Source organism: Mustelus asterias, unplaced genomic scaffold, assembly GCF_964213995.1.
Source record: "Mustelus asterias unplaced genomic scaffold, sMusAst1.hap1.1 HAP1_SCAFFOLD_76, whole genome shotgun sequence".
NCBI classification, from domain to species: domain Eukaryota; kingdom Metazoa; phylum Chordata; class Chondrichthyes; order Carcharhiniformes; family Triakidae; genus Mustelus; species Mustelus asterias.
The window spans coordinates 930,393-986,192 of record NW_027590135.1 but is presented as its reverse complement, the minus strand read 5'-3'; the positions used below and the strand labels follow the sequence as shown (position 1 = coordinate 986,192).

The following is a 55,800-nucleotide window of genomic DNA, read 5'->3' as shown; positions in this document are numbered from 1 at the left end:
TCAGAATTACACTGAAAATGTGACCAGAAGAGCAGAGTTTTTTTTTGAAAGATGTGACCTCTCCTTTAAGGCAGAGGTGAGGAGGAACCTTTTTGATCAGTTGTTTTTTTTTACTTTATCCATTCATGGGATGAGGGCATCAGTGGCTCGGCCAGGATTTATTGCCACCCATAATTCGCCTGGGGGAGGCGGTGCTGAACTGCAATCTTCAACTGCTGCTGCCAATGCCATATAGGTACACCCACAGTGCGTTTTCTTTTTTTGGGGGGGGATGTTGGAGAGTGGGAAGTTCCTGGACTCTGACCTACTGACACTGAAGGAATGGCGATATATTTCCAAGCCCTGATGATGAGTGGCTTGGAGGAAGATTTCCAGGTGATGTTGTTCTGATGCATCTGCTTTTCCTTTTCCTTCTCGGCTGTAGTCATGGTGGGTTTGGAAAGTTCTGTCAAATATACCTTTGTGAATTCTGGCAATGCATCTTGTAGATGGTGTGCACTGCTGACCCTGTCTGTCAATGGTAACGTAAGCCTTATTGTGACTAATAAATACTCTTTAACTTCAACTTATGGTGCAGGGAGTGACTCTTTGTGGATGGGAAATGAATTAAGTCAGATGCTTTGTACTGGATAGTGTCAAACGTCTAGTGTTGTTGGAGCGACATTCACCCAGGCAAGTTACATCTGGAAACCGGGTACTCCGGCTTCCTTCCACAGTCCAAAGATGTGCAGGTTGGGTGGATTGGTCATTCTAGATTGCCCTTTGTGTGGTTAAAAAGTGAAGGTTAGGTAGATTAGCGGGGTGGGTGCGTGGGGCTCTGGCTATAGGACATGGATGGGATGCTCTGTCGGAGAGTCAGTGCAGTTTCAATGGGCCAAATGGTCTCCTTCAGCACTGTAGGGATTCTCTGATTTAAAGGTCATTTGACTGTCAGAACGGCCCTGAGGAAAGTGGGAAAGCTGTTTGTAGCATTTACAGTAAGAAGTTTAACAACATCAGGTTAAAGTCCAACAGGTTTATTTGGTAGCAAATGCCACACAAGCTTTCGGAGCTGCAAGCCCCTTCTTCAGGTGAGTGGGAATTCTGTTCACAAACAGAGCATATAAAGACACAAACTCAATTTACATGAATAATGGTTGGAATGCGAATACTTACAACGAATCAAGTCTTTAAGAAACAAAACAGCATGAGTGGAGAGAGCATCAAGACAGGCTAAAAAGATGTGTATAGTCTCCAGACAAGACAGCCAGTGAAACTCTGTGGGGGTTACAAATAGTGTGCCATGAACCCAATATCCCGGTTGAGGCCGTCCTCGTGTGTGCGGAACTTGGCTATCAGTTTCTGCTCATAGCTTGTGTGGCTTTTGCTACCAAATAAACCTGTTGGACTTTAACCTGGTGTTGTTAAACTTCTTACTGTGTTTACTCCAGTCCAACGCCGGCACCTCCACATCATGTAGCATTTACAGCAGTGAGCTTGTTGCAGATCAAATTGTTTATTGCAAGCGAGAGTTGATGAAAATAACTGTTTCCTGCAAAGAAATAGAAGAGACACTTGTGGGGAACTGCAAAATATGTTTTTTTTCAAATTGCTCCTGAAAAAGTGAATAGCAGAGAATGGTTTCGATCCATCGACCTCTGGGTTATGGGCCCAGCACGCTTCCGCTGCGCCACTCTGCTATAAGCTAACAGCTTCCTGCTTATTATTGTTGAGCTGTAGTAGGACAAAATGTCACTGTTGCATTGCTGTTTAATGTCAGAAAATGAGGCAGCTCCGCCTGGCGGCACAATTCCATGCTTAACACACCAAGAATGGAACACACATAAAAGCAGCAAGAGACTGACAGGAGGCACAGACAAAGGAGAATGGACCGACTGATCATTTGTGCAAAGTGTTCATGAAGAGATCAGCCATGATCTTGTTGAATGGCGGTGCAGGCTCGAGGTGACAAATGGCCGACTGATGCTCCACGCTTTTATAATCTCATATTCTTCTTTGGATCCAATACTATTTAATTATTTTGTAAGCCATGATTGGGCCACTTTCCAGTTATGTTTACGTGCCAGAAAGGAATGTATAACTCTTTCATTACATACAACTATGCCTTAAATATTAAACATTAAATATTAGCCATTTCCTATCGACCGTTATGCCATTTTATGAATCTATTGATCCGTAATCTATTTTAGCAAACTCACCTCTCATAACTTCCTAGTTTACTTTATTTAGGTTTGGGATTCTCGTTCAGGATTGGATCTGAATCATGCTTCTGGACTGATGGGAGATGTTCCACAAAGCAGTCATTCAATCTACCAATGCAGAGCACATCATTAGCAGTGAAATTTTAGAAAAAATATAATGTTGCAAAAGCTAATTCTCCTGCATGTAGACACTGAACTGTGAGGAAAGATAATGCGGCCTTCCATTCAGGAACTTCTGATAGTTCTTCCCTTTCCTCAACCAATCCTCTCACCGCTGTGTGGTTGGCAGGGTTCTCAAGTGTGTCGCTCCCATGTCCCACACTTTGAACATTTCCAATCAGTTCACAATGATGATTGAATTTCTGCTAAAAGTTTCTAGTCACCTGCCATTTTCATTCTGCATCTCACTCTCACATGGATCATTCTGTCCTGGGTCTTTCCTGGTGTTCAGAGCACCTCTCCTCCATTCAGATTTTTCTTACTTTATGTATCTGGTGATTATCCCTTTCACTGTGTAACTAATTCTTATTATTTAATGCATCTGTGCATGTCACAGATATTCCATTTCGTTCTTTTTCACATGAGCCCCTCTCCTCTCCATTTGCCTGTAATGTATTACATTTCTAACTTCAGACAGTTCTGATGGGCAGATGTTGATCTGAAATATTTGCTATTAACTGTTTGTCTCTGCAGCAGCTCACTTGTTATGTAATTACAGAACTTCGAAACTAAATTCATACTTCCTGCATTCATACCGTTTGAAGTCAGTACTAAGGTTGAGATGAGTTTTCAGAGAGGTGAGTAAAATCGTGATCAGTTTCAATGGAGTAAATTGAAAGAAAATGTTTCTGTGAACCACTGGCACGGGTTCATTGTGAATGATATAAAAGAACAAAGAAAACCGTCAGGGAACACAGTTGTCGTTACATTGGGCAGCAAATTGCTGTGATCTTGAATATGGTGCCTGTAATGCCTAGAATGAAAAGTAAATTCAAAATGTCATTGGACAAATAAGGATAGGAATACATTTTGAGGCTGTATTTTAGATAAGAGGAAGTATTGCACGAAAGGGAGAGGAAATCTCTTTCGGAATGCTGATGGGTTTAAATTTAATTCCTTGTGCTGTTTTATTCAATGTAATGGTGGCCTGTGTAACTAAGTAAGAAGTCTCACAACACCAGGTTAAAGTCCAACAGGTTTATTTGGTAGCAAATACCATAAGCTTTCGGAGCTTGCTGCTCCTTCGTCAGATGGTGTGGTCTCTGCTCTCCAACAGTGCACAGACACAGAAATCAAGTTCCAGAATACTAATTAGAATGCAAATCTCTACAGCCAGCCAGGTCTTAAAAGGTACAGATAATGTGGTTGGAGGGAACATTTAACACAGGTTAATGAGATGTGTATTGTCTCCAGACAGAACAGCTGGTGAGATTATGTAAGACCAGGGGCAAGCTGTGGGGGTTACTGATAATGTGACATAAATCCAACATCCCGGTTTAGGCCATCCTCATGTGTGCGGAACTTGGCTATCAGTGCAACTAACCTGTGTAACTAACCCAGGAAGAGTTTTAATAACACCAGGTTAGAGTCCAACAGGTTTATTTGGCAGCAAATACCATTAGCTTTCAGCGCTCCGAAAGCTAATGGCATTTGTGACCAAATAAACCTGTTGGACTTTAACCCGGTGTTGTTAAAACTCTTACTGTGTTTACCCCAGTCCAACGCCGGCATTTCAACATCATAATTAACCCAGGATACAGCGCGCGGGTGAATACGGTCTATCTCATTCAGAATGGTCCGCACGGCGCAGCTGCCGTTCGGCCGCGTCCTCGGATACCGAAAGTCTGCGCGGAGCATGCGCGGTGCGCTTCCCGGAAGTTCAGCGGCGTCGCGCGTGGACGCAGTAATTCCGAGTCAGAGGCCGGAGCAGAGGCGCCCGGCGGCGAGAGCACGGCACCATGAAGCGGATGGTGCAGCGAGGCCATCCTCACCGCCCCATATGGAACAGTGTGAGTGAGAGGAAACAGAGAGCAGTGCTTAATGGTTGTTTCTCAGACTGGAGGAAGGTTTCCAGTGGAGTTCCCCAGGGCTCGGTGTTCGGAGCCCTGCTCTTCCTGATATATATTAATGACACACACCTTGGTGTACAGGCCACAAGCTCAACATTTCCACACGCCAGCAAACTTGGAGGCATTGGCAACTGTGAGGAGGAAAGTGGGAAACTTCAAAAGGACACAGGCAGCTTGGTGGAATGGGAGAGAAATGGCAGTGGGGAAAGTTCCAGCACCGATTGCCCCGCGGGTGCCCCTGGGGAGCGTGCCCACTCTCAGTGCCTGGGCAAGTCAGTGTGTTGGATAGAGCGCTTTCTGGGGCGCAGAGAATTGTTTTCATTCATGTGATGTGTTCATCACTGGCTTGGCCAGCATTTATTGCACTAATTTCCCTTGAACTGAGTGGTTTGTTAGGCCATTTCAGAGGGCATTAAAGAGTCAAAAACATACTGTGGGTCTGGAGTCACAGGTAGGCCAGAACAGGTAATGTGGGTGGATTTCGTTTCCTAAAGGGGTATCAGTGAACCAAATGGGTTTTTACAACATGGCCATCATTAGACCTTTAATTCCAGATTTTAATTGAGCTCAAATTGCACACTGTGCTGAGGTGATAATCAGTTCCCATTGAATTGCACTGGACCTCTGGGTCACTCATCCAGTGACAATACCACTACACCATTACCTCCTCATGTGGGAACTGTGGCTGCCACGAGCAGATATCAGCAAGTAGTTTATTGTAGGCTGATTGTCAGTGAGCTGAAACATGAACTCTGTTTCTCTCTCCACAGATGCTGCCTGACCTGTTGTGTATTCCAGAATTTACACCTTGTTTCAGATGTCCAGCGTCCACATGATTTCACCTGTGAATTATTGCAGCTGTTGCTCAGAAAACTGAGGCCTGAAATAGACAAATTAAGAGCGATTTTGAATCAAGCTGGATGTTGGTTTTGGAATTCGGCCCCTCAGTTTCTGTGAAGGTATGTTTTTGTTTGGGTGACTTTGGTGTGTAGTAGCAGGAGAAAGTGATGGGTTTAATTCTGAGTAAATTTGAGAGCAGTAGGGTCAAAACACTTCTGATCAAAGATCATTAACTGTGTCTTGTACAGTTAAAGAAACATTGCACACTCACATACAATAAGTGTTGGACAGAGAATCAATTCCACATTGAAATGCAGGATCAGACTGAGTTAATTCCACACTGAAAACTGTAACAGAGACTGAGAAAAGGAGTTAGTCCCACACACACACTATCAGAACATAAGAAAAAGGAGCAGGAGAAGGCCATTCAGCCCATCAGGCCTGTTCTGCCATTCAGTAAGATCATGGCTGATCTGATTGTGGCCTCCACTCCACTTCAGTGCCTGTCCCCATAACCCTTGATTCTCTTGTAGCTCAAAAATCTGTCTAACTCAAGATTGAATCTATTCAATGACAAAAATTAAGGTTCCCTTAAAATAAGTAATTCCTCCTAATCTCCATCTTAAATTGGAGACGTTTACAACATGGAAACAGGCCCTTCAGCCAAACTTGTCCATGCCGCCCTTTTTAAAAAAAAACTCAAGGTAATCCCAATTGCCCGCATTTGGCCCATATCCCTCTATACCCATTGTACCCATGTAACTGTCTAAATGCTTTTTAAAAGACAAAATTGTACCCGCCTCTACTACTACCAGTGGCAGCTTGTTCCAGACACTCACCATCCTCTGTGTGAAAAAATTGCCCCTCTGCACACTTTTGTATCTCTCCCCTCTCACCTTAAACCTATGCCCTCTAGTTTTCGACTCCCCTACCTTTGGGAAAAGATATAGACTATCTAGCTGATCTGGGCCCCTCATTATTTTATAGACCTCTATAAGATCACCTCCTACGCTCCAGAGGAAAAAGTCCCAGTCTATCCAGCCTCCCCTTATAACTCAATCCATCAAGTCCCGGTAGCATCCCAGTAAATATTTTCTGCTCTCTTTCGAGTTTAATAATATCCTTTCTATAACAGGGTGACCAGAATCGTACACAGTATTCCAAGTGTGGCTTTACCAATGTTTTGTACAACTTCAACAAGACATTCCAAGTCCTGTATTCAGTGTTCTGACCAATGAAACCAAGCATGCCGAATGCCTTCTTCACCACTCTGTCCACCTGTGACTCCACTTTCAAGGAGCTATGAACATGTACCCCTAAATCTCTTTGTTCTGTAACTTTCCCCAACGCCCTACTATTAACTGAGTCAGTCCTGCCCTGGTTCAATCTACCAAAATGCATCACCTCACATTTGTGTAAATTAAACTCCATCTGCCATTCGTCAGCCCACTGGTCCAATGATCAAGATCCCCGTGCAATTGGAGATAACTTTCTTCACTGTCCACTCTGCCACCAATCATAGTGTCATCTGCAAACTTACTAACCATTCCTCATATATTCTCATCAAATCATTAAGAGAAATGACAAATAACAGTGGACCCAGCACAGATCCCTGAGGCACACCGCTGGTCACAGGCCTCCAGTTTGAAAAACAACTCTCTGCAACCACCGTAGATCCCGTGAGATTTAACCTTATGCAACAACCTACCATGTGGTACCTTGTCAAAGGCCTTGCTAAAGTCCATGTAGACAACATCAACTGCACTGCCCTCATCTACCTTCTTGGTTACCCCTTCAAAAAACTAAATCAAATGGCCTCTTCATTGTTTCATTATACTTTCTATCTTCCTCATCCTCCAAGGAGCCCTGGCTTTGGTTCCCCTCCCTTTCACCCTGATTAGAATGTACCGAGTCTGTACCTGAAACATCTCCTGAAAGATCACCCATTGTTCTGTTACAGTTTTTCCTGTCAGATTTTGGCTCCAGTTTACTCTGGCTCAATCCCAGCTCCTCCCATTGAGGTTAGTCCTCTTCCCATTCAGAAGTGCTACTTTAGATTGTTCCTTGCTAATATCAAGCTTGTGATACAATGATCACTGTTACTCAAGTGACCACCTCCAGACACTTGGATCATGTGGTCAAGCTCCCTGTCAGTCTGTGTGAGAATGGAATTAATTCTGTATCTACAATGAATGATCTGCCCATAGATTTGCTGCTCTATTTCCTTCTCACCACACCTACCTTTTACCCTTCTCTCTATTCTGTTCACATTGTATTGAATAATAATTGCCCGGTGTTCTCCATTTCCAGACCGCATTTACAACATTGACACTCTCTTGTGTTCCTATGTATTCACTACACTGTCCACTATGCTACCAAGATTGCTGGCATAGTGGACAGTGAAGAAGGTTATCTAGGATTGCAACAGTATTGTGATCAATTGGGCCAGTGGGCTGACGAATGGCAGATGGAGTTTAATTTAGACAAATGCAAGGTGATGCATTTTGGTCGATCGAACCAGGGCAGGATTTACTCTGTTAATAGTAGGTCGTTGGGGAGAGTTATAGAACAAAGAGATCTCGGGGTACAGATTCATAGCTCCTTGAAAGTGAAGACACAGGTGGACAGAATGGTGAAGAAGACATTCAGCATGCTTCGTTTCATTGGTCAGAATATTGAATACAGGAGTTGGGATGTCTTGTTGAAGTTGTACAAGACATTGATCAGGCCACACTTGGAATACTGTGTACAGTTCTGGTCACATTATAGAAAGGATATTATTAAATAAGAAAGAGTGCAGAAAAAATTTATAGGATGCTACCGGGACTTGATGGTTTGAGTTATAAGGAGAGGCTGGATCGACTGGGACTTTTTTCTCTGAAGCGTACGAGGCTGAGGGGTGATGTTATAGAGTGTTATAAAATAATGCGGGGCAAAGAGCAGCTAGATAGTCGATATCTTTTCCCAAATGTAGGGGAGTCTAAAACGAGAGGGCATAGGTTTAAGGTGAGAGGGGAGAGATATAAAAGGGTCCAGAGGGGCAATTCTTTCACCCAGAGGGTGGTATGTGTCTGGAACAAGCTGCCAGAAGTAGTAGTAGAGGTGGGTACAATTTTGTCTGTTAAGAAGTGTTTAGATAGTTAGATGGGTAAGATGGGTATAGAGGGATATGGACCAAATGCAGGCAATTGGGACGAGATTAGGGGTTAAAAAACGGGGTGGCATGGACCAGTTGGGCCAAAGGGCCTGTTTCCCTGCTGTAAACCTCTGACTCTATGACACTTTGTGTGATTACACACATGCTTTCCAAACCTATCCTTGTATTCCACTGAGATTCCTTCTTCATATACTCCTACCTTATATGATTTGATTTATTATTTTCACGTGTATGAGTATACAGTGAAAATTACTGTTTCTTGCGCGCTATATCGACAAAGCATACCTTTCATAGAGAAGGAAAGGAGAGAGTGCAGAATGTAGTCATAGCTAGGGTGTAGAGAAAGATCAACTTAATGCAAGGTAGGTCCATTCAAAAGTCTGGCAGCAGCAGGGAAGAAACTGTTCTTGAGTCAGTGGGTACGTAACCTCAGACTTTTCTATCTTTTTCTCAATGGAAGAAGGTGGAAGAGATAATGTTCGGGGTGAGTGGGGTCCTGAATTCTGCTGGCTGGCAGCAGGAAGTGTATCCAGAGTCAATGAATGGGAGGCTGGTTTGCGTGATGGATTGGGCTACATTCACAACATTTTGTAGTTTCTTGCAGTCTTGGGCAGAGCAGGAGCCAAACCAAGTTGTGATACAACCAGAAATAATGCTTTCTATGGTGCATCTCTAACAGTTGGTGAGAGTCGTAGCTGATATGCTAAATTTCTTTAGTCTTCTGAGAAAGTAGAGGTGTTGGTGGGGCTTTCTTAACTATAGTGTCGGCATGGGGGGGGGGAACCAGGACAGGTTGTTGGTGACCTGGACACCTAAAAACATGAAGCTCTCCACCATTTCTACTTCGTCCCCGTTAATGTAGACAGGGGCATGTTCTCTCTTATGCTTCCTGAAGTAGATGACAATCTACTTCATTTTGTTGACATTGGGGGACAGATTATTGTCACCGCATCAGTTCACCAGATTCTCTATCTCGTTCCTGAACTCTCTCATCATTGTTTGCGATCTGGCCCACTGCGGTGGTGTCGTCAGCAAACTTGAAAATCGAATTGGAGGGGAATTTGGCCACACAGTCACAGGTGTCTCAGGAGTATAGTAGGGGGCTGAGAACACAGCCTTGTGGGGCACCAGTGTTGGGGATGATCGTGAAGGAGGTGTTGTTCTTATCGTTTCTGATTGTGGTCTGTGGGTTATGAAGTTCAGTATCCAGTCGCAGAGAGAGGAGCCGAGGTCCAGGCCACGGAGTTTGGAGATGAATATTGGTGTTGAAGGCTGAGCTGTAGTCAATAAATAGAAGTCTGCTGTAAGTCTCTTTGTTATCTAGGTGTTCCAGGGCTGAGTGCAGGTGCAGGGAGATGGTGTTTGCTGTGTACTGTTGCGCTGGTAGGCGAACTGTAGTGGATCCAGATAGTCTGGGAGGCTGGAATTGATTTGTGCCATGTCTAATCTTTCGATGCACTTCCTAATGATGGATGTCTGAGCCACTGGATAATGGTCATTGAGGCACGCTGCTTAGCTTTTCTTTGGTACTGGGATGATGGTCGTCGTCTTGAAGCAGGTAGGGACCTGAGATTGTTGTAAAAAGAGGTTGAAGATGTCTGCGAATCCCCCCGCCAGCTGATCCATGCAGGATCTGAGTGCTCGTCTGGGTACCCCATCCAAGGCAGTCACTTTCCTTGGGTTGACCTTTGAGAAAGCTGCTCTGACATTTGCAATGGTGACCTCGGATACAGATTCATCTCAGGCTTCCAGGGTGGAGGGCGTGCTCTCGCTGACCTCTTGCTCAGAGCGGGCACAGAATGCATTGAGCTCATCAGGGAGGCGTGCGTTGGAGCCGGTGATTTTCTTTTTCTTTCTCCAGATATTCCTCTTTTCCACTTCTATATAATGGTGCCCATCCCGTGCCAGTTTAGTTCAAACCCTCCTCGTCCACATGAGTGACCCTCTCCATGAGGACACAGGCATTGAGTACAGAATCATGCAAGTTATGCTGAGCCTTTAGAAAACTCTGATTGGATCACAGCTGAAGCATTGAGTCCAGTTCTGCTCAGCACACTTGAGGAAACATGTGACGGTGGTTCAGCGGGTGCAGAGGAGATTGACCAGAATGGTTTCAGCAATGAGGGATTTTAGCCACAAAGTTAGGTTACAGAAGCTGGGGTTGATCTTTTTGGAGCAAGGCAGATTGAGAGAGAGGTCTGATAGAGGTGGACAGGATTATGGCTGGTGTGGTTCAGGTAGACAAAGAAAAGCTGATTCCATTCACTGATAGTATAAGGACTAGGGGGCACAAGTTGAAGGTTTTGGAAGACACACTGGGGGGATGTGTGGAAGAACTTCTCATGCAGCGAGTGACAACCTGGAAGTTGCTGTCTCTGAGGTTGGAAGCCGAGATGATGAATTATTTCAAAGAGGAATTTGGAGGGACATTTGAGGGAAATAAACTTGTCGGGCGATGGGGATAGAGCAGGAGAATGGGACTGACTGGATTGCTCCACGGAGAACCAGCATGGACTGGATGTGGCGAATGGCCTCCTTCCATACGGTAATGACTCTAATTCCAGTCTCCCCTGGTTTGTTGTTATTGGACAGTGAAGATTGGAAGCAGAGGCAGACAGTCAGGATGTGGGGAGTTAGACAAAGAGCAGCTCTTGCAGGCACCAGGTGAGAACGAGGATGGACACATTTTAAACAGAGACTGTTTGGTTTTGATTACGATCTGGTTAATCACACCGGAGCAATGAATGGAAACATGAACATTACAAATGTCCCTGCTCCATCCGGTTATCCCATTCATGGAGCAGTGCAGGGTTTCAGTTCTATCTGAATGTCATTGAATTGTTGTAGCGCCTACCGCCACTGATCATGCATCTCGTACGCAGACACTAAGGACTGCAGTCACACATTGACAATGTTTGTATCACTGGGGTTCCTTTGTGGCTGTTCATTATGATTATGTAGTGAGATTTATAAATTACTAAAACTGCTCTTTTAAATTTATTTGCAAGGCCAGAGATCCTCTGACCTCGGAAGGAAGACCCTGACCTGGCGGTGACCCGGAGAACCCGAACACGTGGACCCAGCTGTGACTCCAGAGACCCCATCCACTAACCGGCCTTCAACCCGTCCATGCCGGAGTGTGGTGTGAACACCGTCCAAACTCAAACCGCAGCCCGACAGCGACCCGGAACTCCCGACCGCTCAGACCCGACTGCCGACGCAGGAACCGTGACCATGGCAACAAATCCTCCACCCACACACCAACCAAAGCGGAAACAGGATACAGCTACACCCTTGATCCCACAGACTAAACACCGTCTCACAGGCACGACAGGAAGCAGCCACCCCAGGAAGCGTGGGAAACGCGCAGGCTTGCAGGTGAGACTGAAACAATGTGGTTCCAAGGCCCCCCTCCCCAGCTTACTCCTGGCAAATGTTCAATCTCTGGAACACAATCTCGATGAACTTAAAACCAGACTCACTTTTCAAAGGGAACTGAGAGACTGCTGTGTGCTCTGTTTCACGGAGACACAGACCACACCTGCTTCACCGGACAGTGCCCTACAACCTCAGGGCTTCTCCATCCACCGAATGGACCGTACAGCGGCCTCAGATAAGGCTTGCGCAGGTGGCGTCTGCCTTCTAATCAACACCTCTTGGTGCTCCGATGTCACAACACTGGCGAGTTTCTGCTCCTCGGACCTAGAATACCTGACGCTGAAATGCTGCCCCGACAACCTTCCACGGGAGTTCACCTCTGTTATCCTGACAGCAGTTTACATTCCACCCCAGGCAGACATGAAGGTCGCGCTGGATGAAATATCTACCACCACAAACAGCCTTGAGACAAAATATCCCGAGGCCTTGTTCATCGAGGCCGGGGACTTCAACCAGGCCAATCTCAAGAGTGTCTTACCAAGGTACTACCAACATGTCACCTGTCCCACCAGAGGCCCAAACATCCTCGACCACTGTTACACAAAAGTCAAACATGCCTATCGTTCTATCACCCGCCCAAACTTTGGCAAATCAGATCACAAGGCTGTGCTCCTGCTCCCAGCTTACAAGCAAAAAACTGAAGCAGGAGAATCCGATTAAAGAAAGTCACGCATTGTTGGTCTGAGGAATCGGATGATCTCCTACGTGACTGCTTCGAGTCAATGCACTGGTCAATATTTAAAAACTCTGCAAGCACCCTGAATGAGTACGTCACTACAGTAACTGACTTCATTAGTAATTGCATAGAAGACTGAGCCAAAGAAGCAAATCCATGTTTTTCCCAACCGGAAAGCATGGATGAACAGGGATATCCACTGCTTCCTGAAGTCCAGGTCCGAGGGGTTCCAGTCAGGGGACCCTGAACTGTAAAGAAATCCAGATATGATTTACAGGGAACCATCAAAGATGCCAAGTGCCAGTACCGGACCAAGCTAGAGTCCTTGGCTCGCCACATGTACTCCCACCGTTTATGGTAAGGTCTGAAAGACATAACAGGCTACCAGATGAAGGAATGTAGAATTGCCAGCGACAATGCCCCTCTCCCTGATGAGCTCAATGCATTCTATGTCTGTTTTGAGGAAGAGAGAGGATGCCCTCCACTCTGAAAGCCTTGGCCGAACCTGTATCCGAGGTCACCATCACAGACTTCAGATCAGCCTTCTTGAAAGTCAACCCACGGCAAGCGACTGGCCTGGATGGGGTACGGGGACAGGCACTCGGATCCTGCGTGGACCAGCTGGCAGGGGTATTCGCAGACATCTTTAACCTCTCCTTCCACCAATCTGAGGTCCCTATCTGCTTCAAGAAGATGACATCATCCGTGTACCAAAGAAAAGCCAGGCATAGTGCCTTCATGACTATTGCCTGGTAGCTCTGACATCCATCATTATGAAGTGCTTCGAAAGGTTAGTCATGGCACGGATCAACTCCAGCCTCCCAGATTGCCTGGATCCACTACAGTTCACCTACTGCCACAACAGGTCCACTGTCGATGCCATCTTCCTGACCGTACACTCAACCCTGGAACACCTGGATAATAAAGACTCATGTCAGATTCCCATTTATTGATTACAGCTCAGCCTTCAACACCATTATTCCCACAAAACCCATCTTCAAACTCCATGGCTCGGGTTTGGCTCCTCCCTCTGTGACTGGATCCTAGACTTCCTAACCCACAGACCGCAATTAGTAAAGATAAGCAACGACACCTTCTCCACGATTATTCTCAACACCAGTGCCCCACAAGGCTGTATCCTCAACCCCTTACGATGCTCCTTCTCCCCTTATGACTGTGTGGCCAAATTCCGCTTCAAATCTATTTTCAAGTTTGCTGATGATACCACCATAGTGGATCGGAGCTCAAACAATGATGAGACGGACTACAGGAATGAGACAGAGAATCTGGTAAATTAGTGAGACGGCAATAATCTCTCCCTCAATGTCAACCAGACAAAGGGGATTGTCATTAACTTCAGGAAGCATAGTGGATGACATGCCCCTGTCTACATCAATGGGGATGAAATGGAAATTGTTGAGAGCTTCAGGTTTCTGGGTGTTGAGATCACCTATAACTTGTCCTGGTCCTTCCACCCTGACACTATAGTTAAGTAAGACCTCTAATTTCTCAGGAGACTGAGGAAATTCAGCATTTCCGCTCTGACTCTCACCAGGTTTTACAGATGCACCAAAGAAAATACCCTTTCCAGATGTATCTCAGCTTGGTATGGCTCCTGCTCTTACCAAGACCGCCTAACACTACGAACAGTTCTTATAGTAGCCCAGTCCATCACACAAACCACCCTCCCATCCATTGACTCCGTCTGCACTTCCCATCACGTCAGAAAAGCAGCCAGCATCATCAAAGACCCCCACGCACCCCGGACATACTCTCTTCCACCTTCTTCCAGCAGGAAAAAGATACAAATGTCTGAGATCATGTACCAACCAACTCAAGAACCGCATCTTCCCTGCTGCCATCAGACTTTTGAATGGACCTGCCTTATATTGATCTTTCGCTACAGACTAGTTATGAATGTAACACTACATTCTGCACTCTGTCATTTCTTTCTCCCCATGTACTCTATGAATGGTATGCTTTGCTTGTATAGCGCACAAAAAAAAATACTTTTCACAGTATGCCAATACATGTGACAACAGTAAATCAAATTGAAAAAGGGCTGTGTATTATTCCCTCACCTGTAATTGGGCTACAATGAGTAAATTATTCCTGACTGGCAAATCATTGAATCAATCAAGGTTAGTTTGAAGTTTCCTCACCTGAGTCGCAATGAACAGTGCAGCGAGCTCCTCACACACAGTATGTCTGTTCTCTCTCAGAGTGCATCAGTTCCACAGTCTCAGGCAGCAGAACCGGTTGCAGAGACACATTTTCAATCCAACAATCAATCAGAGCAGGAGAGACAGACATTGTTTCCATGTCATCCCAAGTCAGTACCACTGACAGGTAGATACATAAATCCCAGTCCAAATTCTCACCCGCTATCAGATTGTCAGTGTGTCAGTCCTACAATATTGTAGCCTTAGTTGCAATTCAATTGAATACCAGATAGAACTGAATGATAGTATAATCTGAGACACACACTGATTATTGTAATAAGGATACATATAAATTGGTGCAAACTGAGATACAGATCACATACCTGACTTATACGCGGAGGGTAGAAATTGTAATAATTCTCAGTCAAACTGAGTTCAACATTCAAGTATAAAGTTCTCCCAAACAGAGTGAATGATGAAGGCATCAATTTGATTATTAAAATGTGAATTACACTTACCTTTACTTAACAATGGCGTGTTAGATGAAAAGATGCATGATCCTCCACAATTGTGCTCACACAGAAAGTGATTTAATACAAGGCAAAAATTAGAATTAAAATTAGAACGTGTCCAGGCATTGTGCCTATGTTGAATTGAACAGAAATATACAGGGCTAAGTTTTCTTTGTGCCCTCCCCATGACAACGTCTTGACCAATTAGAGTTCACTTGTCAACGATCAGCATCCTTTTTTTCCAGCACTTGTTCCTCCCTTTGACATTTGGCATTCTTGCATTTGTTCTTTTGAGTGCAAAATCAGAAGCTTCAACAGGCTGTCTCTTTTTTGTTTAGCAGTTATAGAATGGGTAAAGCACACAAAGAGACCAGTCTGCCCATTGATCTGTACCTACCCTATTCAAAAGCAACTCAGCTACTCCCACTCACCCATCACGTCCCTAGAGCCTTGTTTTTATTTCTCTTTTCTGTTAATTTCTCCTTTTTCTGTGTCTCTCGTGCCCATCAAACTAAAATAATCGATCCACACGGAAAGAATGTGTTCCCTTCATAAACACCAATCATATCCCCTCAAAATCAATGCTTCGCAGGGTTCATTGTCTAAGGCAATGCTGCTGACAGCTTGTTTCAAAAACAATATTGATAACTCGACATCAGCTTCATTCAGCAACACTGTTACAAAACAGCTTTAATCAATCCTTTGTTGTATCTTAGGATCTATCCCACTGCAGTCAGCTCCAATTCTCTTCTTCATTACCCTTTCCATTCTCAGATTTAGTTGTCCTGAGCTGTCTGGTCCCCAATCCAATTCTCCGATTGAAATATAAGTGTTTTCATTTGATTCAACTTCTGAAATGAGCAATTCACAAGTTTGGGTTCAGTTTCCTTCTTTTAATTCTGAGGAGCTGCTGTGGTTTGCTTGGATTCAAACATCATTTTCCAAATTCAGGATGTAAATCCTGGACAAACATCCAGAGGGTCAGTGATCACTGGTGGCTGCAGGAGATGAGTTTTTTTATTAATTCACAGGAATAGGGCCCAGTTCTAATTACACTCTCACAGACACCACCATTAACTAACAGAATTAATCCCAATCTCTCATACAGCACCACCGACTGACAGAATTAATCCCACTCTCGCACACAGCACCACCGATTTACAGAATTAATCCCACTCTCACACAAAGCACCACCGACTGACAGAATTAATCCCAATGTCACACACAGCACCACCGACTGACAGAATTAATCCCAATGTCACATACAGTACCCCCAATGTCACATACAGTACCACCATGTGAAATTATGAATCCCACTCTCACATAGAGTATCACCAATTGACAGAATTAATCCCACTCTCAGAAAGAGTACCACCGACTGACAGATTGAATCCCACTCTCCCAGACAGCACAGAGGATAATCAGATGCAGAATTGGTTTGAAAGATTCCAAGGTACTGAGAATGATAAAATAAATCGCACAGACAGCATCAGAGAGTGCGTAAATCCCACACAAACACACTGAATCAGAGTGAGTAAATCTCACACTCACACATTGTGTCAGAGAGTGACTAAATCCCACACACACACACTGTATCAGAGTGAGTAAATCCCACACACACACTGTATCAGAGAGTGAGTAAATCCCACACAAACACACTGTATCAGAGAGTGAGTAAATCCCACACTCACACACTGTGTCAGAGAGTGACTAAATCCCACACACACAAACTGTATCAGAGAGTGAGTAAATCCCACACTCACACTGTATCAGAGAGTGAGTAAAGCCCACACTCACAAAGTATCAGATAGTGAGTAAATCCCACACTCACACACTGTATCAGAGAGTGAGTAAATCCCACACACACTGTATCAGAGAGTGAGTAAATCCCACACTCTCACACTGTATCAGAGAGTGAGTAAATCCCACACACACACACTGTATCAGAGAGTGAGAAAATCCCACACTCACACACTGTATCAGAGAGTGAGTAAATCACACACACACACACACTGTATCAGAGTGAGTAAATCCCACACTCACACACTGTATCAGAGAGTGAGTAAATCCCACACACACACACTGTATCAGAGAGTGAGTAAATCCCACACACACACACTGTATCAGAGAGTGAGTAAATCCCCCACACACACACACTGTATCAGAGTGAGTAAATACCACACTCTCACACTGTATCAGAGTGAGTAAATCCCACGCTCACACACTGTATCATAGAGTGAGTAAATCCCACACTGACACTGTGTCAGAGAGTGAGTAAATCCCACACTCTCACACTGTATCAGAGAGTGACTAAATCCCACACACACACACTGTAGCAGAGAGTGAGTAAATCCCACACTCACACACTGTATCAGAGACTGAGTAAATCCCACACACACTGTATCAGATAGTGAGTAAATCCCACACACACACACTGTATCAGAGAGTGAGTAAATCCCACACTCACACACTGTATCAGAGAGTGAGTAAATCCCACACACACACACACTGTATCAGAGTGAGTAAATCCCACAATCACACACTGTATCAGAGAGTGAGTAAATCCCACACACACACACTGTATCAGAGAGTGAGTAAATCCCACACACACACACACTGTATCAGAGAGTGAGTAAATCCCACACACACACACCCTGTATCAGAGTGAGTAAATCCCACACTCTCACACTGTATCAGAGTGAGTAAATCCCACACTCACACACGGTATCAGAGAGTGAGTAAATCCCACACTCACACTGTATCAGAGAGTGAGTAAATCCCACACTCACACTCTGTATCAGAGAGTGAGTAAATCCCACACTCACACTGTATCAGAGAGTGAGTAAATCCTACACTCACACACTGCATCATAGAGTGAGTAAATCCCACACTCACACACATTCCCAGAGATTCACTGTTCCGGAAGGAACCCACACTCCCGCACAGTCCTTCTGAGGAGAAGGGTCCCTCACACCGACAGCCAGGCGACATTTCCCGGTGCATCTGAAAAACTGGTCCTGGAGAGATTCTTTGTCAAATGTATTTCCTGACTGTAGTAAGGAGGCTTGTGATTGGCGGAAAGGCTTCAATCTGATTGGTCTATTGACATATTCACTCAAATGAACCCCTGATAAGTGACTGTAATAACTTTCAAAATGTCCAATCACAATCATTGCTTTCCCAATTCCTCATTAGCATAGTTCTGTGGGACTGTCTATTTAATCAGCGCGCGGAAGGGGTTTGCTTTATTTCTGTGTGAAATTGAAGATGGCTGATGAGAAGAAACCAACATCGAAACCAGCTCCCAAGAAGGGGGCGAAGAAAGTGATTAACTAACCGGTAATAAAGGGCGGCAAGAAGCGGCGAAAGTCGAGGAAGGAGAGTTACTCCATCTACATCTACAAAGTGATGAAGCAGGTTCACCCCGACACCGGCATCTCCTCCAAGGCCATGAGCATCATGAACTCGTTCGTGAACGATATTTTCGAGCGCATCGCGGGTGAGGCTTCCCGCCTGGCCCATTACAACAAGCGCAGCACCATCAGCTCCCGGGAGATCCAGACCGCCGTGCGCCTGCTGCTGCCCGGGGAACTGGCCAAGCACGCCGTGTCGGAAGGGACAAAGGCGGTGACCAAGTACACCAGCTCCAAGTAAAACGTCCCATGGACTGAAAAAACATCCCAAACACAACGGCTCTTTTAAGAGCCACCCACAATCTCTGTGAAAAAGCTGTACCGGCACCTTCCTGTTCGATGATAAGAATGTAAAATCGAATAACTTCCACTGCTGTTTGTGTCTCCTGTCCTGTAATCCAAACACTGACCCAGAATTCACTCAGCTGCCTTCACTTTGTGCTGAAAGCTGTTATTCTGTTATTTTCACAGCTCCTAAATGACCTCATTAGCGGCTGTTTTTAGCTGTAACGGTCCCTTCTCTCAATTCCTGAAATGTTCATTGATTCATCATTTTATTCACAGTAATTCTCCGCAGGGTAACAGTCCGGAGTGGGATTATTACAGAGCGGAATAAGGACAGTGTGAGGACTCGATCCGACTCCCTGTTTTCAGTGAAAGACACTGGGTTCTGATTGAAGACGAAACGGAGTGTTTTCCTTCTGGGAATGCTGTGAACAGGGATTGATTCCCGCCCGGGACAGTTAGAAAGCGATAGGAGAATGAAGCACATTGAAAGAAAATGTTATAGCCGCGCCTGCGATTGGTGACGGGAAGAGCTGAATAAAAGCAAATCAATAGAAGGGATTGAAATCTCTGACTAAGGACGACATTGATTTGAATTCGCTCCTTTCCCACAATGAAATTGGCGGGCTTTTGGAAATGGACAAATTCTCTGCTTCGACCGGTTGTTGTGGGGAAATCCCGCCCTCTTCTGTTTCCAGTGAGCTGATTGGTGAAGAATATAGGCAAATGAGGTGAATAGAGCAGCGGCCAATCAGAGGAGCTGTCAGTTTATAAGAACAGTCAATGCTGGAGAAATTGCTGATTCTTTGTGAAAGTGTTTGTGAGATTGTGCAAATGTCTGGAAGAGGAAAGGGCGGCGGGAAAGCTCGGGCCAAGGCCAAGTCTCGCTCCTCCCGGGCTGGACTGCAGTTCCCGGTGAGCCGTGTTCACAGGCTCCTGAGAAAGGGCAGCTATGCTGAGCGTGTGGGTGCCGGAGCCCCGGTCTATCTGGCTGCTGTGCTCGAGTATCTGACCGCTGAAATTCTGGAGCTGGCCGGGAACGCGGCCCGGGACAACAAGAAGACCCGCATCATCCCCAGACACCTGCAGCTGGCCGTCCGCAACGACGAGGAGCTCAACAAGCTGCTGGGAGGAGTGACCATCGCTCAGGGCGGGGTGCTGCCTAATATCCAGGCCGTGCTGCTGCCCAAGAAAAGCAGCGCTGGGTCCGCGAAGAGCAAGTGAAGCGACCATTCTTTAATCTGATAACCCAAAGGCTCTTTTCAGAGCCACTCACTTTATCTGAAAAAGGGCGACCTGGTGTCTATCGGTCAGTTTCTGCACTGCTATTCACAGCACAGCTGTTTCCGCTTTATTCTATCAATCCGTACGACTGACACATACAGTATTTTAATACAAGTTACTGCTGTTAATCAGGGAAACCATCCCAGTGAACTGAAATGATCCTATTTCCAATATAATTGCTTTAAAATGTGATAGTCTGCGAGGACATTCATCTGCAGCCCATCGGTTTTCAGAGCCAGTCATTGTATCTGGAAAAGTGTTAATTATTGTCTATGCGAATGTGCAAGCGTTTCTGCAATGGCTATATCGGTGTGAGTGGGTTTCTGTTATGCTTCCTGACTGACGCAATTTTCAACACTCACGCTGCGACTCGAAACATGAGGACAAAGTGGATTTGGGGAATTATTCCTCGGAAACTTAAATTATCGCAGGTTTAATAAAACCACTTTAAAATTAAATTGCAGTACAATTGTTAACGGCATCGTTTTTACTCTAACCATCAAAGGATTGGAGATATGAGTGACCTCAATGCAACGGAGAGTTAATTATAACATTTGAGAGGTTTCAGTATTGGAATATTCTGTCCTGGGAATTGAAACACGAGAATCGTTAACAGGAGATCGCAGCTCTTTCATTTGTCCATTTGGTGGCTCTTAAAAGAGCCGTTGTTGTCCTTGGTGCTGAAGCCGGGTTTTAGGCGGATCCCCGCGGATGCGGCGGGCCAGCTGGATGTCTTTGGGCATGATGGTGACTCGCTTGGCGTGGATGGCGCACAGGTTGGTGTCCTCAAAGAGCCCCACCAGGTAAGCCTCGCTGGCCTCCTGCAGGGCCATGACGGCCGAGCTCTGGAAGCGCAGGTCTGTCTTCAAGTCCTGAGCGATCTCTCGCACCAGGCGCTGGAAGGGCAGTTTGCGGATCAGCAGCTCGGTGGATTTCTGGTAGCGGCGGATCTCCCTCAGAGCCACAGTGCCGGGTCTGTAGCGATGAGGCTTCTTCACTCCGCCCGTGGCTGGAGCGCTCTTCCGGGCCGCTTTGGTCGCCAGCTGTTTGCGAGGAGCTTTCCCTCCGGTCGATTTGCGCGCTGTCTGCTTGGTCCTGGCCATTTTCTGAGTGGATTCAGCACAATCTGAGACACAAACTATTCATACAGAGTCTGCGCTGCATCCGCCTTTTTAAACTGTGTGAGGAACCGCCCCCAGCGGGAATTGGCCCAGGAAGTTTCAATCAAACTCTGACCAGCGAATTAATGTCTGTAACTCAGGTTCTGATTGGTTAAGTGGTTTCCTTAACCGCCCCTTTCAGAAATTGGGCCGTTTTCGATGCAGGAAATAAACGTCTGTTTCAAAGACTTTATTCCGTCCTTAATAAAATAATCATTCCTCGAAATATTGAAGATTTGAAGTCCATCTCCCTCCACTTAGTGCTTTAGACCCTTTCCCCGCTCTGTGGGCTGTTCATTCCCAGAATCTCCCGCTGTTCCACTCGATCCCTGTCCCTTTCCTCTCCAGCCCATTCAGATTTCCCCTCTCCTGTCGTTTGTGACATTCGCCGCCGCTTTCAGGGGAAAGGATCAGAAATCTTTCACTTCTGTGTCCCCCTGAAGCCGGTGTGAAAGGGTTGAGTTTGTTGTTTGGCACAGAGAGAGGCTTCATATTTGTACCGTTTGACATTACTGAATAGAGCCGTTTGCCGCCCGCGGCGGACAAATGTTCGCAAATGAAACCTCTTTGTAAAATAATCTTATAGCAGAATATTAATTGAGAATCTATTTTTAATAAGTTAAGAATTTGTCTCAATTCCCTTTCCCGCGCTGAAATTGGCGGGATTTCCCCCAATTCAAAATATCTGCCGGTTGACAGTTGAAGCCAATGATTGGCTCAATGTTCACATTCGATGCTCTGCGATTGGTTCAGAGCTGCGAATGTGGAGAGGATGGCCAATCAGAAGCAGGCTGGGGTTGGAGCGGCTCAAACTGCGGGAATTGCGGGTTTGTGAATGACTGAGCGGAAACTGATCAGTTTCTCCACCTTGGCGGGCCTTGTTGCCGCCGGGCGGCGGAGGTCCCCGCTGGAGGTCCCTCTACGGAGGGATCTCCCCCAATTCCGTCGGGGACCTGGGGTGGAGGGTGATGCATGCAGCAGTTCCGCACAACCGTAGGATTCACTGGTTCACGGGCTCCGAAGACTGCCCTTTCTGCGGCCTTGTGGATTCCGTGGACCATGCCTATGTTGAGTGTCTTAGGCTGCACTCCCTTTATGTTTTCCTACAGAACCTTTTGTTGATGTTTTGTCTGCACTTCAGTCCCACGCTCCTGATCTACGGACACCCGGTGCGGAGAGGGGAGGGTCGGGATGGCGACCTCCTCGTGAACCTGCCTCTGGGCCAGGCGAAACGCGCCATTTACCGGTCCAGGCTGCGGGCGATCGAGGGGGCCGTCCATCCTGACTGTCTTCCCCTCTACCGCGGCTACGTTCGCGGCCAGGTGTCCCTGGAGAGGGAGCATGCGGTGTCCACGGGCGAGGTTGACGCTTTCCGCGCCCGCTGGGCACCGCAGGGGTTGGGGTGCATTATTGACCCTAATAATCACATTTTAATTTGATGTTTTTAAGTTTCCTTTGTACTTTGATTTCTGTTCGGGCTGTTCCCCCTCCTTTTTGGGGAGCTGCCCCTTTTACTTTGTCCTGATTTAATCTGAGTTTGTTTACTTGGTTTGGTTTGACCTAAAAAGAGGACAAAGCCTGTCAGTTTCAGTGCAGGAAACAACCGTCTGGGGGCAAATAGCATCACAACTGGGACTGCTTCCAGTGAACGATTCACCGGCTGCTGCTACTAAACTCCGCTATTCCAGAGAAAGCTTTTATAAACTCTATCCAAACACTGAGTGATTAAACAGGAGTGATGTGGCGTTTCACTGAGGGCACATGTCAACTGGGGGCTGCTTAGACAATCCACTTAAAAATTTCAAAAACAATCCGCATCGCTGCTCCAAATGAAATGTTAAATTCGGTGATTCCCGCACTGTACCCGAAACAAAACAAACATGCATCTCAAACACTGAACAGCCTGTCCCAGCTGCCGTTCCCAGGTCACTGCTCTCTCTGTGAAGCGGTGAGTGGCTCTTAAAAGAGCCTTTGTTGTGTGTTCGGTAGGAAGGTTGCAGTTGTTCAGCCGCCGAATCCATAGAGAGTGCGGCCCTGGCGTTTCAGAGCGTACACCACATCCATGGCAGTGACCGTCTTGCGCTTGGCGTGTTCAGTGTAGGTGACCGCATCCCTGATCACATTCTCCAGGAAAACCTTCAGCACCCCGCGAGTCTCCTCATAGATCAAACCCGAGATCCGCTTGACACCGCCACGGCGAGCCAGGCGGCGGATTGCTGGCTTGGTGATGCCCTGGATATTATCACGAAGCACTTTGCGGTGCCGCTTTGCGCCGCCTTTACCCAGTCCTTTGCCTCCTTTCCCTCTGCCAGACATGATGATTCTTCACTCAGATCTCTGCACAATATGAGAGAGGAACTCTTTCAGGCTCCTTTTATACAGCCCGCCCCGACCTGACTGAGAAAGGCGGAGTGAGAGCAGAGAGGGGAGGAGACAGAGTGAAGATTAAACACAGAGCGGGAGGGAGGAGAGAGCCGGACTGACACACACACAGAGAACGGCCCCTGATCTTTCAGCTCCACCTCCAGTTTCTGCAACCGCCAATTTCAACCCGTTTATTAACAATGGAAGCGAAACACAGCTCCCCACACAAACCCTTCCAGAGCCGCCCTTCACATACAAGAGTTTCCACAAACCCGGAGCTTTGAAATATGGAATCAAAACAGAAAATGCTGCAAATAATCAGCAGTTCCGACAGCTTTTGTGAAGAGAGAGAGACAGAGTTAACGTTTCGGGTCGTGGCTTTGTCCTTTTGTGTTTTTAAACCTGGTCCCGTAATAATTCCCAGTCAGTCATATTCGGACCTAAACACAGTCGATTCTATAGCAAGAATCTTCCTCCGGAACATCCTCACACACATCTGCTTCTCGCTGTTTGCAAACACTTTATTGAAGCTGTTTGGGGCAATCTCCTGTGCTTAAAATTAACGGAGTCAGCATGGCCGAGCGGTCTAAGGCGCTGCGTTCAGGTCGCAGTCTCCTCTGGAGGCGTGGGTTCAAATCCCACTCCTGACATTGATTTTTGGCTAAGAATTGCCGTCTCACAGCTCCAGGCAACTGGGTTCGATTCCCGGCTGAGGTCTCTGTCTGTGTGGAGTTTGCACATTCTCCCTGGGCTTCCTCCGGGTGCTCCGGTTTCCTCCCGCCTGTCAGGTTGATTGGCCATGCAAAATTGCACCGGAGTGTCGGGGAGGAAGTCCGGTCAATAAATAGGGTAATGGGGATCCGGACTGGGTGGGATTGAGGTCGGTGCAGACTCGATGGGACGATTGGCCTCCTTCTGCACTGCAGGGATTCGGTTAAAAATTAGGCGGGAATGCGGTGTTGAGCCGCCAGTGTTACTGTCTCACATTGAATCTCGTAAGAAGTTTAACAACACCAGGTTAAAGTCCAACAGGTTTATTTGGTAGCAAAAGCCACACAAGCTTTCGGAGCTGCAAGCCCCTTCTTCAGGTGAGTGGGAATTCTGTTCACAAACAGAGCATATAAAGACACAGACTCAATTTACATAACAGAACATTACAGAACAGAATTCCCACTCACCTGAAGAAGGGGCTTGCAGCTCCGAAAGCTTGTGTGGCTTTTGCTACCAAATAAACCTGTTGGACTTTAACCTGGTGTTGTTAAACTTCTTACTGTGTTTACCCCACTCCAACGCCGGCATCTCCACATCATCACATTGAATCTACCAGACATCTTTATTATGAGAGAAAGTGGCGATTGAACAAATGTCTAATTCAAATGAAATTCAGCATCTGCTGTGTTTTGCTTTAGTCTGAATTTGAAATGATCTCTATTGAGAATGAGCCGGGCCGCGGGACAGGAATCATTTTCTTGCGGGATCAGCTCTTTCCTGAGAGATGTGGGTGGCTCTGAGAAGAGCCTTTGGGTTCAGAGGTTTACAATTTGCTCGGGTTGTTTCACTTCTTTCCTGACGCTTTCTTCGCTTTTGCTGCTTCCACTTTGGGTTTGGCCTTGGATTTAGTCACTTTTTTGACAGACTTTCCGCCCGTGACCTTCTTCACAGGAGACTTTTTCTTCAGGGCTGCTTTCTTCACCGCCTTTTTTGGAGTTGCCGCCTTCTTGCTGCTTGTTTTCTTCACTGTTGATTTCTTCACTGGAGTTTTCTTTGCTGCGGGTTTCTTGGCTGCTGCTTTCTTTGTTGTCACCTTCTTGGCCGCTGTTTTCTTCACGAAAGATTTCTTGGCAGTTGTTTTCTTCACCTTCTTTCCCATTTTCCCCAGGCTTTCCTTCTTAGCGAGATTGAAGGAGCCGGAGGCGCCCTGTCCCTTTGTCTGCAAAAGCGACCCTGTCTCCACCTTCCTCTTGATAGTTAACCTGATCTGGGAGCCGCGCTTCCCCACATCCACTCCACTGCCAGCCAAAGCTTTCTTTATCGCGGCCAGGGACATCCCCTTGCGATCGCTGCAACCCGCCACAACATTGAGGATCTGCTCGCCTAACTTGGGACCGGCTGCCGCAGGTCGGGGAGCCGCCTTCTTCTTCCTGGGAGACTTCACTTGAGCGGGAGCGGCTGGAGGAGCCGTTTCGGCGGCTGCAGTTTCAGTCATATCCGAGAGTGTGTGGAAAATCTGTGTGAGTCAGAACTGGATCCGAAATGAACCCAGTGGTGGCGGCACAGAGCAACTTAAAGGCAGAGAGCGGACGGAGCAGAGACAAGCTGCTGTCAGCTCCCGGCTCCTCCAACCTCTCTGTGTTTCTCGCTCCTCAGAAACTGTCCCATTGCAATGAAATTCCGCCTCTCCAGAGATCCAGCTCACATCCTTCATGTCTGTGACACACGAATGTTTGCTGTTCAAAAGGTTTCACTCGAACTGAGGACTCCATTTTCCACTGAAACCCGTTTTACTGCTGCACTGATCGCGCTCTCACACGCGATAGCTGACATGTTCTCTACATTTCCACTGAAATCTTGAATTTAGCGAAACAATTGCCCTGAAATCTAACTTTGGGGCTCAGCAGCGGGTTTAGCGGGAATCTTTGATTGAAAAATTGTTTTATTTTACACAAGAGAGGCTCGGAGATCTCATGATCAGAACAGACACACAAACACAGTTGAATTCGTCTGAACCGCCCGCTCCTTTCATACACTCTCTCTTACACAATATTCACATCTACACATTCACAAGACAAAACTTTCACCAATTGTAAGGTCCCAGGACGGAATTTCTCCTCCTTCCGGCCTTTGCTCCGGATTCCAGGGGGTTATTTATAGTTTTTCACCTCAGTAACTGTTAAACACTCTGAGGCCCGCTCCCCACAGATTGTCTTTGAATTCATTCGTGGAATGTGGGCGTCGCTGTCTGGGTCAGCATTTATTGCCCATCCCTAATTGCCCTTGGGAAGGTGGTGGTGAGCTGCCTTCTGGAACCGCTGCAGTCCATGTGGTGTAGGACCACATCTGTTAACCAGATTCCGTGGCCAGAGCCAATCATATCTGTTTCCCCCCCCCCCCCCCAGTTATTACAGTGATTGCAGAGATCACTGTGTTTGTTTACCATGAAAATACAAATTATCTGCTCTTGGAGTCTCTGGATTTCCTGTTTTATTTGTTTCTCCTGCACTGACAGGTAACAATAAATCACAACCTCAACAACCAGTGACAGCCAGTTAAATAATCATCCCCCACTCGCTGATAATGGAATTTCTAACAGCGACAGACAGTTCCTGACCATCCTCCGATTGGACCTGGAGGGAACCAGATTCATTGTCAGAGCTGGACTTTCTCACTGAGGGAGTGGCACAGTCAGGTGAACGATGGAGGTGGAGTGGTGACTGGGAGAGCGTTTGACCAAACGTCAGTTCCTGACCATCACAGTGGTGATTTATTTAATTCGCTATCGCATGTCACAACAGGAGGTGGGCACTCCGAAAATAAAATTCACTAAAGATTTCTAATGGAAAATCAAGCTTCAATTTGCTTTCAGTTGTTTAAATGAAAGGACAGGCCTCAAAATTAAACAATGAGTTCCCAGTCAGAAACAACAGTAAAAAGATAAATTGAACTGTCCAGAAAAACGAGACAAGCCAAGTTCAGTTTCCAAACTGTGCTGTGGACACACCTGGTGCGGAATGAAATCAGCAACTCAGGTAGTTCCGTAATTATAACTGATTAAAATAACGATTCCTTGAGCAGAGTGAGCGATGGTGGTATAGTGGTGAGCATAGCTGCCTTCCAAGCAGTTGACCCGGGTTCGATTCCCGGCCATCGCATCCGTAATTTGTTTTAGCACCTTATCCGCGAATATTGTTTTGAACCGAGTGGACAAAAACAGGGCGAACGCAACATTTGACAATAGTGAATTAAAATAGACCTATCAGTTTTTATTTTTTTCTATTCGGACGTAATTCGTTTCTCATGAAAAAATATTGAAATCGGAAAACAAGTCTCTGACATCAAATGAGTTCTCCGTTCGTGACAAAGATACAAAGTAACGATAGAGGAACACATTTCAGCTCACACACTGTGCTCTGCACAATCCCGGTACTTGATAGAAGTTAATATGAACATTACTGAGGTTACATTATTTATAGAAATGCGCAGCTGTGATGGCCGAGTGGTTAAGGCGTTGGACTTGAAATCCAATGGGGTTTCCCCGCGCAGGTTCGAGCCCCGCTCGCAGCGGTTATGATTGTGAAGTGTTTACTTCCGCTATTTCAGACAACAAAAAAAAACCTGGTGATTTTTTGGTATGAAGTATTTCGATCGCCATCATGCTTTCAGCTGCATGGTTCCGGGCCGGGTGCAGGAAGGTGAGCTTGGAAAGGGGGGCCTCGGACTGGCATGGACAAGATCGGCCGAATGGGTTCCGAGTCAGAGAGGTTTACAGCGTCGAAACAGGCCCTTCGGCCCAACTTGTCCATGCCGCCCTTTTTTTTAAAGCACGAAGCTAATCCCATTTGCCCGCATTTGGTCCATATCCCGCTATACCCATCTTACCCATGTAACTCTCTAAATGCTTTTTAAAAGACAAAATTGTACCCACCTCTACTACTACCTCTGGCAGCTTGTTCCAGACACTCACCACCCTCTGTGTAAAAGAATTGTCCCTCTGGACACTTTTGTATCTCTCCCCTCTCACCTTAAACCTGTGCCCTCTAGCTTTCGACTCCCCAACCTTTGGGAAAAGATCTTGACTATCTAGCTGATCTGTGCCCCTCATTATTTTATAGATCTCTATAAGATCACCCCTCAGCCTCCTACGTCCAGAGAAAAAATCCCAGTCTATCCAGCCTCGCCTTAAAACTCAAACCATCAAGTCCCGGTAGCATCCTCGTAAATCTTTTCTGCATGCTTTCTCGTTTAATAATATCCTTTCTATAATAGTGACCAGAACTGTACACAGTATTCCAAGTGTGGCCTTACCAATGTCTTGTACGACTTCAACAAGACGTTCCAACTCCTTTATTCAATGTTCTGACCGATGAAACCAAGCATGCCAAATGCCTTCCCCACCACTCTGTCCACCTGTGACTCCACTTTCAAGGAGTATGAACATGTACCCCTAGATCTCTTTGTTCTGCATCTCTCCCCAACGCTCTGCCATTAACTTGGTAAGTCCTGCCCTGGTTCAATCTGCCAAAATGCATCACCTCGCATTTGTCTACATTAAACTCCGTCTGCCATTCGTCAGCCCACTGGCCCAATTGATCAAGATCCGTTTACAATTGGAGATAATTTTCCTCACTGTCCACTATGCCACCAATCTTGGTGTCATCTGCACACTTACTATCCATGCCTCCTATAATCTCATCCAAATCATTAATATAAATGACAAATAACAGTGGACCCAGCACTGATGCCTGAGGCACACCGCTGGTCACTGGACTCCAGTTTGAAAAACAACCCTCAACAACCACCCTCTGGTTTCTGTCAAGAAGCCAATTTTGTATTCATTAAGGTACCTCACCCAGGATCCCGTGAGATTTAACCTCATGCAACAACCTACCTTGCGGTACCTTGTTAAGGTACCGCATGGTACCCTTTGTTTCCCAAATGTATCAGTTAAGGGGATTAGCAGGATAAATATGTGGGGTGACTGAGACAGGTTCTGGGTGGGATGGTGTCTCAGAGAGTCGGTGCAGACTCAATGGGCCAAATGGCCTCCATCTGCACTGGAGGGATTCTATTGCAGTTCAGGCTGAGATAGACAAATTTTGGTTTCTTCGGGAATCAAGGGAGTGAGGAGTAAACTGGAGTTGAACCCAAGATCTGAAACTCTATAAGAAGCTGGTATGCCCACATCTGGAGACTGCACCCATACTTTGGAACCCACACTTTCAAAGAGATATTCAGCTTATAGAGAGAGTGCAAAGATATGTAACCAGGAAAATGGAAGGCATGAGGGGAATACCTGATGAAGGATTAAGGATTCTTGAATTGCAATCTTTAGAGAAGGCCGATTTATGGTTTAGTTCAATATTATAAATTGATACATGGCCTTATTACCCAAGCTTCAAAAGTTCTTTATTCGCATCTACTGTATTTTGGGTGGGCATCAGTATAAAGTGCAGAAATTTGGTTCATGCGACGATATTCACAATTTGTTTTCCCCACATAGAATTGTTGATATTTCAAATGATTTTGTTGGGAATGCTGAAAATGTAGTGACTTTTGGAAAACTTGTCAGAAATATGTATGATTTCTATCTTTGTATTGTCTGATGCTGTTCTTGTTTTAATACTGTGCCTCTGTGCTTCGCACTGTATGGCAATAAAGATACATAAATCATCATTGTATTGAATCATACAATCCCTACAGTGCAGAATGAGGCCATTCAACCCATCAAGCCCTATTCCCGTAACCGCACATATTTACCCTGTGAATCCCCTGACACTAAGAGTCAATTTAGCATGGCCAATCAACCTAACCCCCGCAGACAAGGGGAGAATGTGCAAACCCCACACAGTGAACTGGGACTGCAATTGAACCCAGTTCCCTGATGCTGTGAGGCAGCAGTGCTATCCACTGTGCCATCATGCTGCCCTTGAATGGAGGAACATTATTGATGAGCCATGTGGCCAATGTCTGCTCTTATTTCCTGTGTTCTTGTGACTGGAAGAGACGGATCCATGGATACTGAGGGAAATAGGGTGGAAATTGCAGAGGCATTGGCCAAACGTTTCCTATCCTCGCTAGTTATATGTGTGGTGCCAGAGGACTGGGGAATTGCAAATGGTAAACACACTTCTTCAGAAAAGAATGTGAGGATAAGCTAACTAAATCCAATCAGTTTAACCTCAGAAACGTGGGATATTCTCCAAACAATAACTGCAGATTAAATTAACACTCACTTGTGCTAATGTGCATTAATTAAGGAAAACACACACATAATTATTAAAGGGGAATCATATTTAACTTGCTCGAGATTTTCATGAGGGTAACAGAAAGGGTTCATGAGGCTAATGTGGTTAATGTGAACATGGACTGGCAAAAAGCATTTTATAAATAAAGGGGCACACAGCAAACTTGTGGTAACATTTGGAGCTGATAGAATAAAAGGGACAGCAGCAAAATGGATAGGAAACTGACTGAGTGACAGGAAACACAGCAGTGGGAAATGTTTTTATTTGGATTGGAGGTCGGGTAAAGTGGGATTCCAGGAGGGTTGGTGTTAGGAATTCTGCTCTTCCTGATACATATTAGAGACATCGGCAATGCTGTACAGAGCACACATTCAAACTGTGGTAATTACACAATACATGACAGCATTGTGAACAGTGAGGAGGTAGTGTTGAAGCTCACAGTTTCTTAGACAGCTTGTGGATTGGCCAAACAAGACCAATTTAAAGCAGAGAAGTGTGAAATGATTTATTTCAGTGGGAAGAAAAGGGAGAGACAATAGAAAAGAAATGATACAATTGTAAAGGCATGCAGGAACAAGGGACCTGTGGTCAAATGTGACAAATTGCTGTTTAGGTGGCAGGTTGAGAGTGTGGTTACTAAGGCATTTGGGATTGTGAGCTTTATACGTCGGGGCATAGTGAACAAGAGGAAGCAAGTTGTGGGAAACCTGTATCAAACCCTGGTTTGGCCTCAATTGGAGTATTGCACTCTGATCTGGACAGCAGTGTTTAGAAAGGGTGTGAACGCATTAGCGAGGGTGTAATAAATCTCGGGGCATGAGTCCAGGGATGAGGAAGTTCAGTTACATCGGTAGATTGGAGAATTTGGGTCTTTAGTGAAGAGAAGATTGAGACGAGATTTGATAGAGGTGTTCAGAATTGTGGGGGGAATTGGAAGGAGCTGATAGGGAGAAGCTGTCATGTCCCAGTCTTCCTCTGTCAGGAAGTGTTCCTCAAACTGAATGAACAGGGCATTGTTCCCAGTTACACTTCTCCAGCAATGCTAAATATTCAGAGTATTTGTTTTAATGCGAAACATTTATGATAATTATACAAACACAAGAAGTTATTTAGAGTAAAGAAGAAACATTAAAAGTGAAAATACCTGTTGACGTCCCTGTGCTGGGCTTTTAGTCTTTCCGGTATGGGCCAGTGGTCTGATTAATCCGATGGTGCTTTTCCCAGTCACCTGCGTAACTTGGCTCGAATCCCAGACTTCTAGTTTTTGAACTGCACAACGGAGCATTTAAGAAAGTATTGGGGCTGAATGGCCTCGTCTGTGCTCTCGGTCTCCTTCCACCTGGTGAGCTGATCTGACATCCACCCCAGAGTGGAGTCGCTGCACATATTGCCTTAAAAATGGTCTCTAAGCTAACGGAGTGACTGTGAATCTCGTCACCACTTCCATCCTGACTAATTTCCTCCACTTCAACCCATCCAACAATGTCAAAAGGAGTGAGAACTGGAGTAGGAGACTCCATCAATGACTGAGGTCCCATTTTGACCACTCGAGAATCTGGCCTTGCTCACTCCATCTCTGTTCTCCAGCAGCGGTGACGTTCCAGGGTATTGGCTACTCTGAATGGCCTGTTCGAGGATCACCTTGCTCCAAAGCAGCTGAATTTTATGTCTGTCAGCAAGTTGTTGAGATTTGGCTCCTCTTCATCTCCAACTTCAGACCAATCGGGGCTTCCAGGGCTGGTTGATCAGAAACAACAATAATTGAGGATTTTGCAGTGTTGTTACATTCGAGCAGATTTCCACATGGGGCAGTTCATTAAACACAGGCTTTTTCACTTCATTAACAACTGTAGGAATGGCAATGCAATGTATTGGCCCATTTATCCTCACATAGGATTTTGTACGTCATGTTGAAGTTGCACAAGACATTGGTAAGGCCACACTAGGAATACCGTGAGCAGTTCTGGTCACTCTATTATAGAAAGAATATTATTAAATTTGAAAGAGTGCAAAATAGATTTACTAGGATGCTACCAGGACTTGATGGTTTGAGTTATGAGAGACTGAATAGACTGGGACTTTTTCCCTGGAGTGCAGGAGGCTTAGGGATGATCTTATAGAGACCTATAAAATAATGAGGCTCTGTGGCGCAATGGATAGCGCGTTGGATTTCTAAATAAGGGCAAGTTAGCCATTCAAAGGTTGTGGGTTCGAGTCCCACCAGAGTCGGATTTTGGATCAGATTAGTAGCAAACGGTTTGCTTCTTCTTTCAGGGACTGATGAGGGAGAGTCAACATGGCTTTGTGCGTGGTCGGTCATGTTTGACCAATCTATTAGAGTTTTTCGAGGAGGTTACCAGGAAGGTGGATGAAGGGAAGGCGGTGGATGTTGTCTACCTGGATTTCAGCAAGGCCTTTGACAAGGTCCCTCATGGGAGGTTAGTTAGGAAGGTTCAGTCGCTGGGTATACATGGGGAGGTAGTAAATTGGATAAGACACTGGCTCAATGGAAGAAGCCAGAGAGTGGTTGTGGAGGATTGCTTCTCTGAGTGGAGGCCTGTGACTAGTGGTGTGCCGCAGGGATCGGTGTTGGGTCCATTGTTGTTTGTCATCTATATCAATGATCTGGATGATAATGTGGTAAATTGGATCAGCAAGTTTGCTGATGATACAAAGATTGGAGGTGTAGTGGACAGTGAGGAAGGTTTTCAAAGCATGCAGAGGGATTTGGACCAACTAGAAAAATGGGCTGAAAAATGGCAAATGGAATTTAACGCAGCCAAGTGTGAGATATTGCACTTTGGAAGGACAAACCAAAGAAGAGCGTACAGGGTAAATGGTAGGACTCTGAAGAGTGCAGTTGAACAGAGGGATCTGGGAATACAGGTTCAGAGTTCCCTAAAAGTGACGTCACAGGTGGATAGGGTCGTAAAGAGTGCCTTTGGTACATTGGCCTTTATAAATCGGAGTATCGAGTATAAAAGTTGGAGTGTTATGGTAAGGTTATATAAGGCATTGGTGAGGCCGAATTTGGAGTATTGTGTACAGTTTTGGTCACCTAGTTACAGGAAGGATGTAAATAAGATTGAAAGAGTGCAGAGAAGGTTCACAAGGATGTTGCCGGGACTTGAGAAGCTGAGTTACAGAGAGAGATTGAATAGGTTGGGACTTTATTCCCTGGAGCGTAGAAGATTGAGGGGAGATTTGATAGAGGTGTATAAGATTTTGATGGGTATAGATAGAGTGAATGCAAGCAGGCTTTTTCCGCTGAGGCTAGGGGAGAAAAAAACCAGAGGGCATGGGTTAAGGGTGAATGGAGAAAAGTTTAAAGGGAATATTAGGGGGGGCTTCTTCACGCAGAGAGTGGTGGGAGTGTGGAATGAGCTGCCGGATAAAGTGGTAAATGCGGGGTCACTTTTAACATTTAAGAAAAACTTGGACGGGTTCATGGATGAGAGGGGTGTGGAGGGATATGGTCCAAGTGCAGGTCAGTGGGACTAGGCATAAAATGGTTCGGCACAGACAAGAAGGGCCAAAAGGCCTGTTTCTGAGCTGTAATTTTCTATGGTTCTATGGTTCTATAGATCAGCTCGATAGTCAATGTCTTTTCTCAAAGATCGGGGAGTTTTAAAGTGGAGGGCATAGGTTTAACGTGAGAGGGGAGAAACACAAAAGGGTCCAGAGGGGCAATTTTTGCACAGACGGTGGTGAGTGTCTGGAACGAGCTGCCAGAGGTAGTAGTAGAGGTGGTTACAATTTTGCCTTTTAAAAAGCATTTAGATAGTTACATGGGTAAGATTGGTATCGAGGGATATGGGGCAAACGCAAGCACCTGGACTAGTTTAATGGCAAAATCAGGGCAGCTTGGACGAGTTGGGCTGAAGGGCCTGTTTCCAGCTGTAAATCTCTGTGACTCTGACTATGACTCTAGTCCCAATAGGAAACGATGCAGGTTGTCACTGTCATTGCTGTAAGTGGGAGGCGGACAATGCTCACTCACAGCATCTGTATTCTGTATGAACAGCTGGCAGGTCGACCACCAAACCGATGGTAAACATTCTGCCAACATCCAGTGAAACTGGGTAACTATGGTAACGGGTCGGTACATTGACAACACAGGACCCTGTGACAATAGCTTCATCCCCAACAGGGTGATGTCACCAGGATCCACAATTCCCCCAGTTTGGAGATTCCTGTCAGGAAGCAAGGAACAAAGTGTAAGACACCAGAGAAAAGACAAGAGATCTTTATTTCTATCGAACCAATCATTATCTCAGGAGTTCCCAAATGAATGACTTCTTTCGGAGGTCAGAGAGTCATCGAATTTTACAGCACAGACAGAGGCCATTCAGCCCCTCGTGTATGTGCCGGCCATCAGCATCTATCTATTCTAATCCCATTGTTCACATATACGACCTGGATGAGGGAACCAAACGTAACATTTCCACGTTTGCTGACAACACAAAACTGGGCAGAATTGTAAGTTGTGAGGAGGATGCATGGAGGCTTCATGGTGATTTGGACAAGTTGAGTGAGTGAACAAACACATGGCAGATGCAGCACAACGCAGCTAAATGTGAAGTTATACACTTTGGTGTGAAAAACAGAAAGGAAAGGATCAGATGAGATCTGATTAAAACAGATAAAATTCAAACAGGGCTGGGCAGACCAGCAACATTTACCAAGAAGTGGGAAGCTGAAGATCTGGTGTCAAGGAGCGGTAAGCCCAGAACACTACATTAGTGTTTCCCTCCCTCCCCCTTCTAACCAAAAAAAAAGGGCACTGTGAGTTGGTAAAAGTGAAGGTAAGAGTTTTATAAATTTTCTCAAATAATTTAATTGGTGCTCGAAATGTCGGTTGGTGGGGTTAAGTGTTGCACTTGTGGGATGTGGGAGATCCAGGGCTTCCAGCATCTCGGACAACTATGTCTGCAGGAAGTGCACCCAATTGCAGCTCCTTTCAGACCGCATGGATAGGTTGGAGCAGCAGTTGGATGCTCTTAGGAGCATGAAGGAGGCGGAAAGCATCATAGATAGGAGTTTAGAGACGTGGTCACACCCAAGGTGCAGGCAGATGGATGGGTGACCGCCAGAAGGGGCAGGCAGTCAGTGCCTGTGGTCATCTCCCTCTGTAACAAGTATACCGTTGTGGATACTGTTGGGGGAGATGGGCTATCAGGGAATAACAGCCGCAGGAGCCAAAGCAGTGGCACCATGGCTGTTGTTAAGCAGGGAGAGACAAAGAGCACTAGAACAATAGTTATAGGGGATTCTATAGTTAGGGGTGTAGATAGGCGTTTCTGTGGACGTGAAAGAGACTCCAGGATGGTATGTTGCCTCCCTGGTGCCAGGGTTCAGGATGTCACTGAACAAACAGAAAGCATTCTGAAGGGAGAGCGTGAACAGCCAGAGGTCGTGGTACATATTGGTACTAACGACATAGGTAAGAGGAGTGATGAGGTCCTGCAGCAGCAGTTTAGGGAGTTAGGTAGAAAGTTAAAAAGCAGGATCTCAAGGGTTGTAATCTCAGGATTACTCCCTGTGCCACATGCCAGTTAGGCTAGGAATAGAAAGATAGTGCAGCTCAACATGTGGCTAAACAGCTGGTGCAGGAGGGAGGGTTTCAGATATCTGGACGATGGGAGTCTCTTTCGGGGCAGATGGGACCTGTACAAGAAGGACGGGTTGCATCTAAACTGGGAGGGCATAAATATTCTGGCCGGGAGGTTTGCCAATGTCACATGGAAGGATTTAAACTAGTTTAGCAGGGGGGTGGGAACCAAAGCAAAGGTGAATTAGCTGAAGGAGAACCAGAGAGTAGGACCAGTAAGACCCAGAGAAACAGCAGGCAGGGTGGGGTTCATAATCAAAGAGGGTCTGGTGGACTGAAGTGCATCTGTTTCAATGCGAGAGGTGTAACAGGTAAGGCAGATGAACTTAGAGCTTGGATTAGTACTAGGAAATACGATGTTGTTGCCATTACAGAGACTTGGTTAAGGGAAGGACAGGATTGGCAGCTTAACATTCCAGGATACAGATGTTTCAGGCGGGATAGAGGGGGATGTAAAAGGGGTGGGGGAGTTGCACTACTGGTTAAGGAGAATATGATGTGGAGATGCCGGCGTTGGACTGGGATAAACACAGCAAGAAGTCTCGCAATACCAGGTTAAAGTCAAACAGGTTTATTTGGTAGCACAAGCCACTAGGTTCGGAGCGCTGCCCCTTCATTAAGGAGAATCCCAAGGCATTTTATACATATGTTAGGAACAAGAGGGTTGTCAGAGAAAGAGTCGGACCTCTCAAGAACAAAGGAGGGGAATTATGCTGAGAACCCAAGGAAGTAGGTGAGATCCTAAATGAATACTTTGCATCAGTATTCACAAAGAAGAGGGACATGTTGATTGGTAGTGTCTCAGAGGGATGTGTAGACCCGTTAGAACAAATCGCAATTACAAGGGAGGAAGTGTTAGGTGTTTTAGGAAGCATAAAGGTAGACAAATCCCCAGGGCCAGATGGCACCTGTCCCAGATTATTGAGAGAGACAAGAGATGAAATTGCTGGGCCTCTAACAGAAATCTTTGTTTCTTCATTGGACACAGCTGAGGTCCCAGAGGATTGGAGGATAGCAAATGTGGTCCCGTTATTTAAGAAGGGTAGCAAGGATAACCCGGGAATTATAGGCCAGTGAGCTTGACGTCCGTGATAGGGAAATTGTTGGAGAAGATTCTTAGAGATAGGATCTATGCACATTTAGAACTGAATAGTCTCATTAGCGATAGACAACATGGTTTTGTACGAGGGAGGGCATGCCTCACAAATTTGGTTGAGTTTTTTGAGGTGGTGACAAAAATGATTGACGAGGGAAGGGCCGTGGATGTCGTCTACATGGAATTTAGTAAAGCATTTGACAAGGTCCCTCATGGCAGACTGGTGCAAAAGGTTAAATCTCACAGGATCAAATGTGAACTAGCGAGATGGGTACAGAACTGGCTTGGCCATAGAAGACAGAGGGTAGCAGTGGGGGGTTCTTTTTCTGATTGGAGGTTTGTGACTAGTGGTGTTCCACAGGGCTCTGTACTGGGACCTCTGCTGTTTGTGATATATATATAAATGATTTATAAGAAGATGTAGCTGGTCTGATTAGTAACTTTGCAGACGACACAAAGATTGCTGGAGTTGCGGATAGTGATGAACATTGCCAGAGAATACAGCAGGATATAGATAGGCTGGAAAATTGGGCGGAGAAATGGCAGATGGAACTTTATCCAGATAAATGCTAAATGATGCATTTTGGTAGATCTAATGCAGGGGGGAGCTATACAATAAATGGCAGAACCATCAGGTGTATAGACACACAGAGGGATCTGGGTGTGCAAGTCCACAGATCCTTAAAGGAGGCAGCACAGGTGGAAAAGGTGGTGAAGAAGGCATATGGCATGCTTGCCTTTATTGGACGGGGCATAGAGTTTAAAAGTTGGCATATGATGTTGCAGTTATATAGAACGTTGCTTCGGCCACATTTGGAATACTGCGTCCAGTTCTGGTCGCCACACTACCAGAAGGACGTGGAGGCTTTGGTGAGAGTGCAGAAAAGGTTTACCAGGATGTTGCCTGGTATGGAGGGTTTTAGCTATGAGGTGAGATTCAGTAAACTAAGGTTGTTCTCCCTGGAAAGACGGAGGTTGAGGGGCGACCTAATAGAAGTTTATAAAATTATGAAGGACATGGATAGGGTGAACAGTTGGAAGCTTTTTCCCAGGTCAGAAATTGTCGGATGGAGTGGAAATCTGCTCTCAAACAGTGCTCTCAAAATGGATTTCCATTTGTTTGAAAGCAGATTTCCACTCCATCTGACGAAGGAGCAGTGCTCCGAAAGCTAATGGTATTTGCTACCAAATAAACCTGTTGGACCTTAACCTGGTGCTGTTAAAACTCTTACAGGGGAGGTCCCAGAGGATTGGAGAACAGCCAATGTTGTTCCTTTATTTTAGAAGTGTTGCAAGAATAATCCAGGTAATTACAGGCCGGTGAGCCTGACATCAGTGGTAGGGAAATTATTGGAGAGGATTCTTCAAGACAGGATTTATTCCCACTTGGAAATAAGTGGACGTATTAGTGAAGGGGAGGTTGTGTCTCACGAACTTGATCGAGTTTTTCGAGGAAGTAACAAAGATGATTGATCAGGGTAGGGCAGTGGATGTTGTATACATGGACTTCAGCAAGGCCTTTGACAAGGTCCCTCATGGCAGACTGGTGCAGAAGGTGAAGTTGCATGGGATCAGATGTGAGCTGGCTACGTGGATACAAAACTGGCTTGGTCACAGAAAACAGAGGGTAGCAGTGGAATGGTGTGTTTCTGAATGGAGGGCTGTGACAAGTGGCGTTCCTCAAGGATCAGTGCTGGGACTGTTGCTGTTTGTAATATATATAAATGATTTGGAGGAAAATGTAACTGGTTTGATTAGTACGTTTGCAGACGACACAAAGGTTGGTGGATTTCCGGATAGCGGTGAGGACCATCAGAGGATTCAGCAGGATGTAGATCAGTTGGAGACATGGGCAGAGAGATGGCAGATGGAGTTTAATCCGGATAAATGTGAGGTAATGCATTTTGGTAGGTCTAATACAGTTAGGAAATATACAGTAAATGGCAGAACACTTAAGAGTACTGATAGGCAAAGAGATCTGGGTGTACAGGCATACAGGTCACTGAAAGTGGCAATGCAGGTGGAGAAGGTAGTCAAGGAGGCATACGGCATGCTTGCCTTCATCGGCCGGGGCATTGAGTTTAAAAATTGGCAAGCCATGTTGCAGCTTTATAGAACCTGAGTTCGGCCGCGCTTGGAATATAGTGTTCAATTCTGGTCGTCACACTACCAGAAGGATGTAGAGGCTTTGGAGAGGGTACAGAAAAGATTTACCAGGATGTTGCTTGGTATGGAGGGCATTAGCTATGAGGAGAGGTTGGAGAAACTTGGTTTGTTCTCACTGGAGCAACGGAGGTTGAGTGGCGACCTGATAGATGTCTACCAGATAATGAGAGGCATGGACAGAGTGGATAGTCAGAAGCTTTTTCCCAGGGTGGAAGAGTCAATTACTAGGGGGCACAGGTTGAAGGTGCCAGGGGCAAGGTTTAAAGAAGATGTACGAGGCAGATTTTTTACACAGAGTAGTGGGTGCCTGGAACTCGTTGCCAGGGGAGGTAGTGGAAGTGGATACGGTCGTGACTTTTAAGGGGCGTCTTGACAAATACATGAATAGGATGGGAATAGAGGGATATGGTCCCGGAAGGGTAGGGGGTTTTAGTTCAGTCGGGCAGCATGGTCGGTGCAGGCTTGGAGGGCTGAAGGGCCTGTTCCTGTGCAGTAATTTTCTTTGTTCTTTGAATGTTGAACAAGGGGGCTCAGTCTTAGGATACGGGGAACACCATTTAGGAATGAGATGAGGGGAAATTTCTTCACTCAGAGGGTGGTGAACCTATGGAATTCTCGGCCAAAGAAGCTGTGAAGACCAAGTCACTGCATAGGTTCAAGAAGGAGAGAGAGATTGTTTTTAGATTTTAATGGCATCAAGGGGTATTGGGAAAAAACAGAATATGGAATTGAGATAGAGGATCAGCCATGATCACATTGAATGATGGAACAGACACGAAGGGCTGAATGGCCGAAACATCTTCCCAGTTTCTGTTTTCAAGTTCTGATGAAAGGTCACAAACCTGAAAAACTAACTCTGTTTCTCTCTCGAAACAGATGCTGCCCAATCGGCTGAGCTTTCTTTTCTGCTTTTATTGCAGATTTCCAGTGTCTGAACAGAACCCAACCAGAGTCAGCACCTTCAGGAGAGAGAGAGAGGAACCAGTGAGTGTCGAACTGAACCCAGCCAGAGTCAGCACCTTCAGGAGAGAGAGAGAGGAACCAGTGAGTGTAGAACTGAACCCAGCCAGAGTCAGCACTTTCAAGGGATAGAGAGGTAACTAATCTAAACCCTGTATTCAAAAACAGAGGTAGAGAGGAAAGAGGGAACCAATGACCAGTCAGCCGAACGTCAGTCGTAGGGCAGCTGCTCGAGCCCATTACCAAGCGTTTGGAAAGCAGTGTTATGATCAGATAAAGTCAGCATGGATTTACAAAAGGGAAATCATGCTTGATAAAACTACTGGAATTCTTCGAGGATGTAACTAGTTGAGTTGACCAGGAAGAACCGGTGGATGTTGTTTCTTTAGAATTTCAGAAGACTTTCGACAGGGTCGCTCCTAATGTTTTTAATTGTTAAAGGTTACAGTTTGTTTGTTAGTAGGTTTACATTAACACTGCAATGAAGGTATTGTGAAAATCCCCTCGTCGCCATACCCCGGCGGCTGTTCAGGTAGACTGAGGGAGAATTTAGCATGACCAATGCACCGAACCAGCACGTCTTTCAGACTGTGGGAGGAACTGGAGTACCCAGAGGAAACACACACAGACACGGAGGGAACGTGCAGACTCCACACAGACAGTGACCCAAGCCGGGAATCGAACCTGGGTCCTTGGCGCTGTGAGACAGCAGTAGTAACCATTGTGCCGCCCCTCTACTATGTAAAGGTAAAGTACATGGGATTGTGGGTGGCGTCTTGAGATGGATAGAAAGCTGATTAACAGACAGGAAGTAAAAACATGGCATAAATGGGTCTTTTTCCAATTGGAAGGCAGTGATTAGTGGAGGACCGCAGGGATCAGCGCTAGGACCCCAACTGTTCATATTATATATGAATGATTTGGACGTGGGAACTAAATGTATTATCTCCAAATATGGAGATGATACAATATTGGGTGGGAGGGTGAGCTGTGAGGGGCATGCAGAGATCCTTCAGCGCGATTTGGACAGGCTGAGTGCGTGGGCATCTGCATGGCAGATGTAGTATAATGTGGATAAATATGCGGTGACCACTTCATTCTTCACTTCAGTAGCAAAAATAGGAAGGCAGATTATTATTTGAATGGGTGTAAATTGATGAAGGTGGATACTCAGCGAGACCTCGGTGTCCTTGTGCATCAATCAGTACAATCAAGTCTTAATGCATAAGACTTTGGTTAGGCCACATTTGGAGTATTGTGTACCATTCTGGTCGCCACACTTCCAGAAGAATGTTGATACATTGGAAAGGGTGCAGAAGAGATTTTCCAGGATGTTGCCTGGTTTGGAGGATTATGGACTATGAAGAAGGTTGAACAAACGTGGATTGTTTTCTTTGGAGCATCAGAGGACGAGGGGGGACCTGAGAGAGGTTTACAAGATTATGACAGGGTTGGATAGAGTGGATTGTCAGAGTCTTTTTCCCAGGGTCGAGCAGTCAATAACTCGAGACAAAGGTGAGAGGGAAAGTTTAAAAGAGATGTAAGGAGCAAGTTTTTCAGACAGAGAGTGGTGAATGCCTGGAACGTGCTGTCAGAGGAAGTAGTGGAAGCAGATTCTGTAACAACGTTCAAGAGGCATCTGGATAGATACATGAATCAGCAGGGAACAGAGGGATATGGACCACATCGAGGCAAGAAAATATTAGATGAGAGAGGTGTAATAAGTCTGCGGAGGCAGAAGTTCCTTCATCAAAATGCCCTTATTTACACCTCTAACAGCAGTACACCGAGTGCTTACAGTTAGCAGTCTACCTCCAGGGGTGTTAGAGGAATTGACACTCCCAGTTTAGTACAAGGCAAAGACTCACTGATTGGCCCATCAATTGGATCCTTATTCAGGGAGTTCATTCTCCAATCGGCCAACCTCAATGGCCTGATTGAAGTCATTACAAGAGGCATCTGCGTCGGCACAGACTTGGGGGGTGAGAGGGCCTGTTCCTGTGCTGTACTCTTCTTTGTTCAGTCCCTGAAAGTAAGTGCATAGGTACACAGACAAAAAGACGGCAAATGGTACGTTGGCCTTGAGAGGGAGAGGATTTGTGTCGAAGAATAGGGATGTTTTACTGCAGTTGTATAGGGCAATGATGAGGCCACACCTGGAGTATTGTGTGCAGTTTTGGTGTCCTTATCTGAGGAAGGATGTCCTTGCTACAGGGGGAGTGCAGCGAAGGTTCCCCAGGTTGCTTCCTGGGATGGCAAGTGTCATATGAAGAAAGATGAAGTTAGTTAGGATTATGTTCACTGGAGTTTAGAAGATTGAGAGGGGTCTCATAGGAACTTATAAAATTCTAACAGGACGAGAAAGGGTAGATTCAGGAAGAATGTTACCGATATCCTTTGTGTAAGGATAAAGGGTAAATTTTTAAGACCGAGGTGAGGAGAAATTTCTCCACCAGAGAGTGGTGAATCTGTGGAAATCACTCATGCAGAAAATAGCTGAGGCCAAAATGTGTGATGTCAAGAAGGAATTAAATGTAGCTCTTGGGGCTGAAGGGATTAAGGGATATGGGTGGAAGGTGGGATCAGGAAAGAGAATTTGATCAGAGATGATCATAATGAATGGTAGAGCAGGCTCAATGGGCCGAATGGCCTACTCTTGCTTCTATTCGCTGTTTAAAGAAAACAAAGAAAAGTGCAGCGCAAGAACAGACCCTTCGGCCCTCTAAGCCTGTATCGAAATGATGCCCGAACTAGACTTAAAAAACCTGACTTAGTCCGTATCTCTCTGTTCCCTCCCTATTCATGGACCAATCCAGATGTCTCTTATATGTTGTTCATGTGCCTGCTTCCACCACCTCCTGTGGCAGCATGTTCCATGCATCCACCACTCCGCATGAAAAATCGCCCCCACACATCTCCCTTAAACTTTCCCCCTCCCACCTTGAACATGTGCCCCTTGTAATTGACACTTCCACCCTGGGAGAAAGCCTCTGATTATCCACCCTGTCTGTGCCTCTCACAATTTTGTACACCTCTATCAGGTCTCCCCTCAGCCTCTGTCTTTTCAGTCAAAACAATCCGCATTTATTCAACCTCTCCTCAGAGTCAACACCCTCAAGACCAGGCAACATTTTTCTATGTATGAGAGAAAGGAACCAGAATTTGTGGAATGAGCATTAAAACGCGAGAAGTCCCGGGTTCAAATCCCGGACGAGCCCAGTAGGGTTTCGTTTGCTCATTGTTCCACTGGAGCAAGCAGAGAGGGAGTGATTTGTGGCAGGAGTGCTGGTGAGAGATTTATTTAATTATTTATTTTGTTAGTTAGTGTGTTTTTTGGCCTTTATTTAGAGTACTATTTTTCTTTTCTTAATTTTAAACTGAAAATCGGAAGTGGGCTGCTAAGGAGTCTGGGAAGGGTTTTTAAAGCGCGCAAAGTCCAAAAGGTAGGCTGCAGTACACAGCGGGCAGCGTCGGGAGCGGTCAGGGGAGTGATTGGGAAGCAGAGTGTGAGCTATAAGCGCTTTGGCTCACAGGGCTTCGGGGGCCAGGGCGAGCAGGGGTGAGTTTTAATTCTTATTTACTTTTCTGTGTACCTTGGTATAAAGTGTCAAATATGAGTGTGAAGCCAGTGTGTTGTTCCCAGTGTCGGATTTGGGAGGTCCTGGAGGCACCTGGCCTCCCGGACATCCACATCTGTGAGGGTTGTGTCGAGCTGTGGTTCCTGAGGGACCGTGTTAGGGAGCTGGAACTGCAGCTCGAGGATCTTAGGCTGTTAAGGGAGAATGAGGAGGTGAGAGACAAGAGCTATCATCAGGTGGTCACACCAGGGCCACGGGTGGAGGGCAAGTGGGTGACGGCCAGGAAGGGTAAAGCTCGGGTGATTGAGAGCACCCCGGTGGATGTGCCCCTACACAACAAGTACTCCTGCCTGAGTACTGCTGGGGGGGACAGCCCGCCTGGGGGAAGCAGCAGTGGCCGTGTCTTCGGAGTGGAGTCCAGTTCTGTAACTCAGAGGGCTAAGGAAAAGAGGATGAAGGCAGTGTTAATCGGGGACTCAACAGTAAGGGGGTCAGACAGGCGTTTTTGCGGAGGCAGGCGGGAGTCTCGGATGGTGGTTTGCCTCCTGGGGCCGGGATCTAGGATGTCGCTGGTCGACTCCCAGAAATCCTGAGGGGGAACGGAGAGGAGCCAGAGGTAGCGGTACATGTTGGTACCGCTGATGTGGGAAGGAAGGGGGAAGGGGGTCGTGAAAAGAGAGTATAGGGAATTAGGGAGACAGCTGAGAAGGAGGAAAGCAAAGGTAGTAATCTCAGGATTGCTGCCTGTGCCACAGGAAGGTGAGGGCAGGAATGGAGTGAGGTGGAGGATGAATGTGTGGCTGAGGGACTGGTGCAGGGGGCAGGGATTCAGGTTCCTGGACCATTGGAACCTCTTTAGGGGCAGGTGTGACCTGTACACACTAAACGGGTGGCACTTGAATCCCAGGGGGACCAATATCTTGGTGGGAAGGTTGGCTAAGGCTACTGGGGAGAGTTTAAACTAGATAGGTTGGGGGGAGAGGATTGAGACAAGGTGACTGGGAGCGAGGAAGTTAGCTCGCAAACAGAGAAGGGTTATAGACGGTGCAAGAGGGAGGATGGACGGGGGATAGAGAAGGGGAGAGCTCAGACCAAAGGATTGAGATGTGTTTACTTTAATGCCAGGAGTATAGTGAATAAAGGGGATGAGCTCAGAGCGTGGATCGATGCCTGGAAGTGTGATGTGGAGGGCCATTACGGAGACTTGGGTGTCTCGGGGACAGGACTGGATACTCCAGGTGCCGGGATTCAGATGTTTCAGGAAGGACAGGGAGGGAGGCAAGAGAGGGGGTGGAGTGGCACTGCTGATCAGGGACAGTGTCACAGCTGCAGAGAAGGTGTATGCTGTGGAGGGATTGTCTACAGAGTCTCTGTGGGTGGTTCGGAGTGGGAAGGGGTCGATCACTTTGCTGGGAGTTTTCTATAGGCCGCCCAATTGTAACAGGGAGGTGGAGGAGCCCGACAGGGAAACAGATCCTGGAGAGTTGCAATAATAGCAGAGTTGTTGTGATGGGAGACTTTAATTTCCCAAACATACATTGGAATATCCTGAGGGTACGGGGATTGAATGGGGAAGAGTTCGTTAGGTGTGTTCAGGAGGGTTTCCTGACACAGCATGTGGACAATCCGACAAGAGGAGAGGCTGTACTTGATCTGATACTGACCAATGAACCTGGACAGGTGTCAGATCTGTCAGTGGGAGAGCATCTTGGGGATAGCGATTATAACTCTATCTCCTTTATGCTTGCATTGGAAAAAGAGAGGATCAGGCAAGCTAGGAAAGCGTTTATATGGAGTAAGGGGGAATATGAAGACATAAGGCAGCAAATACGTGGAGTAAATTGAAAGGAGGTATTCTCGGGGAAATGTACTGAAGAGAGGTGGCAGTTTTTCAAGGAATGTCTGTCTAGAGTTCTACAGGACAACGTTCCGAGCAGACAGGGAGGAGTTTGTAGGTTAAAGGAACCGTGGTGCACGAAAGCTATGCGGGACCGAGTCGAGAAGAAAAGGAAAGCGTACAAAAGGTTCAGAGAGCTTGGCGAAGATAGGGATTTAGAAGAGTATATGGCTTGTAGGAAGGGACTAAAGAAGGAAATTAGGAGAGCAAGAAGGGGTCACGAGAAGGCCTTGGCAGGTAGGATTAAGGAAAACCCTAAGGCGTTCTCTATAAATATGTGAAGAGTAAAAGGATGAGACGTGAAGGAATAGGGACTATAAATGGTGAAGGTGGGATAATCTGTACGGAACCAGGAGAAATGGGGGAGGTGCTTCCTGAGTATTTTGCATCGGTTTTCACAGAGGAGACGGACCTGGGTGGATGTACTGCGGGCTTGCGGTGGACTGAAAAGATTGAGTATGTGGGCTTTAACAAAAAGATTCTATGATCTATGATCTAAGGCTGTGCTGGAATCTTTGAATGGCATCAAGATAGTTAAGTCGCCGGGTCCGGATGGGATGTACCCCAGGTTACTGTGGGAGACGAGGGAAGAGATTGCAGAGCCTTTGGCGATGATCTTTGCGTCGTCGATGGAGACGGGAGAGGTGCCGGAGGATTGCGGATGTGGTTCCTATTTTCAAGAAGAGGAATAGGGATAGCCCAGGAAATTACCGACCGGTGATTCTAACCTCAGTGGTCGGTAAGCTGATGGAGAAGATCCTGAGGGACAAGATTTATGAGCATTTAGAGAGGTTTAGTATGCTCAAGACTACTCAGCATGGCTTTGTCAAAGGCAGATCGTGCCTTACGAGCCTGGTGGAGTTCTTCAAAAATGTGACTAAACACATTGACGAAGGGAAAGCGGCAGATGTGGTTTATATCGATTTTAGCAAGGCGTTCGATAAGGTCCCCCATGCAAGGCTTCTAGAAAAAGTGAGAGGGCATGGCATCCAAGGAGCTGCTGCCCTTTGGATCCAGAACTGGCTTGCCCAAAGGAGGCAGAGAGTGTGTATAGATGGGTCTTTTTCTAAATGGAGGTCGGTCACCAGTGGTGTGCCCCAGGGATCTGTTCTGGGACCCTTGCTGTTTGTCATTTTCATAAATGACCTGGATGAGGAAGTGGAGGGATGGGTTGGTAAGTTTGCCGACGACACGAAGGTTGGTGGGGTTGTGGATAGTCTGGAGAGATGTCAGAAGTTACAGAGGGACATTGATAGGATGCAAGACTGGGCGGACAAGGGGCAGATTGACTTCAACCCAGATAAATGCGTAGTGGTCCATTTTGGCAGGTCAAATGGGATGAAGGAGTACAATATAAAGGGAAAGACTCTGAGTACTGTAGAGGATCAGAAGGACCTTGGGGTCCGGGTCCATAGGGCTCTAAAATCAGCCCCGCAGGTGGAGGAGGTGGTTAAGAAGGCGTATGGTGTGCTGGCCTTTATCAATTGGGGGATTGAGTTTAGGAGTCCGGGGTTAATGATGCAGCTATATAAGACCCTCTTGGAGTACTGTGCTCAGTTCTGGTCGCCTCATTGCAGGAAGGATGTAGAAAAGATTGAAAGGGTGCAGAGGAGATTTACAAGGATGTTGCCTGGATTGAGTGGCATGCCTTATGAGGATAGGCTGAGGGAGCTCGGTCTTTTCTCCTTGGAGAGACGTAGGATGAGAGGAGACCTAACAGAGGTATATAAGATGTTGAGAGGCATAGATCGGGTGGACTCTCAGAGGCTTTTTCCCAGGGTGGAAATGGCTGCTACGAGAGGACACAGGTTTAAGGTACAGGGGAAATGTTCGGGGGAAGTTTTTCACACAGAGGGTGGTGGGCGAGTGGAATCGGCTGCCGTCAGTGGTGGTGGAGGCAAACTCAATAGGGTATTTTAAGAGACTCCTGGATGAGTACATGGGACTGAATAGGATGGAGGGTTATAGATAGGCCTAAAAGGCAGGGATATGTTCGGCACAACTTGTGGGGCCGAAGGGCCTGTTTTGTGCTGTAGTTATTCTATGTTTCTATGAATCCACCCAGAGACATCACCTTCAGGGGAGGAGCGAGAGGGACCAGTGAGTGTAGAACTGAACCCAGTCAGAGTCAGCACCTTCAGGGGAAATACATGAATGAGAATAGGTGGAGCAGATGACTGCATGGCTGGAGAGATTATATAGGGTTATATAATAACATAATATAATATAATTCGGAACTCGGGTCCCGAACCACGGTGCCACCGTGCCGCCCTATTCACAGCCGGGCAGGACGGGATTCCCGCTGCCGAAACCCTTCCCCCATCCGGAGCCCCGCCGCGGGCTCAGAATCCGGGCCCGGGGACTGAAGCCACTGGCGGGACATTCGCTGCCGCTCCGCGCGGTGTCTGATGGGCCTGTGACCGGCAGCTGGGAAAACCAATCGGAAATCGACACATGGCGGTTATTCAGTGGCCGTTCTGCGCCCACTGAGTGACAGCTACGTTATCCAATCCGTGAGCTCCATAGTCAGAAGTTCGCGACCATTATAAATGATGCTCCAATTGTACCCAATCGCAGACCGCGTTGCTAACAACACACGCCCCCAATGAGATGGACATCTTCTCTCGCCAATCGTAACGCACTGTCCAATCGGAATGTGCAGCTCGTGTCCGACTCGTGCAACGTCACTCCCAGCCCAGCGTCATTGCGTCATTCAATTCGATCCGGAGCTGAAACCAATGAGAAATCAAAGAACTTGTGGCCGAAATAATCCTTAAAGTGGAACCGCTCACAGAATTATGGTTGTACAATTATAATTCTTTGATGGCAGTTAAAGCGGCAAAAGGACTGCGGAAAGTCAGAGGATGCAAAAGCTGAACCCCGCGGGAAAGGAAGGAGGAAATAAATGAAGGGAACAGGTGACAAAAAAGAACTGGGAGGAAGGCAAGCAAGGAGCAGCGACGTTTAGAGAGGGAATTCCAGAGCTGCGACCCAGAGAGCTGAAAGTGCGACCAACACTGGTGGATTGAACCAAGATGTGGAGATGCCGGCGTTGGACTGGGGTGAACACAGTAAGCAGTCTTACAACACCAGGTTAAAGTCCAACAGGTTTATTTGGTAGCAAATACCATAAGCTTTCGGAGCACTGCTCCTTCGTCAGATCTGACGAAGCTTATGGTATTTGCAACCAACTAAACCTGTTGGACTTTAACCTGGTGTTGTGAGACTTCTGACGGAGTGAACCAAATCAGGGATGCTCACGAGGGCAGAATCAGAGGAGCTCAGATATCTCAGAGGATTGTTAGGCTGGAGGTGATGAAAGGGAGGAAGAGCTGAGGACATGGAGGGGTTTGGAAACACGGATAAGAATATTAAAATTGAGACATTGTTTAACCACGGGTCAGTGTTTGTCACTGAGCACTGGGTTGATGCATCAACGGTATTTGGAGCAAATTCAGATTTAATGATGTGAACTCAATTTGCAGCTTTCTGGACACAACAGCACAATAAATCGCATTAGAAGTGGACCACTTGGCCCCTCAAGCCTGCTGCTCCATGCAATAGGATTATGTTTTAGATTCCCAAACCACAGAATCTTTACAAAGCAGTAACAGCCCATTTGGCCAATCAAGTCTACACTCCCGTATTGAAAATTGCACGCTGTCCAATCCCACTCTTCCACCTCATAGCCCCAGAGACCCGGGTTTAGTCCTGGCCTTTGCTGACTGTGCAGATTTTGCACATTCTCCCCCATGAGTTTCGTCTGGGTGCTCTGGTTCACTTCCATGGTTCAAAGATGTGCAGGTTAGGTGTATTGGCCATGTTAAATGTTCCTTTAATTTCCAAAGATGTGTAAATTAGGCTCTGAATCGTTGCAGTTTTTACACTTACTTTGAAATTTTCTCCTCGTTCTTGATGAACTCATGACTGGAACATGAAAATCTCTATCAATGAATCCCTGCATTGCAAAAGATGGCCATTCGGCCCATTGAGTCTGCACTGATTCTCTGACCTGTCCACATAACCTCACATATTTACCCTGTTTACCCTCATAATCTAAACATCCTGGGAGACATAAGGGTAAATTTAGCATGGTAAATCCACTTACCCTATCAATGGAGTGTGGGGGGAAACCAGAGCACCCGGAGGAAAGCCACGTGGACACAGAGAAAATGTGGAAAATACGTAAGTCACTCAAGGCCTGAATTGAACCCGAGTCCCTGTCATTCTGCAGCAGCAGTGCGAAAGCCACCCTTCTTTCTCTTCCAAAAGACCATAAGACATAGGAACAGAATGAGGCCACTCAGCCCATCGAGACTGCTCTGCCATTTTTCTCATTCTCACTCTCTTGTCTTTTCCCCATAACCCCTAATCCCCTTATTCATCAAGAATCTATCCATCTCTGTCTTAGAAACAGTCAATGACCTGGCCTCCACAGCCTTTTGCGGCAAAGGTTTCCACAGATTCGCCACTCTCTGGCTGAAGAAATTCCTCCTCCTCTGTTTTAAAGGATCGTCCCTTTAGTCTGGGGTTGTGCCCTCTGGTTCTAGTTTTTCCTACAAGTGGAAAAATCCTCTCTGTGTCCACACTATCCAGGCCTCGCAATGTCCTCTAAGCGTCAATAAGATCCCACTCATCCTTGTGAATTCCAACGAGTACAGACCCAGAGTCCTCAACCATTCTTCATACAACAAGCTCTTCATTCCATGGATCATTCTTGTGCACCTCCTCTGGACCTTTTCCAAGGCCAGCACATCCTTCCTTAGATAAGGGGCCCAAACTGCTCACATTACTCCAATTGGGGTCTGACCAGAGCCTTTGCCAGCCTCAGAAGGACATCCGTGCTCTTGTATTTTGACCCTCTCGACATTGCATTTCCCTTCCTAACTGCCGACTGAACCTGCACGTTTGCCTTAAGAGAATCTTGAACAAGGACTCCCAAGTCCATTTGTGCTTCTGAGTTCCTAAGCATTTCACAATTTAGAAAATAATCTACGCCTCCATTCCTCCTTCCAAACTGCATAACCTCACACTTTTCCACATTGTTTTCCTTCTGCCATTTCTCTGCCCACTCTCCCAGCCTATACAAATCCTTCTGCAGCACACCTGCTTCCTCAATGCTACCTGTCCCTCTGCAGGTCCTCACAGGCTTCTTCCCGTAAGGAAAAATACCCAACTTCTCAATCGATCTTCATTGCTACAAACCTTTACCAATGGAATCATTCATGTGAATATCCTTTGCACTCCCTCCAAACTTCGACAAGTGTGGTGCCCAGCACTGGACTCAGTGCTCCAGGAGAGAGCTGTCTAGGGTATTTAAAAGCTCAACATGATCTTCTTATTCGTCTATTTAATCCTCCAATAAAATGTAGGATGCCATTTGCTTTATTAACTGCTCTCCCAACATGCTCAGCCACCTTTAATGACTTTTGTACTTAGAAACCGAGATCCCTTTTTTCCTGCATTTCCTCTCCATTTACTTCTCCACAATCTCAAAATGAATTAACTCACACTTCTCTGCATTGAACTTCATCTAGCTAGGTGATTGACCCGCACAGGTGCCCGACTGTGGCAAATTGGGGAATTTCACAGTAACTTCATTGCAATGTTAATGTAAGCCTTACTTGTGGCTAATAAACTTTCCGTTAACTTTACTTTTCTGTACTTTTACTTTATCTGCCACTGCTCTGCCCAGAGGACAGCAATGGAAGCGTTCACTCAGCATCTTCACATTGTTCTGAGCTCTAGGATCTCTCAGCCTAATTCACTCAGCCTTTCAACATGGAACAACCTCCTCATTCCGGGGGGCAATCCAGTGAACCTTCTCTGTACCGCCTCTAATGCAACCTTATATTTTCTCAAATGTGGATACCAAAGCTGTTCACAGCATTGCAAATGTGGTCTCCATAAACTCCTGTACAATTGTAGCAAGACACTTTTCTTCATCTACTCCAATTTACTTGCAATAAAAACAAACATGCCATTTGCTTTTGTGATTGCTTTAATGAATAATCCAGATTGTGCTCCGAATTCTCTTCAACATTTTAAATCCGTCACATTTCAACCCCTCCTCAGCTCTGAAGAAGAGTCATAGGCACTGGAAGCATTAACTCTGTTTCTCTCCCGATAGATGCTGCCAGACCTGCTGAGGTTTCTAGCATTTTCTGTTTTATTTCAAATTCCGTCTCTCTGCCATCCTCACCTCCTTGTAGAAACATATTTGTAATTTTTTAACTCTCCCATTTGACTTAGGCCACCAACTGTCTTGTCATTTAATCAGTGCTGCACTTCTCCTTGTTTAGCAAAGACAAGAGAACAGTTCCCGCTCGATTCAGTGATGAGTGATGAATGAGAAATGATGTGAGGAGTTGTGACAGAAAATCAACATCTCCGCCTTCTCCCTGTAATCCTGCACATTCTTCCTTTTCGGAGAACAGTCTAATTCCCTGAGGACGTTTCAATTGAATCTGTATCCACCACACTCTCCAGCAGTGCATTCCACACTTTAAACACTCACTGTGTGAAAAATGTTTTCCTCGTGTTCCTATTCCTTCCTTTGCTCATGATGTTCAATCTGTTCCCTCTCATTCTTCTTCATTCCACGAATGGGAACAGTTTGTCCCTATCCATTCTGTCCAGATGTCTCATAACTTTTAATACCTGGAAGTGGAACCCCTGATGGGGTGGTACGATTTTTAAACCAGTCGACATGAAGGCATTGATAAAACTAGCAGCGTTCAGTTAAATGACTTTTAAATACATTTATGAGCTAACAAGAAGCAATGTGAGATGCAGTAATTGATACAAACGAGTAATTATGATTGTAAAACACACATGCTGATATTTTGAATTGATTATTATTGACTTTAAGGAAGTTACCAATTGGCAGTAAACCAATCCAGATGACCCTTTGTTAAAGTGTCATCTGGACTCGAAACATGAGCTCATTTCACTCCTTACAGATGCTGCCAGACCGGCAGAGATTTTCCAGCATTTTCTCTTTTGGTTTCAGATGACAGCAACCGCAGTAATTTGGTGTTATTTTAGAGTTGTACTGTTGCACCTCATTTAGAGTTGTAGGACTGTGAAACACACTAATGAAATTGATTAGATACTTTGGAACTGTTTTCCTTTTACTTTTCATTGTCTCTCTATAATTTTCCCACCAGAATGAATCACTTCACAATTCTCAGCGTTGAATTTCATCTATAAATTGTCCACTCATAACGTCAACTTGTCCCTGTCCTTTTTGAAGTTTCACACTATCCTTCTCACAGTTCACAATGCTTCCAAGTTTCACATTATCCACAAGTTCTGAAATTGTGCCCTGTGCACCATTACCTCTGTCACTAATAGATCCTGGTGCATGTTCACAGTATCTACACCTTGTGTGCATACCAAACTGGTTTGGGGCTTATAATAGAAAAGAGGAGCCAATGCAGATACCTGTCTGCATATTCCACGTAAATGTTGCAGAATTGTAGTCAAGTGGTTTTGTTATCATTGTTAATAGGAAGTAGCAGAGAATGGTTTCGATCCATCGACCTCTGAGCTATGGGCCCAGCACGCTTCAACTGCCCCACTTCTGCCACGTCAAGTCCAGCTTCACCTACCCCCCACCTCCCGCCTCCGCCCCTCCCCCCTGCTCCCCTCACTCCTCCCCCCCTCCTCCCCTCCCCCCTCCTCCCCCTCCCCGTCCGCCCTCCTCCCCTTCCCCCTCCTCCCCTTCCCCCTCCCCCCTCCTCCCCTTCCCCCTCCCCCTCCCCTGTCCCCCCTCCCCCCGCTCCCCCTCACCTCTCGCCCTCCCTCCTCCCCCTCCCACCTCCCCCTCCTCCCCCTCCCTCCCTCCCTCCCTCCCTCCTTCACTCCCCCTGCCCTCCCCTCCCTGTCCCCCTCCCCTCCCCTCCCCCTCCCCCTCCCCTCCCTCTCCTTCTCCCCCTCCCCCTCCCCCTCCCCCTCCCCCCTCCCCCTCCCCCTCCCTCTCCCTCTCCCCCTCCCCCTCCCTCGCCCTCTCCCCCTCCCCCTCCCTCTCCCTCTCCCCCTTCCTCTTCCCCTTCCCCCCTCCCCGTCCCCCTTCCCCTCCTCCCTCCTCCCTCTCCGCCTCCCCCTCCCCCTCCCCTCCCCCTCCCCCTCTCCTCCCCCTCCCCCTCCCCCCTCTCCCCCTCCCCCTCCCCCTCCCCCTCCCTCTCCTCCCCATCTCCGCTGCCTTTCAATGTAGCCAGTCAGATATTAACTTCCACGTTGTAGTTTAACACCAGCACCAGTGTCAGGAGGCTCAGTCTGGACACAAAATTCCACTGCATAGCACCAAGACTGAAGGGACAGAGAAATACACGCGCAAAAACAGCAAAAGAGGTGGTTTGTACACGTGTATGGACGGTCACGGAATTGATCACTGATGTTTTAAATGCGTTTTCTCGTGTAAATATGTTTGTAAATATAATTCCTGCTTTGTAACTGTGCTCTCTGTTGTTCAAAGATGTTCACTCTTTTTCCTGCTGTGCTCTATGACTTAGAGGTTTAAAGCATGGAAACAGCCCCATCGGCCCAACTTGTCCATGCCGTCGGGTTTTTTTACCACCGAGCTATTCCCATTGCTCATGTTTGCCCCATATCCCTCCACACCCATCTTACCCATGTAACTGTCTCAATTGTTGTTGAGAGATGATTTCTGCTGTTGCGCAAAATTCACCCCTGTTGTTGTAAATGTGTTTCAGGCTGTTTAAATGTTTTTTTATGTTCTTTTAATATGTCCCCTGCTCTGCAAACGTGTTCTTTATTGTGTAAGAAGATTCTCCGTGAAGATGTTTCTGTCAGTAAATTGTTGTATGTTGTGTTAAGATTTTCCCTGTTTAGTGTAAAACACTTGCATATAAAAGTGATTCACTGCAGATCGAGGTTTTTTGGGGAAAAGAGAAGCCGATGTAAATACCTGTCTGCATCCTGCACCGAAAAGTCTCAAACGTTGTTGTCAAGTCGTTTCATTATCAGTGATAATAGGAATAGCAGAGGGTGGTTTCGATCCATTGACTTCTGGGTTATGGGCCCAGCACGCTTCCACTGCGCCACTCTGCTACACCAAAGGCTGTCTGTCTATCAATGTAGTCAGGCAGATTTTCGCCCCTGTATCGTTTAATACGAGTTCCAGTGTCAGGAGGCTCAGCCCCTGCATCACACCCAGAATACAACAGAGAAAAACACACAATAGCAGTAAGCTAAATTGTCTGGACATATAACGACAGACAAAGGTGATGGGAAACCGCATGACACTGAATTGGAGAATCTATCACTATATTTCAAGGAATTTTCTGTTGCAAATACATGTTTGTAAATATATTTCCTCCTGTGTAACTGTGCTCTCTGTTGTTGAGAGGTGTTTTCTGCTGTTGTGCAAAATGCTTCCCTGATGCTGTCAATGTCTTTCTGATTGTATAAATACGGTCCATCTTGTGTAATTTTAAAAAAATGCTTTGTTAATATATGCCCTGCTCTGTAAACGTGTTCCCTGTTGTGTGAAAATATTCTCCGTGAAGATGTTTTCTGTTCGGCAGCAAGTTAATTATCTGGTCTCATGATGTTCCATATTGGGTTAAAATGTCGCATGTTGTGTGAAGATGTTTTCTGTTCTTGTATAAAACACTGGTTAAACTGCAACTGGATAACGATCGCCCAATTTCGACTGCATTTTACCCTCTGTTAGTGAATGTGATTTGCGGATTCATATTGTATCCAACAAAGGCACGTGAGTGAGATTTGTTCTGTATCTGTCTGTCTCCAGTTGTAGTTGCGAGTTTTTTTTTTGTTTTATTCATTTCGAGAGGGCATCACTGACGAGCCAGCATTCATTGCCAATCTCTAACTGACCTTAAGAAGGTGGTGGTTTGCTGCTTTATTGAACTACTGCAGTCCCTGAGGAGTCGCTACAGCCACAGTGCTGTTAGCCAAACAGTCTTTCAGGATTTTGCCACT

At 46.3% G+C, this 55,800-nt stretch overlaps 5 protein-coding genes, 5 non-coding genes and 1 pseudogene across 11 annotated transcripts; 7 read left to right on the top strand and 4 right to left on the bottom strand.

The window, feature by feature from the left end:
• Positions 1-1,607: 1,607 nt before the first annotated feature.
• Positions 1,608-1,679, bottom strand: trnam-cau (transfer RNA methionine (anticodon CAU)). Its single transcript has one exon. It is a non-coding gene; the product is annotated as a tRNA-Met (tRNA).
• Positions 1,680-4,110: 2,431 nt separating this feature from the next.
• On the top strand, positions 4,111-14,482 carry LOC144483577 (uncharacterized). 2 transcript variants are annotated; one of them, XM_078202210.1, is made up of 3 exons: positions 4,111-4,210; positions 5,041-5,229; positions 11,281-14,482. In XM_078202210.1, exon 3 carries the CDS (start codon positions 11,397-11,399, stop codon positions 12,363-12,365), a length of 969 nt encoding a protein of 322 aa, XP_078058336.1. In that variant the 5' UTR covers positions 4,111-4,210; positions 5,041-5,229; positions 11,281-11,396; the 3' UTR covers positions 12,366-14,482. The 2 variants fall into 2 exon arrangements, with proteins under 2 accessions (XP_078058336.1, XP_078058335.1); XM_078202209.1 differs by having other exon boundaries at positions 11,276-14,482.
• Positions 14,483-18,322: 3,840 nt separating this feature from the next.
• On the top strand, positions 18,323-18,709 carry LOC144483565 (histone H2B 5-like; annotated as a pseudogene).
• An 878-nt stretch (positions 18,710-19,587) lies between these two features.
• LOC144483599 (histone H2A-like) lies at positions 19,588-19,977 on the top strand. The gene has a single exon (XM_078202230.1). It carries the CDS (start codon positions 19,588-19,590, stop codon positions 19,975-19,977), a length of 390 nt encoding a protein of 129 aa, XP_078058356.1.
• Positions 19,978-20,690: 713 nt separating this feature from the next.
• On the bottom strand, positions 20,691-21,140 carry LOC144483564 (histone H3-like). The gene has a single exon (XM_078202198.1). The coding sequence runs from the start codon at positions 21,138-21,140 to the stop codon at positions 20,691-20,693; it is 450 nt and encodes a 149-aa protein (XP_078058324.1).
• Positions 21,141-23,201: 2,061 nt separating this feature from the next.
• Positions 23,202-23,513, bottom strand: LOC144483575 (histone H4). The gene has a single exon (XM_078202207.1). It carries the CDS (start codon positions 23,511-23,513, stop codon positions 23,202-23,204), a length of 312 nt encoding a protein of 103 aa, XP_078058333.1.
• Positions 23,514-23,709: 196 nt separating this feature from the next.
• On the bottom strand, positions 23,710-25,767 carry LOC144483563 (histone H1-like). The gene is made up of 2 exons (XM_078202197.1): positions 25,199-25,767; positions 23,710-23,839 (listed from the first exon to the last, which is right to left on the bottom strand). Exons 1-2 carry the CDS (start codon positions 25,765-25,767, stop codon positions 23,710-23,712), a joined length of 699 nt encoding a protein of 232 aa, XP_078058323.1.
• trnal-cag (transfer RNA leucine (anticodon CAG)) lies at positions 24,129-24,211 on the top strand. The gene has a single exon. It is a non-coding gene; the product is annotated as a tRNA-Leu (tRNA).
• A 1,591-nt stretch (positions 25,768-27,358) lies between the features above and the next one.
• On the top strand, positions 27,359-27,430 carry trnag-ucc (transfer RNA glycine (anticodon UCC)). Its single transcript has one exon. It is a non-coding gene; the product is annotated as a tRNA-Gly (tRNA).
• A 330-nt stretch (positions 27,431-27,760) lies between these two features.
• trnas-uga (transfer RNA serine (anticodon UGA)) lies at positions 27,761-27,842 on the top strand. Its single transcript has one exon. It is a non-coding gene; the product is annotated as a tRNA-Ser (tRNA).
• A 4,819-nt stretch (positions 27,843-32,661) lies between these two features.
• On the top strand, positions 32,662-32,752 carry trnar-ucu (transfer RNA arginine (anticodon UCU)). The gene is given in 2 exon segments: positions 32,662-32,698; positions 32,717-32,752. It is a non-coding gene; the product is annotated as a tRNA-Arg (tRNA).
• Positions 32,753-55,800: the final 23,048 nt, after the last annotated feature.

Excerpts from the sequence above, each read along its gene's own strand:
- LOC144483577 (XM_078202210.1), top strand. The coding sequence starts at position 11,397 with ATGCCGGAGTGTGGTGTGAACACCGTCCAAACTCAAACCGCAGCCCGA.
- LOC144483599 (XM_078202230.1), top strand. The coding sequence starts at position 19,588 with ATGTCTGGAAGAGGAAAGGGCGGCGGGAAAGCTCGGGCCAAGGCCAAG.
- LOC144483564 (XM_078202198.1), bottom strand. The coding sequence starts at position 21,140 with ATGGCCAGGACCAAGCAGACAGCGCGCAAATCGACCGGAGGGAAAGCT.
- LOC144483575 (XM_078202207.1), bottom strand. The coding sequence starts at position 23,513 with ATGTCTGGCAGAGGGAAAGGAGGCAAAGGACTGGGTAAAGGCGGCGCA.
- LOC144483563 (XM_078202197.1), bottom strand. The coding sequence starts at position 25,767 with ATGACTGAAACTGCAGCCGCCGAAACGGCTCCTCCAGCCGCTCCCGCT. Across the intron at positions 23,840-25,198 it reads AAGAAGGTCACGGGCGGAAA|CTCCGGGTTTGTGGAAACTC; the intron begins GTCTGTCAAAAA and ends CATATTTCAAAG.